Below are 72,089 nucleotides of genomic sequence, written 5' to 3' on the forward strand. Positions count from 1 at the left end.
GTTTTTGTCGGATTTGCGTTTATCGTCAAATGAATGAGCGTTACACCGAGGCCTGTACTCTGGAGCGGGATCAATTTGGAGGTGGAACATCCGTCATGGTCTGGGGCGGTGTGTCACAGCATCATCGGACTGAGCTTGTTGTCATTTCAGACAATCTCAGCGCTGTGCGTTACAGGGAAGACATCCTCCTCCCCCATGTGGTACCCTTCCTGCAGGCTCATCCTGACATGACCCTTCAGCATGACCATGCCACCAGCCATACTGCTCGTTCTGTGTGTGATTTCCTGCAAGACAGGAATGTCAGTGTTCTGCCATGGCCAGTGAAGAGCCCGGATCTCAATCCCATTGAGCATGTCTGGGACCTTTTGGATCGGATGGTGAGGGCTAGTTGCCTTGATGGAAGAGTGGGGTAACATCTCACAGCAGGTACTGGCAAATCTGGTGCAGTCCATGAGGAGATGTACTGCAGTACTTAATGCAGCTGGTGGCCACACCAGATATTGACTGTTACATTTGGATTTTGACACCCCCTTTGTTCAGGGACACATTATTCCATTTCTGTTAGTCACATGTCTGTGGAACTTGTTCAGTTTCTGTCTAGTTGTTTAATCTTATGTTCATACAAATATTCACATAATGTTAAGTTTGCTGAAAATAAATGCAGTTGACAGTGAGAGGACGTTAATTTTTTTGCTGAGTTTACTACTTCAAAATGGAGGTGGCCTCAATGGCAACCAAGGAGCCAGGGTTCCGGTCTAGATGCACGGTTTCTACTGCTCCTACAGTTTTGCTTCGGTACTGCAGTTTAACTGACGATCTCCATACATGGCCACATAAAGAAGTCAGATTAGAAAATTCCAAATAAGACACTTTATTCATCATCTTTGTGCACAAAACATCCATTGCATTTTTCAAATAATTGTCGCTGAGGCAGTATTTTTTTTTCATCACTCAGAGCCGAAGATATTAGGGTAGGCAACAACATCTCCTCCCCGCTGATCCTCAACACTGGGGCCCCACAAGGGTGCGTTCTGAGCCCTCTCCTGTACTCCCTGTTCACCCACGACTGCGTGGCCATGCACGCCTCCAACTCAATCATCAAGTTTGCGGACGACACAACAGTGGTAGGCTTGATCACCAACAACGACGAGACGGCCTACAGGGAGGAGGTGAGGGCCCTCGGAGTGTGGTGTCAGGAAAATAACCTCACACTCAACGTCAACAAAACTAAGGAGATGATTGCGGACTTCAGGAAACAGCAGAGGGAACACCCCCATCCACATCGATGGAACAGTAGTGGAGAGGGTAGCAAGTTTTAAGTTCCTCGGCATACACATCACAGACAAACTGAATTGGTCCACTCACACAGACAGCATCGTGAGGAAGGCGCAGCAGCGCCTCTTCAACCTCAGGAGGCTGAAGAAATTCGGCTTGTCACCAAAAGCACTCACAAACTTCTACAGATGCACAATCGAGAGCATCCTGGCGGGCTGTATCACCGCCTGGTATGGCAACTGCACCGCCCTCAACCGTAAGGCTCTCCAGAGGGTAGTGAGGTCTGCACAACGCATCACCGGGGGCAAACTACCTGCCCTCCAGGACACCTACACCACCCGATGCTACAGGAAGGCCATAAAGATCATCAAGGACATCAACCACCCGAGCCACTGCCTGTTCACCCCGCTGCCATCCAGAAGGCGAGGTCAGTACAGGTGCATCAAAGCTGGGACCGAGAGACTGAAAAACAGCTTCTATCTCAAGGCCATCAGACTGTTAAACAGCCACCACTAACATTGAGTGGCTACTGCCAACACACTGTCAATGACACTGACTCTACTCCAGCCACTTTAATCATGGGTATTGATGGGAAATGATGTAAATATATCACTAGCCACTTTAAACAATGCTACCTTATATAATGTTACTTACCCTACATTGTTCATCTCATATGCATACGTTGATACTGTACTCTATATCATCGACTGCATCCTTATGTAATACATGTATCACTTGCCACTTTAACTATGCCACTTGGTTTACATACTTATCTCATATGTATATACTGTACTCGATATCATCTACTGTATCTTGCCTATGCTGCTCTGTACCATCACTCATTCATATATCCTTATGTACATATTCTTTATCCCCTTACACTGTGTATGACAGTAGTTTTTTTTGGAATTGTTAGTTAGATTACTTGCTCGTTATTACTGCATTGTCGGAACTAGAAGCACAAGCATTTCGCTACACTCGCATTAACATCTGCTAACCATGTGTATGTGACAAATAAAATTTGATTTGATTTGATTTGATATTAACATTTTATATTCATCCAATGTCTGCCATGCGTTTGGGTGACATGACTTCGTAGCATGCCAGATCTTACTGGATAGGTATTTTAAGTATCAGCTAACCTCATATGTTATAGCAATGTGTCAGTCAATGACAATCAATGACGAATGCATCAACCAATGTTTGCGTGCCACAACGTCTGAGCAGGGGTATGAGACCTACAGTCGTGGCCAAAAGGTTTGAGAATGACACAAATATTAATTTCCACAAAGTTTGCTGCTTCAGTGTCTTTAGATATTTTTGTCAGATGTTACTATGGAATACTGAAGTATAATTACAAGCATTTCATAAGTGTCAAAGGCTTTTATTGACAATTACATGAAGTTGATGCAAAGAGTCAATATTTGCAGTGTTGACCCTTCTTTTTCAAGACCTCTGCAATCTGCCCTGGTAGGCTGTGAATTAAAATTCTGGGCCACATCCTGACTGATGGCAGCCCATTCTTGCATAAACAATGCTTGGAGTTTGTCAGAATTTGTGGGTTTTTGTTTGTCCACCCGCCTCTTGAGGATGGACCACAAGTTCTCAATGAGATTAAGGTCTGGGGAGTTTCCTGGCCATGGACCCAAAATATCAATGTTTTGTTCCCCGGGCCACTTAGTTATCATTTTTGCCTTATGGCAAGGTGCTCCATCCTGCTGGAAAAGGCATTGTTCATCACCAAACTGTTCCTGGATGGTTGGGAGAAGTTGCTCTCGGAGGATGTGTTGATACCATTCTTTATTCATGGCTGTGTTCTTAGGCAAAATTGTGAGTGAGCCCACTCCCTTGGTTGAGAAGCGACTCCACACATGAATGGTCTCAGGATGCTTTACTGTTGGCATGACACAGGCCTGATGGTAGCGCTCACCTTGTCTTCTCCGGACAAGCTTTTTTCCGGATGCCCAAACAATCGGAAAGGGGATTTCATCAGAGAAAATGACTTTACCCCAGTCCTCAGCTGTCACTGTCCCTGTACCTTTTGCAGAATATCAGTCTGTCCCTGATGTTTTTCCTGGAGAGAAGTGGCTTCTTTGCTGCCCTTCTTGAAACCAGGCCATCCTCCAAAAGTCTTCACCTCACTGTGCGTGCAGATGCACTCACACCTACCTGCTGCCATTCCTGAGCAAGCGCTGTACTGGTGGTGCCCCGATCCCGCAGCTGAATCAACTTTAGGAGACGGTCCTGGCGCTTGCTGGACTTTCTTTGGCATCCTGAAGCCTTCTTCACAACAATTGATCCGCTCTCCTTGAAGTTCTTGATGATCCGATAAATAGTTGATTTAGGTGCAATCTCACTAGCAGCAATATCCTTGCCTGTGAAGCCCTTTTTGTGCAAAGCAATGATGACGGCACGTGTTTCCTTGCAGGTAACCATAGATGACTAAGGAAGAACAATGATTCCAAGCACCACCCTCCTTTTGAAGCTTCCAGTCTGTTATTCAAACTTAATCAGCCTGACAGAGTGATCTCCAGCCTTGTCCCTGTCAACACTCACACCTGTGTTAACAAGAGAATCATTGACAGGATGTCAGCTGGTCCTTTTGTGGCTGAAATGCAGTGGAATTTTTTGGGGGGACTCAGTTCATTTGGATGGCAAAGAGGGTCTTTGCAATTAATTGCAATTCATCTGATCACTCTTCATAACATTCTGGAGTATATGCAAATTGCCATCATACAAACTGAGGCAGCAGACTTTGTGAAAATTAATATTTGTGTCATTCTCAAAACTTATGGCCATGACTGTATTGGCGCTTTCAAGACAACTGGGAACTCTGGAAAAAATACGAGGTCAAATCACAGCTTCAGCGATTTTTAGGTCAGAAAGTCGGAGTTCTAGAAAAATGCCAGAGTTTCCGACTTGGAATTCCGAATTGAATGACCATTAAATGATTTTTCCAGTCAGAGCTCATATTCTTCTGAGTTTCTAGTTGTCTTGAACGCACTGAAGTCAGAGATTTCAGAGTTTCCAGTTGTTTTGAATGCGGCGTAAGTGTTTCATCCCAATTTTGGAGCCTTTCATGCAGCAGGGAACAGAAGTTGCTTGCTGATGGTAGCCAATTACTGCAGGACTTGTTAGGTTGAAGATTATGGTCATGTTCCCCTGCTCAGACTTTGCCTCAACCAATGGTTGCGTTCCATGTCATCAACTGTGTCATTGACTGACAGATTACTATACGATGTGGTTAGCTGATACAACGCCTGGATAGGTATTTTAAGTAAGATTTGGCATGCGTCAGCAATGCCTGAGTAGAGGAAAACATATCATTGGCTGTACTCCATCGTCTATCATCCTGAGCTCCCACATGATGACCTCTGACGTCACTTACTAAGGAAATGACCTCGATAACAGAATTGTCTGCAGTTTAATCTCGGTTATCCAAAAGTAAAATGACCACCAAGTTTGTCATTTCCTGTTTTATGGGGAATGCCATTAACAATTTTGATTACCTTTGTGCAAACCGAAACTCTTGGCCAAACCCCTCCCTTCCGCTAATTTCACCAATATCATGGCCAAAAAGTGAATTTTTGTTTTCATACATTTATACTATATAGACAATTTTGACTGTAATCTAGTGGAAACCGTTTATCATCCGCACACAGATTTGAAAATCACAGCACCACCTTTACCCAATCCTGATTTGTCCAAATAATAAATGGCAAAAACCCCAAACCAGGAACTACTGCTGCTCGAAATAGCATAATTCTAAGTGAGCCTCGACATATTCTTGACAGATTATCAGATTCATCTGTCCACGAGAGATTATCGTCAGTTAAGTGCAACAACAAAACAGCATTTCTAAAAAAAACAATTTATTAAAAGTACCGCATGATAGCGGTACTATTAGTTTATGGTTGACATAGGTTTTTGGCGATTAGCCTATCTGTGTTTCTCAATGAGTTTAACGCACTTGAACATATCAAACGAGTATTTACCACTTCACAACTGGTAATTACCACTGTCCCACTTGGTTATGAACGCAGCATTAGCAAATTAACACATCCAACCAAAAATGTTGACAGAGGACTAGAAGGACACGCCCATTTCATGCCTCAAAAAACAAAGGTGTTTATTTTCAGTTGATTCATCGGAGATCCTACAGTTGAGGTAATTTTAATGCAGTTAAAAAAAAAAATTAACTTAATTTTCATCATGACACATTGGTCAGACATGGAAATTCGCATTCCAGAGCAGGGACATAAAGTGGACTCAAAAACAGATCGTCAGCGAACTGAAATGGTTGAATATTTGGTATGAGAAAAGAAAGGACGGGAATAGCCAAACTGTTCACAACAGCAAGAACTGGACATATGTGACGCTGCCATGGACTGGGAAATAATGGCGACGAGTCCTGTTTGGAGAACCCAGCCTGGTCCAAATGCCCGAGATGAGTTTAATGTAAATAAATGGCATCCTCTGTCGAGGTCTCATTCAACAATGAGTTGGTAAAAGTCGTAGACCATCCGTTAATGTTTGGCCAACGTCTATACAACTTGACTGTGCCTCACACCATATTCCTTAGCTGCCCAATATTGTACTAAATTAACGTTACTCCTTAGTTCAAGGACCTTACAAAATCTGTTTTTAATGGGGGAATTGTCTCTAGAAGCAAAAACAGCAAATACTTCATCCACACGTGAATCGATTCTCAATTGCGGTACGAGTCTACATATTCCCTAGGCCAATGGCTGGCAGATTGAATGCACTACTTTTGAACAGGACCCATGGAGTAAATTGGGCTCCCGGGTGGTGCAGCGGTTTAAGGCAATGCATCACTACAGAGCCTGGTTCGATTCCAGGCTGTATCACAACCGGCCGTGATTGGGAGTCCAAAAGAGCGGCGCGCAATTTTCCCAGCGTTGTCCAGGTTAGGGTTTGGTTGGGGTAGCCTGTCATTGTAAGTAAGAATTTGTTCTTAACTGACTTGCCTAGATAAATAAAAATGTAATTGTCTGACCATCCTCAGTCCTTGGGTAAACTGCTTTTTTGCAGACATCCCTTTCTCTCACATTTTTTTACACAGAAAATTAAATTACTAAGCAACAATGTAGACATAAATTCTTCCAAACAAGCTATTGTCCAATGGATTGATGATCATATTATGAGCAATAAGATCTGCTCTTTTAGTCTACAAACAGTGTCAGTGGAGGAGGTGTTAAACCTATTGAAGTCATTACCTGATGGTAAATCTACAGGTTATGGTCTTATGGACAATTTTTTGCTTCGCTGTGCTGCTCCCCAGATTGCAGTTCCACTGAGATACATATTTAATTGGTCACTGGAAAAGGGGTTGTTTGCAAATGTATGGAAGCATGCGAAACTGTGTCCTATTCCGAAAGACTGCAAAGAACCCATTACTCCTGCCAATAGTCGACCAATTAGTCTACTCCCTACACTCAGTAAGATATTGGAGGGTATTGTGAGTAGACAAATGTGGGAGTATATGGAAAAGAATGATCTGATTACAGCCAATCAGCATGCTTATCGCAAAAAACATTCCACTACCACTGCATTGGTTGACATGACTGACCAGTGGCTCAATGCTATGGATAATGGCAGGTTTGTAGGTGTACTATTTTTAGATTTCAGTGCAGCATTTGATTTAGTGGATCATGAAATTATTTTTGACAAAATTAATGCATTATGGTTTTAAGGAGGTAGCATTGAATTGGGTACAGTCATATCTAACTGACAGGAAACAGTCTACCTAAATCAATGGTTCATTTTCTTCCCCTAATGTGTTAAACTGTGGAATACCGCAGGGCAGCTGCCTTGGGCCACTTCTCTACTTAATATACACCAACGACCTTCCCTATGCCTTGGTTGAAACTCAAGCTACTATATTTGCAGATGATACTACAATTTATGCAGCAAGACAATCGGTTCAACAGGTACAGCAAGCTTTGCAATGAGATTTGGAGATTATCAGGAAATGGGTTTGCCAAAACAAACTTGCTTTAAACACCAAGAAAACCAAAGTTATGTGGGTCTGTTCAACTAGGAAAAGGCCAAAACAGCATGGGATACAATTAAGTATTGGAGGAGTACAAATTGAAGAAGTGGCAGAAACCAAACTACTGGGAGTGCAGCTAGACAACTGCTTATCATGGTCGTCTCAAATAACTAATCTATGAAAAAAAAATATTAAAACAGCATGCATAATCAGAAGGATAGCTAAATATTTACCAGGGTTAAACCTGTTATGCAATGGGTATTATTTATGACAATGATTTGCTTTTCTTGGGTTTCTCCTTTTTAGAACAGGCGATTAACGCCATTTGCATTGAGTTAACAGACTGACTTTAGTCCATGGACAAGACGACTTCCCAGGAGGAAGGTGGGGAGATTGAGGGTCAGGAGCAAATTGTAGCGTGTTCTCAGATTCAGAATGCAGAAAATTGTTGTTGTTCAAATATCAATATGATTTTTCCATATTGGTAGCACTGATGTGAAAGGGACACCAGCAAAAAGCAGTTGGTCAGACAATAACATAATTTAACATCATCATCCGTAACAGGTCTGCGGTCAAACGACCACACCTCATCACTGTCAAACGCTCCCTAAAACACTTCAGCGAGCAGGCCTTTCTAATTGACTTGGCCCGGGTATCCTGCAAGGACATTGACCTCATTCCGTCAGTAGAGGATGCCTGGTTATTCTTTAAAAGTCCTTTCCTCACCATCTTAAATAAGCATGACCCATTAAAAAATGTAGAACCAGGAACAGATAGCCCCTGGTTCACTCCAGACCTGACTGCCCTTGACCAGCACAAAAACATCCTGTGGCGTACTGCATTAGCATCGAATAGCCCCCGCGATATGCAACTTTTCAGGGAAGTTAGGAACCAATATACACAGGCAGTTAGGAAAGCAAAGGCTAGCTTTTTCAAACAGAAATTTGCATCCTGTAGCACAAACTCCAAAACGTTCTGGGACACTAAAGTCTATGGAGAATAAGAGCACATCCTCCCAGCTGCCCACTGCACTGAGGCTAGGAAACACTGTCACCACTGATAAATACGCGATAATTGAGAATAAGCATTTTTCTATGGCTGGCCATGCTTTCCACCTGGCTACCCATACTCCGGTCAACAGCCCTGCATCCCCCGCAGCAACTTGTCCAAGCCTCCCTCATTTCTTCTTCACCCAAATCCAGATAGCTGATGTTCTGAAAGAGCTGCAAAATCTGGACCCCTACAAATCAGCCGGGCTAAACAATCTGGACCCTCTTTCTAAAATTAACCACAGAAATTGATGCAACCCCTATTACTAGCCTGTTCAACCTCTCTTTCGTATTGTCTGAGATCCCCAAAGATTGGAAAGCTGCCGCGGTCATCCCTCTCTTGAAAGGGGTAGACACACTAGATCCAAACTGCTACATACCTATATCTATCCTACCCTGCCTTTCTAAGGTCTTCAAAAGCCAAGTTAACAAGCAGATCACCGACCATTTCGAATCCCACCGTACCTTCTCTGCTATGCAATCTGGTTTCCGAGCTGGTCATGGGTGCACCTCAGCCACGCTCAAGGTCCTAAACGATATCATAACCACCATCGATAAGAGACAACACTGTGCAGCTGTATTCATTGACCTGGCCAAGGCTTTCGACTCTGTCAATCACCACATTCTTATCGGCAGACTCAACAGTCTTGGTTTCTCAAATGACTGCCTCGCCTTGTTCACCAACTACTTCTCAGACAGAGTTCAGTGTGTCAAATCGGAGGGCCTGTTGTCCGGACCTCTGGCAGTCTCTATGGGGGTGCCACAGGGTTCAATTCTCGGGCCGACTCTTTTCTCTGTATACATCAATGACATCGCTCTTGCTGCTGATGACTCTCTGGATCCACCACTACGCAGACGACACCATTCTGTATACTTCTGGCCCTTCTTTGGACACTGTGTTAACTAACCTCCAGACGAGCTTCAATGCCATACTACTCTCTTTCTGTAGCCTCCAACTGCTCTTAAATGCATGTAAAACTAAATGCATGCTCTTCAACTGATTGCTGCCCACACCTGCCCGCCCGCCCAGCATCACTACTCTGGACGGGTTCTGACTTAGAATATGTGGACAACTACAAATACCTAGGTGTCTGGTTAGACTGTAAACCCTCCTTCCAGACTCATATTATTCAATCTAGAATCAGCTTCCTATTACACAACAAAGCATTCTTTACTCATGCTGCCAAACATACCCTCGTAAAACTGACTATCCTACCGATCCTCGACTTCGGCAATGTCATTTACAAAATAGCTTCCAACACTACTGAGCAAATTGGATGCAGTCTATCACAGTGCCATCTGTTTTGACACCAAAGCCCCATATACTACCCACCATTGCAACCTGTATGCTCTCGTTGGCTGGCCCTCGCTTCATATTCGTTGCCAAACCCACTGGCTCCAGGTCATCTATAAGTCTTTGCTAGGTAAAGCCCCGTTGTATCTCAGCTCACTGGTCACCATAGCAGCACCCACCCATAGCACGCGCTCCAGCAGGTATATTTCACCAGTCACCCCCAAAGTCAATTCCTCCTTCGGCCACCTTTCCTTCCAGTTCTATGCTGTCAATGACTGAAACGAACTGCAAAAATCACTGAAGCTGGAGACTCATATCTCCCTCACTAGCTTTAAGCACCAGCTGTCAGAGCAACTCATAGATCACTGCACCTGTACATAGCCCACCTGTAATTAGCCCATCCAACAACCTCATCCCCATACTGTTATCTATTTTGTTCCTTTGCACCCTAGTGTCTCTACTTGTAAACTCATCTTCTGCACATCTATCACTCCAGTGTTTAATTGCTATATTGTAATTACTTTGCCACCATGGCCAATTTATTGCCTTACCTCCCTTATCCTACCTCATTTGCACACACAGTATTTAGACTTTTTAAAATTATATTATTGACTGTGTTTGTTTATTCCACGTGTAAATCTGTGTTGTTTGTATTGCACTGCTTTGCTTTATCTTGGCCAGGTCGCAATTGTAAATGAGAACTTGTTCTCAACTAGCCTACCTGGTTAAATAAAAAATAAAAATGTACGGTTATTTATTTCTCTCTATGGGCCCTGCTCAAACCTAGTGCACTATACATGTCTTAAACTTGATTGTTGATTTCGTCCAAAAATGTTTTGCATGTCAGCAATGAACTAATGAAACAAATGCCAAAATATTGTATTGGTGGAGTTGTCCTTTACCATGCTTGATTGTCTTAGCTCTGCTATGTGTGGCATTGTTATAAAGCTAGGATAATTTATTTTTACGTTTTTAATTGAACCTTTATTTAACTAGGCAAGTCCGTTAAGAACAAATTCTTATTTACAATGACTGCCTACCACGGCCAAACCCTAATGACTCTGGGCCAATTGTGCACCGCCCCATGGGACTCCCAATCAGGGACGGTTGTGAAACAGCCTGGAATCAAACCAGGATCTGTAGTGATGCCACTAGCACTGAGATGCAGTACCTTAGACCGCTGTGCCAGTAGAGATTCTTCTTTATAGGCCTATTATATAGTAGTAATTAACTCAAGTGACTAAAATGGTGCAATATTAACTTGGTTATAGTGAATTTCACAGATTGGGTTATCAGACTGTGTTCTGATAATGATATTTTGCTTTGGACTGAAAACCGGTCAGTTTTTACCTGCACAGAAACAATATTAAATGAAACTAGATTTTCCTAAAACAAGATTTAATTTAAAAATCACTAGTAAAGAAAACATCTGCACAAATGTATTTTACACACACCACGCAGCCCAATTCTGATATTTTTTCCCACTAATTGGTCTTTCTGACCAATCTTTTTCACAGCTGATCTGGTCAAAATACCAATTAGTGAAATAAAGATCAGAATTGTGCTGCCTGTCTAACCACAGCCATAGTGTGTTGGGTGGATCATTTAAAGTTTAGACACAGTGAAATATTGAAAAAGGGTTGAATTCTTGAAAACATTAATACAAGATTGGGAAACCATTCTTAACATTACAGTCCTTGAATGGAACCAAAGTGCTCTCAATCTAGCATTTCTGCAATAATGTCTATACAGTATATACATCACATGTATAATTAGTTGTTACGCCAAAGGATGTAGGACAAACCCTACAAGCAGGCATACCAACGAAGAAAAAATAATAGCTGAGGACATGCTCCACTAGACCACAGGTGCCTAACACCTATGATTTAACCATAGGCACTGTGACAGTAAATTATGGCTTGTTCAATTCCTGGAGAGTAGGTAGGTAGTGTTTGGGAGATTCTCATCTCATTGTCCAACTGCTATAACCCATCACTCATCATAATGCAGTGAAGACAGGAACTTATCCACATCCAAGTCATCGGGGAAGGAATCCATTAGTTTCTGCTGTTTCTGAGGGGTACACATCATAAAGAGATGCAGTGGTTTTAATGTGCTTTCTCATTATACAAGCAAAGAAGGAAACTGAGTTCACATTTAATGCAGGAGATTATGCCAAATATCTACGACTGGGTTGATGCAATCACATTCAATTATGAACCTCAGAAGAGATTAAGATACACAGATTGAATAGAAAATTCACCTTTGCTTTCTTCTTACTGCCAGATGAACCTGAGATATCTTTCTTTGCTGGCGGGCTGGCCAGGGGCTCAGGCTGCTTGCGCTTCTTGCTCTTGAAGGCTACAGGGGTCACTGCTCCAGCCCCCTCCTGGCGCAAGCTGTCTTTCAGTGGGGTGCCTGTCCTGGCAATGGCGGCTCGGGATAGGATCATCAGTGTGTGAGCCGCCATGTTGATGCTGTTTTCACTCCCTGCTTCGCTGGCTGGGCTGCAGGAGGGAAGGTCCGGGGTGGTGGGAGGGACCAGGTGCCTGGGGGTGCCCTCTCCGTTTCTGTCTAGCTTCTGACGTGCAGGGGTCCTGGGGCAGTATAGAGACTCCTGGAGACGGCCAGGGGTCCGAGGAAGAGGCAGCTCCAGACAGCCCATGCCAGGCTTCTTAGGAGGGGTGGAGGGAGGGTTTAGACACTGGATGTTGTGGAGCATTTCAGCTGCCTGCTTGGTCAGTGGGCTGGTCTTGGAGGGGAATTTGCTGGAGCAAGCCTGGGGGACAGGGGTTTGTGGGGCCGGGCTGAATTCTCTTGGTGCTGGTGTGGGCTGCTGCTCTCGCCTTCCCCCCTCCAGCTCATTCTCCTTATTGGCAGTGACATGAGGGGGATCCTGAGAAGATGTCCTTTTCTCTGTCCATCCCTCCCGCTCCTTGGCAGGAGATTTCTCAGTAGGCTCTTGTCTATATGAGTCTTTCTCTTTCCTGCTCCCTGATCTCAGTCTGTGATCAGAGGAAGATGACCTGGAGCTCTGGGCATCCTTAGGTCCTGCTCCACCATCATCCTTCTTGTCTGCTGATTGAGATCTCTTCCTGGACTGTGAAGCATCAGTCCTACTGCTACCAGCACTCTGAGATCTACTGGTACTTGCACTTTGACCTCTAGCATTTTGATCTGCGTCCCTCTTTGAAGGGGTCTTTTTCGCAGCTTCTTTCTGCTTTTGGACAGTGGAGGATTTCTCCGTCTCCGTTCCGGTCCATGATGTCTGAGTGTTGTCTGTACATCTTACAGTCTCTATTCTCCTTTTTGGCCTGCTGCTCCCCAAGATAGCAGAGGCAGATTTAGGTATCTCTTTCTCCACCTGTTGGACAGGCGATACAGCAGTAGCTGTAGCTTTGGACGTGGAAGTTTCACCAGCAGACCCATCAAAGCAAAGCATCCTTCTATGGCTGGGGCTCGAGCCAACTGCTACCACCTTCTGCTGCCCTGTGCTTTCAGAGGCTGGCGGGTGGACCTGCTTTGTAACTATATTTGATCCAGAAGCTCCCGTTTTTCCTGAAATGCACAAGCAAGCAACAAGCAATAAATTACAGGATAACAGTAAACAGACAATGACATGGAGGACTGAACACCATTCCTTACCTGAGACTGTGGTGTCCTTGGGAGCCAGTTTAGGGTCAGTATTCACTGCTGCTGGCTGCTTTGCTGAAGCAGGGCTAGGCATGGCTATCAACTGAAACAAACAAATGATCACTAGATGCACATGTTGTTGTAGCTAAATTAGCCTATTGGTTCAAGAAAAGGATTAAATGCAAATATGTAAAACAGTAAAAAAAAAAAAAGATTAAAAAAAGAGAAGGAATGCTTACCTGATTAGGAACTACTGAGAACTGTGTTGCATTGTTCTGCCCAACAACAGATACAGGAACCACCATGCTTTGCAGCATTGGCTGAACTGGTGAAGATATGATGAGTCTAGATCCTGGGAGGATATAACTGGTTAGACATTTCCCACCAGCAAAACAGCATGGCAAATTAAGTGAGTGATGACTATTGGGGTCATTCAACTGTAAATGTATGCCAAACAAAAAAAACATTGATTTCAAAGTTTAACAAACCATACAACTTCATGCACAAAGTCTACTTTTAACAATTTACACAGAAAATGTTAATAAATTAAGTGTACTGCAAGAACTGTGCAGATGCAAAGTTTGGTAACAGAATTTCGGTAAAACATCCCTTCGTTTTTTTAAAAATCTATCTACTTTTCCCCAAAATGTTTAAATATATGCTCTGAATTAAGAATTCAATGATGTCTGCAGAAAGAATGAGGTGTCAGTTATTGACTCTCTTTTGGTTATCGAACTGCAGTAAGTGAAGTGGATTTACACACGTAACGGAATTGAGGTAACGGAATTTCATAATGGATCCCTGATCTGTACTACACAGAAATGCATAATTATGGATATGAATGGTGTATCCTAAATAGGTACACATTGCATACTTGGGTATTATTCTACAAACTGGCTATAATTTTAATGAGCTCTGTCCCCAAACAAGACCAAATTTGGTTGGTCAGGACCGGACCAAATTTGAACCAATCATAAACGTCTATGTTTCACAAGTTTGGACATCAAAGTACTGCTCAGTACAGTATATTAGTGTACTCAACTCTAGTGTGCTGTACTGTGTACTGTATTCTACTTTTCCTAATTGTACTGAACTCTACATTACTGAACTATATACTATTCTCTACTGAACTGTGCTGTTCAATCTTGTGAACCAAAGTGTGGTTTGACTACTATGATTTCCCATTGTAGCCAATTGAATAACAGAAATTCCATTGAGAATTTGAGAAATTCACATTTTAATCACTTAACAAAAGTGTTAACAGTAAAAGCACCATAACTAATTCATAGGTCTGCCTTTTCTTGTTACTTCTGAACTTTCAATATCTTCCCTCAAGAGGGAGAGAAATTAGAAAATATATTAAAGATGCTAGTTTTTGGTAACGGAACTTCAAGGCACATGGCAATGTTTCTTAAACTTACAGAAGGCAGAACAATTTCTCCAAAACGACATACAAAAGTGTTGATATAAGTCTTGTTTTGATGTATTTCTAATACCTTATAAGACCTATTCTAGTTTGTTTTCTAAGACTCCTTTTCTATCTGTTTGACCAGAAATCAAAGCCTTCGCTTATTCCTAATTTTTAGGATGGTAAATGGCCAGAAAAGGTATGCGTCGTAATACAAAATGTGACTCTTCGCATTCATTTGTCACCCAATTTGACATACAATATGTAACTTTTTAGGTGACCCAACCAAATTCACATAAAAATGTGTGTTATAGATCTGTCACTTATTGAAAGCAAGTCTAACAAGCAGTATATCGGTTTTAAGTGCACTATTTCTATGCTTCCCGTCCTTAGATGACTCGGCAACTGACGACCAGTCTGTAAGCCGGAAAAGAGTCCACTCTACCATGCGGATCAACCGAAGGTCAAATGGCTGACGTTCAAAAGAGACAAAGTTTCATTTTAGCATCTTTTATTTTCGGTTTTGTACACCAGCTTCTAAAAGCTGAATACACAATATTATTGGTTAAGGAAAATATATTTCACAAACTGAAATTAGGTGAACTATTAGAATTTTAGCAACCAGGAAATGGTGAGTGATTTTTGAATAGTGCATCTTTAAGTATTTACATGCAGTCTTACCAGGAGAATAGCAGGGTGGAGTGGCCAGAGTATATGAGGTAGGGGGTACAGTCTGTACCTGTGGGGCGCTACTGGGTAATATCACCTTGTTGGACTGGAGGTCTGTAGCTGTTGTGTCTGTCACTAAGATGTAGCTGTTGGTGGATGTGGCTGAATCAAAGGGCAGCTGAATGTAGTAGCCAGGCTGTGTCAACGCAGATGACGTCCCTGCCAATGCTGCCACATCCCCTGCTTTCCCACTAAGAGGATTGGTCTCTGCTGGCAGGAGGACTTCTGTCCTCTGTAAGCTGCTCACCGCCTGCACAGTCTCCTCCTGAGCCATTGGGGCTCCACTGAGGGCCGGGGCCTTAGCAGGTGACTTGGTGGGAGAGGAGAGGAAGATGGTGGGGATCCTATCCCCAGTGATGCTGGACACAGCCTGGTTCAGGGCAGAGTCACTGGAGGGCTCCTCCTGCTCATCGCTGATTATGATCTTCAGGGCCACAATCTTACTGGGGTCTACTTCCTTGCCTGTAGAGTTGGGGTTTGGGATGAAGGTTGGGGCAGCAGGAGTTGTTGTAACTGTTGAGGGGACAGCCATAGAGTGTATGGTCTGTGGTAGAGGTTGTGAAATTCCTACACTGCTGGGAGGGGTAATATTCCTATGAGGCAGGTTAGAGGCCTGTATGGGAGCCTTGTTTGACTGATCCAGCATTGGCATGGAATTGGACAGGGAAGGTGAAGAGTTAAGAAGTAAAGCTTGGTTATCCATCACTTGTCTACCATCAGCCCCCACTGTGTTCTCATTGCCTAATATGTTTTTCACAGCAGAGACCGTCCTGGTTTCAGATGAAGGTGTGTTGCATGCTGACGCCGGACAAATTGTTCCACTCTCCTGTCTGACTGGCTCAAAGACATCTGGCGGAGCTATACTGTCAAGGGGGGTATTGAGAGGTTTGTCTATATCCACGCCTGATACATCCGGATTAAAGATGGAGCCTGAGTCAACCCAATCAGAGTCGTTTGCGGCAGAAGAAGCAGCGGCGGTAAGTTGATCAATACGTGCCGAGGGTCGAGTTGCAATATCTCCCCTTCTCACCCCTTTGCTACTGGGTCCAGGAGTTGTTGAGCTAGCTCCCTTTCTCAACCCTCTGCTACTGGGTCCAGGAGTTGCCTTTGAAGTGCTTGAAACAGGAGGTGCAGATTTCCTTGTTTTCTTACTCCTGGGCTCTTGACTGGACTTTGTTACTCTATTTTCTTGTCCACATGTTGAGTTTTCAGGCCCAGTGCCTGAGAAATTAAAGAGAAATCCCATTGTCAGAAAGAGATTGCTGATGAAGCATCAATATTGTTTAGTATATGATTCCAACAGGCATTATTTAAAAGGTCATGAGGATTTTGTCCATACCTGGGTCTCCAGTCTCAGGAGAGCCGTCAATACATCTAGTCTCAGGCTCACCATTCTCTGTGGTGGTATTGCTCACGTTCCCAGCTCCTTGTTCAGTATCCTCACTGGTTTTGCTTTTGCCTTAATGCAAAGAATCAAGAGATTTAGTGGAATAATTACATTTTATAAAAGCTTAGTCAAACAATCACCAGACCCACTTCATGCATTGTCAGGAGCAACAAAATCCTGCACATGATCTAGATTAAATCATCAGCAAAGATTAAAATGTTTACCGTAATCAAAGAGGTCAAAAAGAGCCTGGAAGGCTGGGTCGGACTCTGTCTGCTCCAAAATGTCTTGTATAACATCATTAGACATATGAATCTCCCCCTGCACAGAGTAAAACGTCAGTAGAAAGCACAAATCCACACTCTATGCACTAAAGACGGACAATGTTCTGCGAGTTCGAATGGAGAAATGGGGTTATAGCAAGTCTGTCAGAACATGACATTACCTGCAGGCCCAGAATTTCATCTATTGACTGGTCAGGCTCCATGGTGCTGCATGATGCCTTTAAAGCCTGTGGACTGACATCACTACAAGTACAGAGTAAGAAACACATGCACAGGTAAGAAATAATATTTACTCTACCCAACAGCCAAATGTAATACGTAATGAAGTCGGTACTGTTCAAATGTTACTCAAGAATATCTACTTTTATTATTACCTTGCTAGAATTTTGTTGATGTTTTCAGCAAGCTTCTCTTGTAAGGACTTGTCATTTAGAATCCTCTCTCTTGCATTTTGTATCAACATTTGCTGCAAAAACACAATTTAATGATAAATTCACATCAGTCAACTGGGTTTAGCAGTGTTTCAAATGCAGAGTATTAACTTTGTTTTGTACTCACAGGGAAATTCTCTGTGACTACCTCTTCACTCTGGGGCTCTGCTGTCAGGCTACTGGCCGCCATGTTGGCTCTTCCAGTCCCACCCAATCCACTGGAGCCCCCACCTCTCCTCCTGGGGGAGTCACTGGGAAGATTACTCTTTTATCATAACTCAATCTACTAGGGATATGCATCTTTCCATTTCAAGACAATTCGATACGCATCTAGATACATGGGCTCCAATATGTTACAAGAACGATACGTTTTAGTTTGAAACGAGTCGGTGCGATTCGGTTTGAACATAGCAAAATTAGCTATGACACAGCCAACGACTATATAGCACAACTTTAGATTTTACTCCCATCTCAAAATAAAATCTATTGTAAGCTCCATTCAGCAGATACAGCCAGATAAGAGTTGCGTACCAGTAGCTTACTAAAACAGCATTTTCAACAGCGCATAGATAACAATAACCTAGCAAATGACATGCAAATGACATCGGTTGCCACAACTAATAAAGCCTAATATCACGCAAGCCATTGTAGTATTTTAATGCTGAAGGTGCCACACAGATATGGAAGTTCAAGAACAGGCCGCCTACCTCGCGTTGGTCAGTGCGCAGCTCGACTGGGCTACTGATATTGCCTGGTGTTGTTCGGCATGCAAAATTAATTGTAGATCATTTACTGTCAACAGTTACAGTACCTTCAGAAAGTATTCATAACCTTGACTTATTCCACATTTTACAACCTGAATTCAGAATGGATTAAATAGATTGTCTCTCTCACCCATCTACACATAATACCCCATAATGAGAAAGTGAAAACATGTTTTTAGAAATCTTTGCAAATTTATTGAAAATGATATACAGAAATATAGGTATTCATACCCCTTTGCTATGACACTCCAAATTGAGCTTAGAGGTGCATCCAAGTCCACTTGTGGCCAATTCAATTATTTGGACATGATTTATAAAAAACACACCTGTATATATAAGGTCCCACAGTTGACAGTGCATGCCAGAGCAGCAACTATACCATGAAGTCCAAGGAACTGTCTGTAGATCTGAGATATTATTTTGATGGGTAGGGTATGAAACCATTTCTAGAGAGTTGCAAGTTTCCAAGAGCACATTATTGGAAAATGGAACTACCCAGACTGTTTAGAGCTGGCCGTCCGACCAACTAAGCAAGCGGGCAAGAAAGACCTTGGTCAGGGAGGTGAACAAGAACCCAACTCTGACGGTTCTTTGGCTGAGAAGAGAAAACCTGCCAGAAACACTCTCTACAGCACTTCACCAATCTGTGCTTTATGAGAGTGGCTAGACCAAAGCCACTCCTGAGAAAAAGGCACATGACAGCACGCCCGGAGTTTGCAAAAAGGCACATGAAAGACAGAGCATAAGGCAAAAGATTATGTGGTCTGATGAGACAAAACTTAAACTCTTTGGCCTGAACGCAAAGCGATGTGTCTGGAGAAAACCAGGCACAGCTCATCACCCGTCTAACACCATCCCTACCAGTATGCTATGGGGATGCTTATCAGCAACAGGGACTGGGAGACTGGTAAGGATAGAGGGAACAATGAATGGGGCCAAATACATGAAAATCCTTGATGAGAACCAGCTTCAAAGTGCAAACGACAGACGGGGCGAAGATTTACATTCCAACAGGACAATGAAATCATGCATACAGCCAAAGCAACACTGGAATGGCTACAGAACAAGAATGTTTAAGTCCTTGAGTGGCCCAGCCAAAGCCCAGACATGAATTGCATTGAAAACCTGTGGAAAGACTTGAAGATTGCTGTTCACCACCACTCCCCATCTAATTTAACAGAGCTTGAGAAAATCTACAAGGAAGAATGGGAGAAAAATCCCCAAATCCAGATGGGCAAAGCTGATACAGACCTGCCCGAGACGACTCAAAGTTGTAATTGCCACCAAAGGTGCTTCTACAAACTATTGACTCAAGAGTGTGAATACTTAAGTAAATTATATATTTCCGTATTTCATTTTCACAAAATGTACAAAAATGTCAAATTTTTCTCTCTCCACTTGGTCATTATGGTGTGTTGCCTGTAGATGGATGAGAAAAAAAATCAATTTCCATTTGAATTCCATTTGTAACTACAAAATGTGGAATAAGTCAAGTGGTACGACTACTTACTTTCTGAAGGCACATGTAGTTCGATACTGAAGCAGAGGACGCATCAGTTATCACCAAAGATGAGAGGTAGAAAAATAACGTAATATGAGCAAAACATATTAGTGAAGCGCCGATTGAATTGATTTTCTGACCAATGCATTTGGGTCAGTTTGGGGTCCACCGTCCGATGCACGTGTATCTTTAAACATTTTAAAATTGGGGAAAATGAATACAGTTGAATTGGTACATCCCTACAATCTACACATGGGTAAGAAGAACTTACAAAGAAGTAAACAAATAGATGAGAATGACTATCTTACCATTTCCGACGCCCTGGGGATAATGGTCCTGTGGTTAACCGGTTGTCTGGAACCGTTATTTGCAAAGGTGACTCCCCTGTAATAAAAAGCAAGTGTCAATTATTCAATGAAGCTTTGACATTCTTTCCTATAAGTTGGTATTAATGTTCATAATGATGACAGCAATTGCCAGTTAAAATGAGATGTGATAGACACCTACTGTAACAACCTTCCCCAGTACACTGCTGCTCATGGATGAGTTTACTTACGGTTCACATTAATGAGCAGACGTCCTCCATCTTGGATCTGGGGCTGTGTGCCGCAGATGGGGGAGGGTCTGGTCTGCTGGGAGCTGTAGCAGACTGGGGTGGCGATGCCCTGGGCCGACGATGACAGAAACCCAGAGCTGGGGGACTGCGTTGATGACAAGGCTCTCTGTCTCCCCCTCATGTTCACGATTCCATTAAGTGTGCGGACTGCAGAGGAAATAGGTTTATGAATCACATCATACAGCAGGTTTCCCCAATAGACAGCCCGTGGGTGAATTTATTTGATGTCAAATCGCTTTGACATAAAATATTGTAAAATCACCTGGAAATTAGTATTCCTACGCATAAACAGAGAGGAATATATGATCGTATACCAATGTAATGAAGGTTTAAAATGATTATGTTTTTATCAAATACTCTGTTTGGGATTCTTGCAGTCAATTTGCAGTGTTCAAAACAATTTGCGTTTTGTGTGATGTAATCTTTATAGTTATGCTGCCATATAGTTAGCAGTCTGCCTACTGTTTAGACAATGTTTGCAATGACGATGAAAAAATTACATTAAATTACTATTGACTGCTGATTTGTGAACAAGTGGCAGCGTCACAAGCGACTGAGCAGCAACTGAAAGGAGATAGGCTAGTAGATCCTGCATGCACAGAAGTCTCTTGCAACAGCAAGTCTGAATCCAGAAAATTCAGAACCACAGCCACTCTAAATTATTTATTACTATATTCCAGGTAGGCCCCTCGCCCAAGGGGAAAAAAACTGCCCATGGCTGAATGTAATTAGGGACCCCTGTCATACTGCCATGGAGTTCAACACTCTGCCTGACAGCTTGAGCCACAACATTACAAAGAGGCAATGAAATCCAAGTTCAGAGGTAGTACTAAAACCATAACCATTTAATGTGCAAGAATATTTAATAAAGCACTTACGTCTTTGATTCTGGATAATAGCTGGGGAGTTTTGCATAGACCTAATGAAAGAAATAAGTAGAATTGAAAATGTCAGAAAGTGACACCATCAAACAGCAATCTGTTGGCAAGTTTTTCTTTGCCGTTTTATAGATAAAAATAGGTCCTTACTTGATTTGATTGAGTGTGAAATCAAGCTTTTTCCACAATGATGTCATCATGACAGGTATCTGAGTCTCTTCAATCGTCTCTAAGGATAAATAGCAGGGAAGTGTGACAACCAAGAATAAAATACAAACGTGAAAGTCCTGTACTCATTTACTGAAAGTGGTAGTGGTCAGAGGTTATGCTTACCTTTAGCTTTGACAGCAACATACTCATTCAAAATAGTTGTCAGGTTTTTCCCAAAGAGGGACTGCAATGGGAGTACACATGAATTAGCTACCTACCTAAGTAACGTTAATCCACTAACGAACTCACTAACTATATAGTCATTACAGTGAAGAGTTGAGCACAGCTATATACAGTATGAAAGAAACTTACAAACACACAAGCAGGAATAGTTGCATCATCTGAGCTGTGTTCTGCGTACTCCTTCAAATTGGGGCTTTCACGAATGAATGCCTGGCTTGTAGAACACAGTCCCTCTTGTTGCATGTATCCTGTAAAAGAATACAGTGTACAAGAGTAGCAGAATTGGAGGCTTAGCTTTCCACAGTAAGAGGACAGCGAGTTGGCTTGCTACAGTGCAGCCCTGGGCGCAATATCACCAGCAGGATATTGCAGATAGTATTCTAACGTTAGCTAGCTTACTGCCACTTCCACATAGCTAGGTAGCTTTAGGTTAGCAAGCAATACAAACAGGACCCAGTTCAGACTTACCTAAAACGAGCCGCGCTATGTCAGACGGAAGCAACATGGCTGTAATGTCGAATTATTGCAACAATTACAAGTTACATTATCTGTAAAATCAAGTAAAAATACATTAATCACGTAGTAACGTTACATTTGGTTACAAATTGGTCAAAACATCTAGGGTGCGACATCCTACGATTCGTGAAAAGGCGGGGAACTCGAGCACACGTAACCCGGAATTTCCATCATATTTGGAAGATGTGCATTATGGGAAATTGTGTTTCAATGGGGAGTGTCCACTTTCAGTTTTTAGCTCATTTCAAGTTACTTCCACGACGTTACATATAGAAGCTGATATCCGTTTTGTCATTGAAGTTTGTTTTGATGATTGTTATTACTGGTGGTGGCTTTTGCATCTGTGCACAAAACATTATGTTCTTGTATACAGAAAGAGGCTTATAGCTTCAGACAACTCCTTCGGTCTCCTGACACAGTGGAGGAGCTGCATCACATTCTGGAACCAGAGCATCTAAAGGCTCCAAGCAGCTCAGCTGGGATGCAGTCCTCAGGTAGTATGTCTTCCTACACAGTTTATTACCCAGATGGGTTCTTCATTCTGAACTTGAACTATGAAATATCCTTGTTCATGGTACTGAGGGAGAGAGGGGAATGCAGAACATGTTACTGTTAGACATCAGGTATCCTATGGAAAGGAGGAGGGCCACAGTCTGCTTTCAGGTGTTGGGTTGTAATTTGAAATACTTGCTACACCAGAAGTTAATGGTTATCTCTAGGAGGAATGTATATGGTGAGGTCAATTAAGGTTGTGTGAGCCAGGGGCTTGGAATGTTATTGAGTAAGGGAAAGGCAATCACATGGTTGCAGTCACTGATAAGGTATGATGACAATAACACACACCCTAGTCAACTCCATTACTGCAAAAGGTGAACTGTATCATGCAAGGGAGTTGCCACAGTCATTTTTCAGTAGTTACGCGCCTCAGAGACTAAGTGTAAGTGGTCTAACGTGTAAACCTACTGAACTGAACTCTTAGCAATTGAGTCGACAGCAGTAGAGGCTGGTGTGAGGAGCTATTGGAGGACGGGATCATTGTAATGGCTGGAATGGAATATATGGAACAGAGTCAAACATGTGGTTTCCATATGTTTTATAGCCTTCCATTCCAGCCATTACAATGAGTCCATCATCCTATAGCTCCTCCCACCAGCCTCCTCTGGTCAACAGTGAGACCTACCATCAAGAGACTTAATCCATTACACTGTGTGTGATCTGTTCTCTCTCCAGGCAGGAGAGACACTTGCCGGTGGTGGAGCACTTGGTCTGCTGCCATGAACTGCCGTATGAGGGTGTGTCGGCTGGGTGAGGAGCTCCTGCCCTCTGTGCTCTATGTATGGAGACAGATGAGGCCCAGCAGCACTCTCAAAGAGGAGATAGTAGAGTTATTCAACCTGCAGCTCTGTGTACATCATCTCAAGGGTCAAATACACAAGACACAGGTATGGCTGGAATGTTGTGAATAGACTGAAGACTGAAAAAACACCAATGTCTTACGAATCTGTTTAGATGTTAAACAATAAAAACGGTGTAGAACAACAGACAGGTGTGAAGTGTTTTCATCACTGAAACCCTTGATGAAGTAGTATGCCATTTTAGATCATGATTGATACAGCCCATCTGGCATATTTTCTTGCCCATGCCACCCCTCACTGTTCCAGGAGCCTATGCTGAGGACTGGGCCAAATGGCAGAGTCTACTCTATAACCTCTATGATGCCCTGGTGACTGAGATCAGCCAGATTGGGAGCTGGGAGAAAAAATGCCACAGGGTTGCGCCACATTGCTGTGAAGGAGAACCTTATTGAGCTAACTGGAGACATCAGATGATAAGATCCTTAATTTTCACATCTTGACTTCATTTACCATTTCCAGGCTAAAACCTGAGCTGTGCTGACATAGTTCACCTGTCTTTAAGATGGTTTTGGTATTGTTGGTCTCATCTTCATGTTTTGGGTGTTTGACTGTTTCTTAGCTCTATAGCGAAGATTGTAACCTTCAGATTCTGGATGTGACTCAGGCCCACCTCAGAGCCACCCAGAGAGGAAGTCTCCAGGGCACGCCCAGCAAGTGCAGACACATCGAGCTGGGCTGGGCTGGGAGGTTCTCCGAGACCACCTGCAGCCACACCATCATACCATGGTGAGAAAAGACTATCACACCAAGGTTCAGTGCTCATTAACTTGCCAAATATACTTATATTTAGTGCAGTCAAACTCTTCATATCTCCATATCCTCTGTGTTCCCCTACTCAACAATACAATGCTCCTATATAAGCTACAGATGACATTAGTGTTGACCTCTAAGTACCCCTCCATCGTGCCTGGCCAGGAGCTGGTTCCTCTGCTGTCATGTCATATAAAGTCACTTCCTCAACATTTGATTTACTAATTTACTCTTTGCAAACTATAGTGCATTGTGCTTTTAACCATGCAGGGCCGTGGAGGGGGTCGGGCCCCCCAGCATCAAGGAGAACATCATGAGCTGGCTGCTGATGAACGAACAGAGTGAAGAGGCAGAGGAGAGATCAAGATCACACCCCATCATCTGCAGTGGGCAGTTTATCACTGGGCTCATATCTAATTTTTATTCACGCTTAACCGCTCTGCTAGTGTTGTCTAATTGAGATTATTTTGCCTTGATACAATGTTTTATGTCTGTAATTGTTTTAACACATCCCTAATACAAGTTTGTGTCTTATTCCTCTTTGCCCAGGGATTTTCCTCACAACCTAATCCGCAGAATCCTTGTGCCTTTGACCCTCAAAGACACCCGAGCTGGCATTATGTTTCTCCTCGGAGCAAAGGAACTTGAGAGGTGAGGGAAATTGAATCCTAAAACAGATCAATTTAACCATATTGTTATCAGTAGCTAGGTTTCCATTAATTTGGTGACATATTTTAATGTGAATATTCTCAAATCTGCATAAATATAAAATATTCGCATTTTCCCACCAGAGATGTTTCCATCAAATTGACTTGTTGTGGATAAAAGGCTGTGCGTGATGACGAAGTGCACGTAAAAATAACTTTTTCGGTTAAATTCCCACATACTGAATAAAAAATACAAGTTCAATTTTCAACTCTACTGATGGTTTTGGCACAACAAATGTTGTGCCATATAGCGAATGTCCCCAGCGAACTACTCGCAGATACAGTGTTGCTAGGCTATTTACATGATGACATTATTATGGATAAGAGCAAGATTCTTTTTATTTGTCAAATGGCAGCCAAGTGTCGATCATCATGTCACCAGAATATGACCCTTGATATTTATTGGAAAGGAGAAATAAACTCACCAGTGTACTTTGACCATTCATTTATTTAATCTGTGGCCTAATAATGCATGCTTTCCCGAGTTGTAGTGGGAGGACCACACAAGATTTACTCACATGACTCCAAGTTTACTACAATATGATGGTTATTATATCAATACTGGCGCATAAAGGTGTTTCCACTGCCATTTCTCGCATAATTAATTTTACTGACACAAAAACATCCCACCTTGTTTAGAATATTTTTTAGTTTTGTCAACATTTGGAAAGTTTTTACTGACAAATTTGCTATTTCCATCAGGCCAGTCTTTACACTTTCTGTCATGTACTTTACTCGCATAAAAAGTGTTGATGAAAACTTGGTTAGTGTCAAAAAATTTTTGGCAAGTCAGTATTTAACTTGGCAAGTCAGTATTTAACTTGGCAAGTCAGTATTTAACTTGGCAAGTCAGTATTTAACTTGGCAAGTCAGTATTTAACTTGGCAAGTCAGTATTTAATTTGGCAAGTCAGTATTTAATTTGGCAAGTCAGTATTTAACTTGGCAAGTCAGTATTTAACTTGGCAAGTCAGTATTTAACTTGGCAAGTCAGTTAAGAACAAATTCTTATTTACAATGATGGCCTACCCCGGCCAAACCCGGACGACGTTGGGCCAATTTTGCGCCGCCCTAGGGGACTCCCAATCACGGCCAGATGTGATGCAGCCAGGATTCGAACCAGGTACTGCTTTGAAGCATTTTTCACTGAGCTGCAGTGTCTTAGCCCACTGCGCCACTCCATAGATTTCATGCTGCCTCCAATCTTCCCCTCTGCTTAAAGTGCTGTGACTCAAGACCAAACTCAAGTGAAAGCGAAAGATGTCCTGAATGAGATTGAGAGCATGTACCTGCAGTTCAGTTTCAACAAGATGCCCTTTGACTCCATGGTGAAAGTGAAGGGAGTGATGGTGTCCACAGCCATTTTACCAATGGAACACTCTCACCAGCCTTAATACCATCACAGAGGCTAATGTCTATGAAGTTAAAAAGTTAATATTTACATGTTTAACATGTCTACCATGCATGCTCTCTTCCATCAATAGGCTGTTCTTGGAGATGACACCGGACAGCTTGGAGAAGAGAAAGATGCTTCCTCTGAAATGCCAGCAGACAGCCTTTGAGAACATCTACCTGAAAGCCTAAGAAGGGATGAGGCTCCAGGTAAACCTGTCTTTCACATGTTACTCTGACAGACATTTTTATGGCCAGTCCACCTCACTATCCCTCTGCTCTCCCTGGTGTGTGTCACAGAAGAGCAGCTCTCCTGAATACCTGAATGACGAGACATTTAACAGCAAGGCCACGCTGCTGAAGAATGTGTCGGTGGTGCTGTGCTGCAGCCCCGTCTGTGAGAAACAGTCCCTCTTCGCCCTCTTCCAGTCCAACAAGGAGACCAACATAGAGGAGCCGCTCATCAAAGAGCTAAGGGCAAATCATTTGGCTACACGTATTTACAGTCTCATAAATTATGTATTGTATTAATGTTTCTTAAACTGAAAGCACTTTATAGTGTAGGTGGATAACTCAGCCTTTCCACCGTCACTACATACAGTATCGCTGTCTGACTACTATCAGTATGCTATGATATTGACAGACTGAATGTTAACCTGGTTTGTCCCTCACCCCATGTAGATCCTGGGCAGTGAGTCCAGAGTTCTGGGCTACAGAAGTGTGGAGGGGTTTGTTAGCTCTCACCTGGATTACCTGGTGGCAGAGGGTCTGGGCTAGCCTGGCTATACCCTGGAGTCCTTCCCCTACACTCTGCTCAATCACCCCACTCTCTTCTACAGGTAGTTGCACATGCTTAGTTTACATTATACTTTAGCCCATAAGTTGTATGTCCATAAAATTACTTTTAGTGAATTTACTGATCTGACAGAATTGGAGTGACGGAAGCCACTCCTCAGTACAAGGCACATGACAGCCCACTTGGAGTTTGCTAAAAGACACCTAAAGGACTCTCAGACCATGAGAAACAAGATTCTTTGGTCTGATGAAACCAAGATTGAACTCTGGCTGAATGACAACTGTCATGTCTGGAGGAAACCTGGCACCATCCCAACTCTCCTTCCATGGCCTCCAACTGCTCTTAAACGCTAGTAAAACCAAATGCATGCTTTTCAAAAATTCGCTGCCCGCACCCGCTCGCCCGACTCGCATCACGGTTCTGATTTAGAATATGTGGACAACTACAAATACCTAGGTGTCTGGCTAGACTGTAAACTATCCTTCCAGACTCATATCTCCAATCCAAAATTAAATCTAGAATCGGCTTCCTATTTCGCAACAAAGCCTCCTTCCCTCACACCGTCAAACATACCCTTGTAAAACTGACTATCCTACCGATCCTCGACTTCGGCGATGTCATTTACAAAATAGCTTCCAATACTCTACTGAGCAAACTGGATGCAGTCTATCACAGGGCCATCCGTTTTGTCACCAAGCCCCTTATACCACCCACCACTGCAACCTGTATGCTCTGGTCAGCTGGCCCTCGCTACATATTCGTCGCCAGACCCACTGGCTCCAGGTCATCTATAAGTCTATGCTAGGTAAAGCTCCGCCTTATCTCAGCTCACTGGTCACAATAACAACACCCACCCGTAGCATGCACTCCAGCAGGTATATCTCACTGGTCATCCCCAAAGCCAACACTTCTTTTGGCCGGCCTTTCCTTCCAGTTCTCTGCTGCCAATGACTGGAACGAATTGCAAAAATCGCTGAAGCTGGAGACTTATATTTCCCTCACTAACTTTAAACATCAGCTATCTGAGCAGCTAACCGATCGCTGCAGCTGTACAGTTGTGGCCAAAAGTTTTGAGAATGACGCAAATATAAAGTTTCACAAAGTCTGCTGCCTCAGTTTGTATGATGGCAATTTGCATATACTCCAGAATGTTATGAAGAGTGATCAGATGAATTGCAATTAATTGCAAAGTCCCTCTTTGCCATGCAAATGAACTGAATCCCCCAAAAACATTTCCACTGCATTTCTTCCCTGCCACAAAAGGACCAGCTGACATCCTGTCAATGATTCTCTTGTTAACACAGGTGTGAGTGTTGACGAGGACAAGGCTGTGAGTGTTGATGAGGACAAGGCTGGAGATCACTCTGTCATGCTGATTGAGTTCAAATAACAGATTGGAAGCTTCAAAAAGATGGTGGTGCTTGGAATCATTGTTCGTCCTCTGTCAACCATGGTTACCTGCAAGGAAACACATGCCGTCATCATTGCTTTGCACAAAAAGGGCTTCACAGGCAAGGATAATGCTGCCAGTAAGATTGCACCTAAATCAACCATTTATCGGATCATCAAGAACTTCAAAGAGAGTGGTTGTTGTGAAAAAGGCTTCAGGGCGCCCAAGAAAGTCCAGCAAGCGCCAGGACCCTCTCCAAAAGTTGATTCAGCTGCAGGATCGGGGCACCAGCTGTACAGCGCTTGCTCAGGAATGGCAGCAGGTAGGTTTGAGTGCATCTGCACACACAGTGAGGCGAAGACTTTTGGAGGATGGCCTGGTGTCAAGAAGGGCAGCAAAGAAGCCACTTCTCTCCAGTTAAAACATCAGGGACAGACTGATATTCTGCAAAGGGTACAGGGATTGGACTGCTGAGGACGGGGGTAAGGTCATTTTCTCTGATGAATCCCCTTTCCAATTGTTTTGGGCTTCTGGACAAAAACTTGTCTGGAGAAGACAAGGTGAGCGTTACCATCAGTCCTGTGTCATGCCAACAGTAAAGCATCCGGAGACCATTCATGTGTGGAGTTGCTTCTCAGCCAAGGGAGTGCGCTCACTCACAATTTTGCCTAAGAACACAGCCATGAATGAAGAATGGTACCAACACATTCTCCGAGAGCAACTTCTCCCAACCATCCAGTTTGGTGACGAACAATGCCTTTTCCAGCAGGATGGAGCACCTTGCCATAAGGCAAAAGTGATAACTAAGTGGCTCGGGGAACAAAACATCGATATTTTGGGTCCATGGCCAGGAAACTCCCCAGACCTTAATCCCACTGAGAATTTGTGGTCAATCCTCAAAAGGCGGGTGGACAAACAAAAAACCCACAAATTCTGACAGCATTGATTATGTAAGAATGGGCTGACATCAGTCAGGATGTGGCCCAGAAGTTAATTGACAGCATGCCAGGGCGGATTGCAGAGGTCTTGAAAAAGAAGGGTGGGGATTCAATCTTGCAACCTTTCGGTCACCAACGCTCGAACCACTAGGCTACCTGTCGCCCAAATACAGGTGTGCCAAGATTTTAGCGTCATACCCAAGAAGACTCAAGGCTGTAATTGCTGCCAAAGGTGCTTCAACAAAGTACCGAGTAAAGGTTCTGAATGCTTATGTAAATGTCACATTTCAGTTTTAGATTTTTTTTATACATTTGCAAAAATGTTGCTTTGTTACAGGGTATTGTGTGTAGATTGATGAGATGAAAACACTAATACGTTTTAGAATAAGGACATAACGTAACCAAATGTGGAAAAAGTAATGGGGTCTGAATACTTTCCGAATGCACTGTATAAACTAGGATTGGGATCCAGTCCTTTTCACTTCATCCCCTGAATTGGCTGAATTGAAATGGAATTGGCCCAACCCTGGTGCCATGTCTGCCAACCCTTTCAGGGTGCTCTAACTACAACCAGCAGCAGCCAAGTGAACCTGCAGTAGAAGGTGTAAAAGCAGTCTTAATGTCTGTCTCTCGGACAGACCTAACTTTCTGTATCATTGTTGGATTTTCCACAGCAAATCTACTGCCTGATTCACAGTAACCTGGCGGACATTGTGGTGGAGCTGTTGATGACCCTGTATGATGGGGCTGCTACCGAGGAGGGCAGAGGGGACCTGAGGAGGTGCATAGGATAATGTTCATTACACATCACTCTTTACCACTCCACAACCACACTTACTTGCATTCACAACCTTTCATTGTCTGTGATGATATGTTCCATGTTCTCTCTAGGGAACTGGACCCAGCCCCAATCCCACCCTCTTTCAGCTCCAATGTTATCAAAGCCACACTGGACTACCTCAGCAAATGTCACAGTGCCAGTCACCAGTCGTCCCTGGTGGCCATTTTATCCAGGACACTGGTAAAATGCTGTCCTTGTCTCATAATTGTGTTGCAATTGCTGTAGAATGTTATTATAACACAATGGAACAGAATTTGGCTTTACAAAATTGAGTGGTTTCCTGGGCCCAGTTTAAAAAACAAACATTTAATCTGGAAAGGATTCCGGATTCTGTGATCAGCTTGTGTTGTGATTCTAGATCTCCATCCAGAGGATCCTGCTGGCGGTGTGTCAGAAGGCAGCTGAGACGATCAATGCCTACGAGAGGATCCCAGGGCAGTGATTGGGGACATTAGCCTGTGTAGTGTGCTGGTTTTCCTGACTCTCTGTGGTCACTAAAAGATCCCATGGAATGTAAGAGTAGGGGTGTTAACCCTGGTGTCCTGGCTAAATTCCCAATCTGGTTCTCATACCCTCATGGCCACCTAATCATCCCCTGCTTCCAATTGGCTCATTCATCCCCACTCCTTTCCCATTTAACTATTCCCCAGGTCGTTGCTGTAAATGATGTGTTCTCAGTCAACTTATCTGGTAAAATAAGGGTTAAATCAAATAAAACCTAACCACTTTCCAAATGACTTTTGGGCTTTTACTGGTGTATGAAGTTACCGTCCTTTGTGTTCCTCTGTATAAGCCCTCCCCTTTGACCTGCCCATCATGCCGATAAAGAACCTATATGATGTCGTCATTCCTACAATGGAGATCAAGGTAGAGAATGGGTTTGATCATCTGTGGTTCCCTCACTAATCTATCACCTGATATAAGGGGATTTTTGTTATGCAATAGGATGTTTTGCAGCCATTTTGCATAGAATTTGCACTGTAATGTATGTATACACCACGTCACGTGGTATACTTGCCGCCCCTACTCTGCTCTCCACAACACAATCATTACTATACCTACAACAAATATTTTCTTAAACATTTCGCTATTCCTCTGATGTACAGTACCAGTCAAATGTTTGGACACACCTACTCATTCAAGGGTTTCTCTTTATTTGTACTATTTTCTACATTGTAGAATAATAGTGAAGACATCAAAACTATGAAATAACACATATGGAATAATATAGCAACCAAAAGTGTTAAACAAATCAAAATATATTTGAGATTCTTCAAAGTAGCCACCCTTTGCCTTTACAGCTTTGCACGGTCTTAGCATTCTCTCAACCGGACTGTAATCAATTATTAGGTTTTTAATGCAACGTTTATATGAGTAGTTTTCTTGTGTTGCTCAGAATTATTTTCATCAAATGTCTGATATATAATCTATTTGATTCTAGTATAGGTTCATTGTATCATAGGATAATAACTAGCTGATGTTAGATAAAGTTAATTGGCTGTTGTACGAGAGACAAATCGAGAGCCTACTCCCTCGAGTCAATCGGAGGTATTTAAATGGGGACGGTTCCACACGAGTGGCCAGTAGGACCACCACTCATACAGACCTGACACCTGTTTGTTCAGTGTAGTGTTGAATGAATGGACTCACCTCAACAGGTGGACTTGCATGTAAGTGTTTTTATTTGTATTTTCTTACCTATAGAATGTGCCTATGCAGTTTTGAATGTTTTCTGTGTCTTATTTGCTACACCGTAGACATTAAGAATGACTGAATTGTTTTGTTTCATTGACTTCCAAGAATTGTAAAAAGTATGTCATATAATTGTCTATACTAAGGTTTCCTTAAAACAAAATGACCACTAATCCAGTAAGTTCCTCACTGTCTTCTGCATACTGTACTGTCTCCCCTATGCTTGAAGAGTGGTCTTGGTAGTTGCTCTTGAATGCAAGATTACAGAGAAACAGAACCTGCACCATGGTGCTCTCTACTTGTGTAACTCTTTATTCATAATATTCAAGTGAATGGTGAATTGTTTTTTATCCAGGTTGGAATACAGGCCGGGCGTTTTATCACGCTGGAATGAGAGCCTTTACTTTAATCTGATCAATTTAATTATATACAATCACAATTTGGCACTGATACATTTAAACAATCGTGAACAGTTTAAATTAAAACCACACCTGATTTTGTATCAAACACCTTGGCAAAAAAATATTTAACTTTTTGAAAATACAGTACAATACTTTTTTTGGGCCAATACATCTCCCCTATTGAAATCATGGGTAACGTAAAATGTAGAAAATATTATTTAACATAGAAATACTCCAATATAAATGTGGCCTTACAAATCAGGTTTCTGTATATCTACTAAGGGTGAGGTTTTGAAATATTATACAATCATTCATTTTGACTTATATCAAATACACAATGTCATTACAAAATCCTATTAACACGGATTGCTTCATTCTCACTCATACAGATGGAGTGATATTCATAATTTGACACTTTTGATCACTTTTTACAGTTAAACAGAATGTCACAAACCCATGCTAGTTCCCATATGAGATGGCTGTGACTTGATAGCATTGTAAACGACAAGGGACGTATATCAACCTATGTGTATCATCTTCTATTGTCTGACCTCCTGGTTGTACTTTGAATAAAAACATTTAGTCAACTCCAACTCTTAATAAAACAGCTTGGCAAAGGACATTTCCTACAAAACTTTCATCACACAGCAAAGAAGAAAATTGTAATGAAAGAATGGTAATGATACCTATGGGGAACATTCAAACTTGAGTAATTTACAATATGCTATTTTCAGTTGAGGCTTCTGAGAAGTAAAAAGAAACATTGCTGTTTAAGAGTTCTTAGGACCTTGTCTCAGGTGAGAGCAGTGTACTTCACTACCATGTTGTAGGCAGTGGGGAATCAGCAGGAAATATGTGCAAGGAAAGACTGGGCTGGCATAGATAGCATTCCTTTCTGCTACCCAACCAGTCTAATAATGTGTCTAAATTAAATCAGAGGTTGCTGTGAAACTGGAGTGCAAAAAACTGGTAACATCTAAACTAAGAAAATAATTCTCTGGTCAAACTGCAGTCTCCATGATGTGTCCAGAGAACAGCCCTGTTGGTCACTGCAGCCCCAACCCCTCCCCTCTCCCTGCCTCAGTAGAATTGGAACTCCCGGTGGCCGTCGTCGTCCTACCCGAGGCCCGCCTCAGTCATTTGATGCGGTGGCGGACCAGCGAGGACTCATCAGTGATCTCGCCGGACCGGTCTCGGTGACGACAGGGCAGGACGAGGAGGAGGAGCAGGATGAGGAGCACCACGACACAGACGGCCACCAGGGCGTAGGAGATGACCCAGAGAAGGGGCTCCTTCAGCAGCCCTCCAGCAGCACAGTCAGATGCCACGTCTGCAGATGAGAAGGGCCCAGAGATCTCTGACACGGCTATCCCACCGTTCACTGGAGAGAGGAACCAGGGTTATAATAGCTAACGTACTGTGGAATGTAAGAAGGGTATACAAAGAGCACTTGACCAGGTGCATCTAAGACCCAATAATAATGTCTCCAGCACTCACCTGCACATCTGCTGACAGCGAAGCCCACCCTCTTCTCTGCCCGGTCGAAGACGACGTAGAAGCCCTCCATGACGGTTGCTCCTACCACTAGGCCGTTGGCTGACGACGAGATGCCGAAGCGGAAGCAGTCCAGCGTACCGTCCACATCTGTGATTGGCTGGATATACAGCTGCAGGGAGCAGCCAAACTAATGTCAATAAAAGTGCTGTCGGCAAACAGATCTAAAGCTCATAACAAGATGTCTGATGTTGGTTAGAGTAAGCAAACAACAAACACACAGAGGCAATATGGGGGACGTTTGTTGTGTCACCTGAGGGAGGATGGTGATTTTGAAGGACTGGCTGGTGTTGGTGGCTCTCAGGTAGATGGACAGTTTGGGGAAGAACCTCCACGGTGTCTCCCCCTTCAACCAACAGGCCAATTTAGTGCCACCCCAGAACCCCGAGGTGAAGTCCTGGATCTGGACCATAGAAAGACAGCGATGGATTAAGACTCCAATAAAATGACTGAGTTGTGAAAAAAAGGTGTACTTTACATAGATAACCACTCATTTTCTCTCAGATCCGTAGACCAGAACAAAGTTGCCATATAGGGGTGGACAAATATAAGCCATAGTATAGAAAGGAAATAAGTTGCAGTGTCCTCAGTCTACACAGTTACTGAAGTGTCCTCAGACAACCAGGTTATCCTAGAAGTTCTTTGTCATTTGATCATGGGCACAACGGCTGACATACCAGAGATGTTCTTGAGATGGCCTCAACCACAGCACTGAACACATTCACAGGCAGCCGCAGAAGAGTGGTACCACTGTCCACTATGGCTTTATCCTTGTTGTACTGAGAGAAGGAGAGGGAGAGAGAATGAAAGAGAGAGAGGAAGATGTATAAAGAAAAGGGAAAACATTGTTTTCAGTTGCATATTTCATTTCAGAATGAAATGTCCACCTTGGTTCCTGGAAGGCTTCAGAGACAGGTTTACCACATTCTTGTGTCTCAGCTCAGGCATGCTTTATTAACTGTTGCTTTATATCCTCTTTCCAGACCTGCACTACAGGCTCATCCAGAAAGAATGCTCACTAGAAACAGCTTTAGTCTTATGGCCACGGTTAGGCTTTGTTCCTCAAACCTGACGTGTTGTGCAGATTTGAAATACTTTGCAAACCATTTAGACCAGGAAAGGGCAATTCAGAAAACAACAGTGGACAGTTTGTCTCATACCTCTTTGCAGTCCAGGTTTAGATTCTGATCCCCAACCTCCAGCTTCAATACTTCCACCTGATAGTACCACTCTTCCTTTATTGGGGTGTACCACATGGACCCCGAATACAATGTTGGTTCAACCCCTCCCATGACCTGAAACAAAACAGGGTTTTCATTCACTTTACAAATTAATGAATACAATGATAGCCTGAATACTGTAATAAAACTACAATGGCATGCCTTAGCAATGTTTAGCATGGCATTGCAGACACTGATTACACCCCACTATCTCTCCCATCTGCTGCACTCACTCACGTGGTCGGCTCAACCGCGACTGCTCTTAAAACACCAACAGACCTGCACTCGGCAAGGGGCTATCTTAGCTTAATTAGCCACTCACTAACTAGATTGGGTGTCCAATGGGGAAAGGCATTGAGAGGCGCAGAGACTTGCTAGCGATCATGCTTCTAAGAAGCACCATGCCGCTCAGTCTAATCCACCCTTGAAAGGTTTATCTGGTCTGGGCGTCGGGAGAAATATTATGCCAAGCAACTGCCTAGCGTGTGTGAGATGAACAGCCTCAATAATCATCTTCTTTGACAGTACAACAACCAGCCTTTGTAAGGAAGTCCCGCCCCCACCCCACCATTCACTCCTCCCATTCATAACCTTTAGCTTTCTCCTCCTGACTACTCACAAGACTTCCCCCCGTGGGGTCGGCAGTGGTGCTGGCTGACAACCCAGCTCCGCACATCTGTAGGGAGAACACATCTGGGATGTCTGTCTGTCGTACCACAGAGTTAAAGAAAGGCTCCACCGAGGAGTCAGGCTGGGAAACAGGAGACATAAACACAAAACACTCTGGTCATTAACTTAGTGTAAAATAGTGTAACGTATTGGCTGTCCTATTGGTCAATAGTGAAGCTGTAAGCACAGAGAATGACAGGAGAAAGTCTTATCAGTTATCACCCTGACTAAACAGGATCCCCCCTCTCTATATCTTGATATATACACCATGTGAAGTCAAGGGCCAGGTATATGCATGTGATGCATGACAAACATTCTGAAAATCATCTGAACCTGAACAAAGCTGAGATCCACAGTACAGAGTGGTCACTGTATGTCAATGATTTAAAATAGTTGACCTCAAAATCTGCATAAGGCATACATTGTGTAAGCTCAGAATAGCCTAACCAACATTATGCCCCATGGTTCTGTGTGATGATGAGATCACAGTTCCATTCTGAACAGTATCATGTGTGTGAACCTTCTCCGGTTGAGTTAATTTGATCTTTGATAACATTCAGCAGCTCTTCACGCCCCACCACGCTGACGGACACCACTGTGCCAAATCAAACAGACATGGCGATATCCTTCATATCCAGAGTCTCAGAGGGCATGAGGACCCCCCCCCCATTTACCCGAGCCAGCAGGGGGTAGGCCAGACCCAGGATGCCCTGCCAGTTGACCCCCGGGAGGAAGAATCCGTCAGAGGAAAAGATGGTGGCGATGTTGATGGTGAGGGTGCCAGCGATGCTGGGTATGAGGACGCGGTCGGTGCCCAGCTCGCCCTCCCAGTTGCCCTGGGTGTACTTGACGGCCACGCCCCTGCCAGTGGACTTGTACGTACTGGAGCTGAACACAGGGACAGTCGGGGAGATTAAGCAGCACTCTTAGACAAAGGAAATCTTATCAAATGAATGCCTGAGACAATTATAAACAAACATAAAACATGATCAGATTGTAGTATAAATTATGAGATTGATGTGAAACACTGATTATTTAATTAAGGCATTTTCTAATATTATGAGGCCACCAAATGTAATGCATAGCCTTCTCATTGACCCAATAGAAAGAGTTTCCACAGAGCAAATATGTGAGCCTGACTCACAGTGCTGTGTTGAAGAAGTGTGTGATAAAGGGATGTGCTGCTGCAGCCACTGCAAAGTTACTGCTTCCCGTATCAACCAGGATATTCAGCTGGAAAAACAAAAGAGTAATGAGTACTTTATCAGTCATTCAACCATCTGTGTTACTCATCCGCACCCCTCTTAAGACACCATAAACACACAAACTGACTCAGTCAGCGATCGTGATTTGAGCAGGGCAGGTTATTTACTATGCTTCTGACGTCTGAAGATTTGGGAAAAAAAGCTCTCTGGTCTGGTATCTTTTGAAAAAAACATGCCCACGTTACTCCCGCCCATTGCTCCATAGTCTAAAACTCTCTCCATCCTGGTATTTGTCAGCGGTGTGCGAGCAGGAGCGGAACATGAGCTAGCAAAGCAGCAGTTTAGATCTTGTTGTCTCAGGCATAAATTCAACTAGGGGAACTAATGAGATAACCGACTTCTGTCACATCGGTGACGCACAGAAGGGTCATTACTGAACATTCCTCATCATTAAAGAGGCTGTGCTCTCCACAGCTCCGCTCGCAACAAAGGAGTTTATTTACCATTTAAATGTGTTAGGCTGCTTAACTAGCCTTTAAAGCACTTTGGATTGATGGAGGAGAGGCAACATAAAGGGAACACACAGGAAAGCGGTCTGCTGTGTGACATTATACTTCCTGCGTCTTCCCTAAAGCAGCCTGAGGAAAATGTGATTTTCGGGATATTTGTTTCCATCCAACTAAAGCATGGGCTTCGTCAAAGCTAAGAATAAGAAGTAACTCATTCAGAAATTTTACAGTGAAGACCTTACTTGACACCCAGACAAAACAAATGTAGCATTCTGCTCTCAATAAATAGGCTGCTTGAGTATTCTGCATTCTTGTTGTCGACCCGGTTCTGAGAAGAAAACAAACCCAGTTGAGCAGGAACCATTGATGACCGACAAAAACGGAGTAAATAGGCTTAGCTATCCCTCACAATATAGGCTATACAAAAACCCTAGCAGGATCTACACACAACACCCAATAATGACAAAGTGAAAACATGTTTAGACTTTTTTGCAAATTTATTGAAAATTAAATACAAATTATGAATTTACATAAGTATTCACACCCCTGAGTCAATATATTGCTACCATTTGGTAGCGATTACAGCTGTGAGCATTTCTGGGTAAGTCTCTAAGAGCTTTGGACACCTGGATTGTACAATATTTGCACATTATTGTTTTTAAAATTCTTCAAGCTCTGTCAAAACTGTAACTAGGTTACTTAACTCCATTGTATATTTGGCAATGGCATGCCTTATATTTTATGTTATTGTCCTGCTGAAACGTGAATTTGTCTCTCAGGAAAGCAGACTGAACCAGGTTTTCCTCTAGGATTTTGCCTGTGCTTAGCTCCATTCCATTTCTTTTTATGTATAAAAAAATAAATAAACTCCCTAGTCCTTGCGAGGAAAAGCCTACCCATAACATGATGCAGCCACCACCATGCTTGGAAATATGAAGAGTGGTACTCAGTGATGTGTTGAATTTGCACCAAACACTTTGATTTCAGGATATAAAGTTAATTTCTTTTCCACATTTTTGGCAGTTTTACGTTAGTGCCTTATTGCAAACAGGATGCATATTCTGTACAGACTTCCTTTCCACTCTGTCATTTAGGTTAGTATTGTGGAGTAAATCCAATGTTGTTGATCCATCTTCAGTTCTCTCCTATCACAGCCATTAGAAACTCTAACCGTTTTAAAGTCACCATTGGCCTCACTGTGAAATCCCTGAGCGGTTTCCTTCCTCTCCGGCAACTGATTTAGGAAGGATGCCTGTATCTTTGTAGTGACTGGCTGTATTGATACACCATCAAAAGTGTAATTAATAACTTCACCATGCTCAAAGGGATATGTCAGGTTTTAAAAAAACAATCTACCAATATGTGCTCTTCTTTGCGAGGCTTTGGAAAACCTCCCAGATCTTTGTCTGAAATTCACTGCTCGACTGAGGGACCTTAAAATGATCTGTATGTGTGGGGTACAGAGATGAGGTAGTAATTCAAAAATCATGCAACTTAAGCACATTTTTACTCCTAAACTTATTGAGGCTTGCCATAACAAAAGGGGTTGAATGCTTATTGACTCAAGACATTTAAGCTTTTCATTTTCAATTAATTTGTAAACATTTCTAAAAACATAATTCCACTTTGACATTATGGGGTATTGTGTGTAGGCCAGTTGTTGTGTGTCAGCCAAAATCTGAATTTAATCCATTTTATATTCAGGTTGTAACAACAAAATGTGTAAAAAGTCAAGGGGTGTGAATACTTTCTGAAGGCACTGTACTTCCTCAAAGCTCTGTTGCGTCCCTATCAGTTGGACTGGCCGAAGTCCCACCACTATGGCTCTGCCATCTGAAACCCTACTGCCACCACACAGATGGCAGCACGCCACTCACGCTGGGCCCAAACCAGAAAGACCATCCTGACACAGCCTGTTGGGGAAAACTAGGGGCATTTCCTTGTACCTCCTACCCTCTCAATCCTCTTCCGTACTCCCCTAGCTTGGCTGGGCGGAACCACCAGGCAAATCCCTTCTCTTCCCCATCCCTGAGCCAGCATGGCGGCTTGGTCGCCTGTGGTTGAGCCTTGCCTGGCTAATTAGCAGAGGCTCTGTGGCGGGGATGTGCATCTGCTACCTGTTTGTACCAATTAGCAGATGTGAGGCACTCCAGCCGACACCTCGGCCTAGCTGCGAGGGGGCTAACAGATGTGGCAATTAGTGGTTCATCTGAATAACGCCTTGTTTAACACCAGGCCTTTAATTATATCATAGATAGAACTGTTTGAGGATTGGTGTTATTGTGCCCCCCTCCCCTTGTTCTCTCTTCCCCTCCCCTCCCTACCTCTTCTCTCCCCTCCCTACCTCTCATCTGATTATAGTCAGAAGTGTTACTTAGACAGGTTAATTTTAGTGAGGTCAGATTCCTTCAGTGTGATTATTCCACTAATAAGCACAAGGAAATGACAAGGCAGAAATATGCTTGATAAGATTGTGGGAACCAGAGTCTGGCTGTGCCATAGCCATGGTATCTTGCTAACACCCAACTCTTGGTCCAACAATAAAAAGTGTTCCAGCTAAGAACATACTGGCTTTATCAATAACATACTAACATATTGTAAACATTCCAAAGACTGAGAAGTGTGGGTCCCTAAAACTGCATGCAATTAGGGCCAAATGGCAAAACCAGGCATAAATGAGGACAGGGGGAAATAGATGGTGATGGAGAGGGAGATATTTATATAAAACCTAGAACAAAAGAACAGAAACTGTGGGCCACATTCCTCCAGATCCATTGGTAGAGTTTGAGCTGATTTCAGCTTTCTCCTTGAGCCTTTGTGCCTCATAATCCTGGTCAGCTGCCTGGCCAGTGGAGCCCAAGCAGAGGCTCGGGTCTAGCTGCATCATGTGAGCTCATGTGCGTGGGGGCTTACATGGCAGAACCAGGCCTTGGGCTCAGAGCTGGCTGCAGTCTCACTCTCGCCGTCACCCCCTCCTGCCCGCCCGCCCGTGCCCCAGGGGCTAACAGCCTCCCCACACCCTCTCTCCAGATCACATGCTGGCTAGAAAAACTATTTGCAGACAGACAGGCTTGGTCATAAGTTAGCCTACTAAATATCATGGCCTAAATGTGAACATGTATTGCATTATGTTGTTGAATTTGTAGGCTCTATTACAGTGTATTAACAACACTTACACACACACATATATATATATATATATATATACTGAGAATACCAAACATTAGGAACACCTTCCAGTGCTTGACTGGAGCTCACAGAAGCAGAGTACTGGTGCCTCAAATTTTCTACTGCTTGAGCTCCTATTCCTCTTATAGAATATTAGCTCAAAAGTATTGTGGAGGTCCTGCACCTAAATATAAACAATACCAGCACCCAAAATGAGTACTGGAACCTAGTTCAGTCCAAGTCAAGCACCTTCCTAATATTGAGTTGCATCCCCCCTTTTGCCCTCTGAACAGCCTCCATAACACCTTCACAAGGTGTTAAAAGCATTCCACAGGGATGCTGGCCTATGTTGACTCCAATGCTTCCTACAGTTGTATCATGTTGGCTGGATATCCTTTGGGTGGTGGACCATTCTTGATACACACGGGAAACTGTTGAGCATGAAAAACCCAGCAGCGTTGCAGTTCTTGACACAAAAAGTGCGCATGGCACCTACTACCATACCCCGTTCAAAAGCACTTAAATATTTTGTCTTGCCCATTCATCCTCTGAATGGCACACATACACAATCCATGCTTGAATTGTCTCAAGGCTTAAAAATGATTCTTTAACCTATCTCCCCTTCATCTACACTGATGGAAGTGGATTTAAAAAAAGTGACATCAATAAGGCATCATAGCTTTCACCTGTTCAATCTGTCATGAAAAAAGCAGCTGTTTTGCATACACACACATAAAATATACATACACATATATATATATACACATATTTTATATATACACACACACATATATACACACATATATATACACACACACATATATACACACATATATATACACACACACACATATATACACATATATATATATATATATATATATATATATATATATATATATATATATATATATATATATATATATATATATATATATATACACACATATACACACACACATACACATCCATCCATACACACACATATATAAATAAATGTCTACTTCATTCGATTACATTTGGACTGAAGAGGTCAAGAAATGTATTCCACATTGAAAACTTTAAAACAATAGGTCATATTTTTTTTACCTTTTGACCAGGGGTACCCAGTGTCATCTCCATGTAGTAACCTCTGCCAGAATCGCCTTGTAAATTATTGACCATGTCCAAAAAGTTCACTATTCCAGCTGGATCAGATGCCAGGGACAGTCCATTTCCTGAGGCTTGTATTAGTTTCAGAGGAGTTAAATCCAAATCCAAAGAAGAGTTAAACTGACCTGTAAATATTTTAAGTGGAATGGTATAGAGAGATTTTGCGATTCCAAAACAGAGCATGATAAATAATGCTCTAAGGGGGATCGAACCGTTATGGTAAGCCATGGCAAATATTATTCAGGGAAAGTCAAACCTCGGAAAATGTCCAGCTCCTTGTTCAAAGTTTGCTCCTTAGTTTTCAGCTTGGCCATCATTAGACCTCTAGTGAGGTAATCATGTTGAACGTGATGTTCAGACGACGACGCTGAAGAAATATAAGAAACAACCTCGACTTTCACATTCAGACGCTTTCAGAAGTTTACTACTCTCTCCAAAAGTTGTTTGCCTTATTTATTATTTTGGATGGATGACTTCCTGAATTCCATATCACGGATGTGACGACGTGCCACCGCTTTTATTTTTTTGGTCAGGGAAGATTTGCTTGGAGGGCGCCTATGGGCGCACCATAGAGATAGTTAGAGGACTTATATCTGTGTCGTTTTAGCGTATGTGACAGCATGGGCAGCGCCAATGAGGCTACAACCCATAGCAATCCCCACCCAGTTGACTACTCGGACTACTTTAACATGGTGGAAGCCCTCAATGGCGCTGCCCATGATAAAATTTACTTTTAGACACCAGAGGCCTCTATCATTGTCAACGTGATTTCCCTGTGTTTTGCATATACTTCCACACTATGAATTTGGAATAATACTGTAAAATTGTGAACATGATGATAATGCTGTTTTAGTGTAAGAGCTGTTTGAAAAGACCGGCTGAAATTTCTGCCTGTTTTGTTGGGATGGAGTGATATCACCATACAGTAAATTAGTTAATAGATCAATAACAAAGAACATTCCCAAACTCTGCCAATAACAGCTATTATTCAGTTTCCCCCTCCCTACTCAGATCACTCCCACACTAACTTAACATAGTAGGCATAAAATAATTGCCTAACACTAGATCCCCTACATACTGGTCTTGAGGAGAAGAAGAAAAACTGTCCAGGGGAGGGTCTCTCTGCACTGTTCAACCAATCTAGTCAATGTGGAGGAGAAGTTAAGATAGTGTCACCTTGTTATTAATGTCCAAAAGTGGAAGTCAGATTACAGGCTCTCTTTCCATTAACCCCTGAAAACTGGAACATCCGGCTGCTGGGAAACTCCCAGATATTTGTCGCAAAATTCTTCCTTGAGAAATTGCAATTTGCTAAGAAACTATTTTTTGTTGTTATTTTTTACCAAATCAAATCAAATTGTATTGGTCATACACATGGTTAGCAGATGTTAATGCAAGTGTAGCGAAATGCTTGTACTTCTAGTTCCAACAGTGCAGTAATATCTAACAAGTAATCTAACAATTCCCAACCACTACCTAATACACACATCTAACAAGTAATCTAACAATTCCCCAACAACTACCTAATACACACAAGTCTAAAGGGGTGAATGAGAATATGTACCTGTAAGTATATGGATGAGCGATGGCCAAGCGGCATAGGCAAGGTTCAGTAGATGGTATAAAATACAGTATTCATGTGATATGAGTAATGTAAGATATGTAGACATTATTAAAGTGGCCTTATTTAGGGTGTCATTGTTTAAAGTGACTAGTGATCCATTTATTAAAGTGCCCAGTGATTGGGTCTCAATGCAGTATGTACATGAGATATGAGTAATGTAAGATACGTAGACATTATTAATGTCGCATTATTTGTGAAGGGGTATTGTTTAAAGTGACTAGTGATCCATTTATTAAAGTGTCCAGTGATTGGGTCTCAATATAGCAGCAGCCTCTCTGAGTTAGTGATTGCTGTATAGCAGTCTGATGGCCTTGAGATAGAAGCTGTTTCTCAATCTCTCGTTCTCAGCTTTGATGCACCTGTACTGACCTTGCCTTCTGGATGACAGCCGTGTGAACAGGCAGTGGTCGGGTGGTTCGGGTGGTTGTTGTCCTTGATGATCTTTTTGGCCTTCCTGTGACATCGGGTGATGTAGGTGTCATGGAGGGCAGGTAGTTTGCCCCCGGTGATGCATTGTGCAGATAGCACCACCCTCTGGAGAGCCTTGCGGTTGAGGGTGGTGCAGTTGCCATACCAGGCTGTGATACAGCCTGACAGGATGCTCTCGATTGTGCATCTGTAAAAGTTTGTCAGGGTTTGGGTGACAAGTCAAAATTTCTTCAGCCCCATGAGGTTAAAGAGGCGCTGTTGCGCCTTCTTCACCAGACTGTCCACACATTTCAGTTTGTCTGTGATGTGTACGCCCAGGAACTTGCAACTTTACACCTTCTCCACTGCTATCCCTTCGATGTGGATAAGGGGGTGCTCCCTCTGATGTTTCCAGAAGTCCACGATGATCTCCTTTGTTTTGTTGATGTTGAGTGAGAGGTTGTTTTCCTGACATCACACCAGTGCCGTCTCGTCTTTGTTGGTGATCAAGCCCACTACTGTTGTGTCATCTGCAAACTTGATGATTGAGTTGGAGGAGTGCATGGCCACGCAGTCGTGGGTGAACAGGGAGTACAGGAGAGGGCTGAGCCCACACCCTTGTGGGACCCCAGTGTTGAGGGCCAGCGAAGTGGAGATGTTGTTTCCTACCTTCACCACCTGGGGGTGGCCCGTCAGAAAGTCCAGGACCCAGTTGCACAGGGAGGGGTTGAGACCCAGGGCCTCCAGCTTGATGATGAGCTTGGAGGGTATTATGGTGTTGAATGCTGAGCTGTAGTCAATGAACAGCATTCTTACATACAGTGGCTTGCGAAAGTATTCACCCCCTTGGCATTTTTCCTATTTTGTTACCTTACAATCTGGAATTTTGGGGGGCTTGTATAATTTTGATTTACACAACATGCCTACCACTTTGAAGATGCAAAATATGTTTTATTTATTGTGGAATTAACAATAAATAAGATTTAAAAACTTGAGCATGCATAACTATTCACCCCCCAAAGTCAATACTTTTTCAATACAGAATCACCTTTTGCAGCAATTACAGCTGCAAGTCTCTTGGGGTATGTCTCTTTTAGTTTGGCACATCTAGCCACTGGGATTTTTGCCCATTCTTCAAGGCAAAACTGCTCCAGCTCCTTCAAGTTGAATGGGTTCCACTGGTGTACAGCAATCTTTAAATCATACCACAGATTCTTGTTTGGATTGAGGTCTGGGCTTTGATGAGGCCATTCCAAGACATTTAAATGTTTCTCCTTAAACCACTCGAGTGTTGCTTTAGTAGTATGCTTAGGGTCATTTTTTAATTTATTTATTATATATTGGCAAGTCAGTTAAGAACTAATTCTTATTTACAATGACAGCCTAGGAACAGTGGGTTAACTGCTTGTTCAGGGGCAGAACAACAGATCTTTACCTTGTCAGCTCGGGGATTCAATCTAGCAACCTTTCGGTTACTGGCCCAATGCTCTAACCACTAGGCTACCTGCCACCCCATTGTCCTGCTGGAAGGTGAATCTCTGGAAGACTGAAACAGGTTTCCCTCAAGTATTTCCCTGTATTTAGCGCCATCCATCATTACTTCAATTCTGACCAGTTTCTCAGTCGCTGCCGATGAAAAACATCCCCACAGCATGATGCTGCAACCACCATGCTTCACTGTGGGGATGTTGTTCTCGTGGTGATGAGAGGTGTTGGGTTTGCACCAGACATAGCATTTACCTTGATGGCCAAAAGCTCAATTTTAGTCTCATCTAACCAGAGTACCTTCTTCCATATGTTTGAGGAGTCTCCCACATGCCTTTCGGTGAACACCAAACGTGTTTGCTTATTTTTTTCTTTAAGCAATGTCTTTTTCCTGGCCACTCTTCTGTAAAGCCCAGCTCTGTGGAGTGTACAGCTTAAAGTGGTCCTATGGACAGAAAGTCCAATCTCCGCTGTGGAGCTTTGCAGCTCCTTTAGGGTTATAATTGGTCTCTTTGTTGCCTCTCTGATTAATTCACTCCTTGCCGAGTCCGTGAGTTTTGGTGGGAGGCCCTCTCTTGGCAGGTTTGTTGTTTTTAATAGTGGATTTAATGGTGCTCCGTGGGATGTTCAAAGTTTTGAATATTTTTTTATAACCCAACCCTGATCTGTACTTCTCCACAACTGTATCCCTGACCTGTTTGGAGAGTTCCTTGGTCTTCATGGTGCCACTTGCTTTGTGGTACCCCTTTGCTTAGTGGTGTTGCAGACTCTGGGGCCTTTCAGAACAGGTGTATATATACTGACATCATGTGACCGATCATGGGACACTTAGATTGCACACAGGTGGACTTTATTTAACTAATCATGTGACTTCTGAAGGTAATTCGTTGCACCAGATCTTATTTAAGGGGCTTCATAGCAAAGGGGGTGAATATACATGCACACACCACTTTTCCACTTACATTTTTTTTTAGTTTCACTTCACCAATTTGTACTATTTTGTGTATGTCCATTACATGAAATCCAAATAAAAATCCATTTATATTACAGGTTGTAATGCAACAAAATAGGAAAAACGCCAAGGGGGATGAATACATTTGCAAGGCACTGTAGGTATTCTTTTTGTCCAGATGGGATAGGGCAGCGTGCAATGTGATGGCGATTGCTTCATCTGTGGACCTGTTGAGGCGTTATGCAAACCGAAGTGGGTCTAGGGTGGCCGGTAAGATGGCGGTGATATGATCCTTGACTAGCCTCTCAAAGCACATCATGATGACAGAAGTGAGTGCTTCTTGGGTACAGGAGAAACGGTAGCCATCTTGAAACATATGGGGACAACAGACTGGGATAGGGAGCGATTAAATATGTCAGTAAACACACCAGCCAGCTGGTCTGTGCATACTCTGAGGACTCAGCTAGGGATGCTGTCTGGGCCAGCAGCCTTGTGAGGGTTAACATTTTAAAATGTTTTACAGTACCATTTTCATTAAAAACAATCACAGTGAGGTACTTAATTGTTACCCGGAAATGATTTGATATTGAGATAAATTGGCAGCATTGGACCTTTAAAAGTGATTTGTGTGCTGTATGGCTAGTCTTTAGCTAGAGGAAATATTTTTTAATTTAGGACTTTTTTGTAAGATACAAAATAAATAGGCATACATGAGTTTATATTGTAAATGGAAGAATAAACAGAAGTTTGCCACACAATGACCCATGTGTTATTGTCCTATTTGCATCGTGTTCTGATTTGACCCTTGCCCTCCTCGTCCTACCTCAGGCAACAACTGCTGATCCATATGATTGCATAAAAATGACCCAACTACCTGCTCCAGTGTCATTAAGTGTCATTAAGGTGGATTCCCTTTAGGCCCTGTCTCACTCACTTGACCAATATGGTGTGGATGACCAGAAAACTGCAAACTGTCCAGTCCATCTCTGTCACCACAAGTGGAGGGAGAGAGACCCTATTGGTCAGAAGGATCAATATGACACACCACATCACCACACTTTATTCTCTAAAAGCAGCACAGAGACAGGCACTGTCTCTCTCCACGACCCCAATGAGTTCCACTTGGGCTAAGACAGTTCCAGTGTCACATGTCCTCAGTGAAGTTCCACAGCCTACAGCGGAGCTGATAGAGTTTTAATCGCCAGGGAAAAGCATTTACCAAGCTGCTCCATAGCAACACAGCTGCATGCACTGTAGGGCCTCACATGACACAATGAAATGGTACCTACTATGGATATCACCATTTATATAACACCTGATGTTCCTGTATTTAAACTGACGTAATGTTAGCATCAATGCTTTCCTTTGGCCTCTGCCTTTTAAGTCAAGAAGTCAATGTATTCCAGGCAGTCTGCAAGTCAACAATTCATCAGAGTTGTAACATCTCCACATTAAATGTGGAATGAAATTAAACAGAAAGAAAGGTTAGGCATGTGTTCCTAGGTTTAAAAAAATGAAATGTGTACATGTGTATACCATGCTCCATGCCATGATTTAAATGCCAGTTTGAAATTCTGTTGATTGACCAAAATTATACCTGCCACTTTAATGGCGTCATGTGAGTAGGGATAACAAAGCAAAATGGCTGTGGCATGAGAACAATGAATACAATGTTTGTTTGGAAACAAAATAGTTCAGTAATTGTGCTGTAAAAAATGGTTTAATAATTTGCCAAGAAATAGGGAATTACTGGACTTCTCTCACATGTCTCTCAAGGACTATCATCACAAAGGAGTGGTGAGTGTACTGTACTGTATCAGATTGATACAATATTTCATATTTTATTATAATTCCAGTTTTTGTGGATTTACTGTTTTTTGGGGGGAAAGAATTTAACTGAATTGAATTTTCTCTGGCTCAGCTGGAATATTGGTATTATGTTTCCTTGGTGTGCATTCTATCCTTCTTAACTTCCTGTAAAGACATTATTATCATAAACTCATAGCAGCTTTATGGTCATTCATCATTTTGACTGTGCGTGTCTTTGTGCAGGGCCTAATGGGCCAATCAGAACAAAGATATCTTTAAACTCTTCCTTGCACACATTGAGGGGATTCGATTAAGCTGCCCCAGAAGCCGGTGAGTGAGGTGAGCTCTGCTAAAACAGAATGGTTTACGGAATCATATTGTCATCAATGCAGTATGGTGCATCTCTTTTCCATAAAATATAAGTTCAAATTTTCAAACTAGTTTTCATTGGAAAGACAGAAAGCGTTTTTATCAAAACCAATCACTTTTGCATGTGAAAACACAGAATCCTACTTATTACTACAACCGTAACATAATTAACCTAACCTGCTTTGTAATTCTCCTAATCTCCTGCTTAGGTTCTCCTAACCTGCTACGAAAAGTAAAATCTGACAAAAGCTGTATCTCACCTAGTCAAAACCCGGTTCGCCCAGGGTGTTAATCGAATCCCTTAATGCTACTCCACCAATGACCAGAAGAGGGCACTCCTGGCCATTACCTTTCTCCCATGTGAGCTGGAGGCACTGTGACATACTGCTGAGCAAATTAGTCAGATTAGTAAACAGCCTCACAGTGCTATGCAAAGCTTCTTCAGAGGAACATTGGTTCCTAATCCTCACAGAGCTCTGATCACTATGTCTGATGAGAGACCAGAGAGATGACCACACAGAGAAAGAAAAACAACTCTTCCTTCAAGTTACCCCCTTCATACATGTCAACTTCTAGAGTTTATATATACACATACGTCTAGATGAGATGAGATTTCACAGCCTAACACATTACAATTCTGGTACAATGTAAACATATGATGAGAACCTTTTTGGCTCAGACTATATATTTTGATTGCACACATCGTGATTGTATAATACAGTATTAGCTGTAGCAGTTGTGTGCATTGCATGTTCAGACTGCAATGAGGAGATCTGTGAAGTAACTAGACATTGTTGGCGTTTTTCACTCTCATTATGACCACAGTTGACATTATGGAGGCAGCGCATCCTCTGAAATGGCTTCACATAATTGTCCACCTGTTATGCATTCCTGTCCTTCCGTCCATCCACCTTGCCCTATTGCCTTAGCCAGAGCACAACAATGGTGTAATCAGCATGCCTTGTACAACAGGCATAATGACTGGGACATCTCTAAGTACATAATGCTCGTCTTAGACGCTGTGCATCTGTTGGCATTTCCATGTGACATTGGATACTGTGTAATTACAGCCAGGAAAGAGCTGGACAAGCTGGGATTAAAGGGGATGGAGCGTAATGACCTGGCCACATGTTTCTGCTGAAAATCTCATTTTCTACCATCACCCTGCTTGCCTGGGTCTTTTCATTGGGCAGGCAATAGCATTGTTTGTATAGAGATTCTTATCCTAGCTACTCTGCTTCAGATTTTTGTGCAGATCAGAAAGTCTGTGGTCAAATCAAATCAAACTTTATTTGTCACATGCGCGGAATACAACAAGTGTAGACCTTACCGTGAAATGCTTACTTACAAGCCCTTAACCAACAGTGCAGTTCAAGAAGAATTAAAATATTTAGCATATAAACTAAAGTTAAAAAATAATAAAAAGTAACACAATAAAATAACAATAACAAGGCTATATACAAAGGGGTACCGAGTCAGTATGTGGGGGTAAAGGTTAGTTGAGGTAATTTATACATGTAGATAGGGGTGAAGTGACTATACATAGATAATAAACAGAGAGTAGCAGCAGTGTAGAAAACAAATGGAGGGGGTAGTGGCCATTTAATTAATTGTTTAGCAGTCTTGTGGCTTGGGGGTAGAAGCTGTTAAGGAGCCTTTTGGTCCTAGACTTGGCGCTCCGGTACCGCTTGCCGTGCGGGAGCAGAGAAAACAGACGATTTTATGGGCTTTCCTCTGACACCATCTATTATATAGGTCCCGGATGGCAGGAAGCTTGGCGCCAGTGATGTACTGGGCCATACACACTACCCTCTGTAGCGCCTTACGGTCAGTTGCCGAGCAGTTGCCATACCAGGCGGTGATGCAACCGGTCAGGATGCTCTCGATGGTGCAGCTGTTGAACTTTTTGAGGTTCTGGGGACCCAGGGTGTGTTGTGTTGTACTAATAACTGAAAGTTTACAAGATTGAATCCCTGAGCTGACGAGGTAAAAATCAGTCGTTCTGCACCTTAACAAGGCAGTTAACCCACTAGGCCGCCATTGAAAGTAAGTATTTGTTCTTAACTGACTTGCCTAGTTAAATAAAGGTTTAAAAAAAAAGCCAAATTATTTTCAGTCTCCTGAGGGGGAAAAGGTTTTGTCGTGCCCACTTCATGACTGTCTTGGTGTGTTTGGACCATGATAGTTTGTTGGTGATGTGGACACCAAGGAACTGAAACTCTCAACCCGCTCCACTACAGCCCCGTCGATGTCAATGGGGGCCTGTTTGGCTCACCTTTTCCTGTAGTCCACGATCAGCTCCTTAGTCTTGCTCACATTGAGGGAGAGGTTCTTGTCCTGGCACCACACTGCCTCATACTTGTTGCAAAGAGATTTGACCATCGTTGCCCTACAGAAAGATTTATACTCAGTCACTCATTGACCCTTAAAATGGGGATTACTGTGGATACATATGATACATATTAGGATATAGCAGCAAAGCAGTCACTGTAGGAGTCAGGATCCCTGCCACCTCCTGCTCTTAGCCCCCACGGCAGACACTACCCTTACCCACCGTTTGCAGTATTACACACACACACACACACACACACACACACACACACACACACACACACACACACACACACACACACACACACACACACACACACACACACACACACACACACACACACACACACACACACACACACACACACACACACCACACCATCTGTGTTAGCATGGTGCCCGCCAGATGCTCAAAGCAGCACAACACAGATGTCCCTATGGCCTATGGTAGCAGCAGGAAGAGAGGCTGGTGGTTGGTGGCAGAGCAGAGTAGTTTTCATGGCATGGTGTTTAAAGTACAGTATGGAGCCCCTGGGGAGGAAAGAGTAACTCCAAAGAGCTCCCAGGATGAGTTCATATCTCCAAGGTCACGTACAGTAGACAATCAGAGGCATGATACTGAGTTTTGTGGCCAAGAGGGTGAGAGATCAGATACACTTACCAGATTTGTTGACTGTCTGTAGGTCTATGTTCCACAGCAAATTGGTTCAGTTTGGTTAATTCATCGTTAAATGTCTGTTGTGGTTCGCTCTGTCCCTCTGTGCTACTGCTATCTATTCATTTCATGGCATGCAATCTGCATCTCCACTATCTCCCGCCCACTTGTGCTGTATGTGTTGTGTGGCTGTTTTCTGGTTCAGATATCCTTCTATAATGAAAGAAGGGCGCTTCCAGGCAGAAACACCCACCCCGCTGCTGCCTTAGCCGGGGTAAGAGAGTGCAGAGTGTGCTTGCCCCCTGGCTGTGTGCTGGTGATTGTGCTCTGAGAGGAGGAGATAAATAAACATAGAGGTGGGGAGGAAAGAGGGTCTTCATACATTTTTATGACCACATAGATAAGATCAGTTGTGTGCCATCGTTACTAGGCAACACTGCAACCCTGTGTTGGATTGAGTTGTGAAGCTGAGAAGTCAAATTCCACATTCTTATTGCCATCATGCTTCTGCATTTGTTAACAATCAGGCAGCTCACTGCTCCATGCATGGTCTGTGTCAAGACCGAGAGACTAGTTTAGACTTTGAGTGATTAAAGGCAAACACATTATTGATAAGAGAATATCAAAATGCTATTACACCATTGTTATAACACTATAATAACATTGTGTTGAAATGATCTGATGATCATGATGGGTTGAAAAGGGTTGTTCATTTAGGAGATGAAATGCATAATGATGATTTATTGATCTTTCACTTTTCCAGTGAGGAATGGGAGAGAGGGAGGCAAGGGGAATGCAGCTATAAGCACCAAATCACCAAAGAGACCCTTTTCGTCCTCTCTATCCTTTCCTCCCTCGCTCCTTTCCTCCCTCTCTCCTCTCACTTTAGCCCCCTCTAGCCCCCTCAGCGCCCTAGTTTAGCACGTCAAGATTGGCTACAGATATGCTGCTCCGTGCCTTGGGGCTAGCCAATGGAAGGCCGTCAGTAGTTGCAGTAGTAGGGTGGGGCGTTGGTGTTGTGAAGTGGTACTGGATTGCTCGGGGAGTAGAGGTAGGGGGGTGGATAACTGCTCTCTATGGATGAAGGGGAATGGGTGACAAGTCATAGAGGGAGAAAGACAATGGAATGCATGTGTTTGCAAACATAATTCATAATTAGTATTTAGTCCACCAGTGGGGATCATATTTCTACGTTCTATATTTGTGATTTGTTTACACAAAATACTTTTATATTGATCCTTCAATACTGTTTGTAATGGTTGACATGTTATTTTTCTCTTGACCAAAGAACATCACTGCTCATTTTTATATCTTGAGCACTCAGGCTCAAAAGCTCTCTCCTCACTTGGCGGTCCTCATGTAGACTGTGTTGATATTGAATGATTCAAGTGTTTATCTCCTCTGAGAGTGATATGGTTGATAACAGAACACCATCATGTGTTGTCTTTCACAACATTCTCCCTCAGCCAACTTAACTCTACACACTGTTATATTTGGAGCCACAGGCACAGTTTGTCACTTATCAGCATCATTGTTTTAGTCAACAAAGGGGATCATTTACTGGTGCTGTGGACAGTTCTATTCTGAGCTAATGGGTTGCATAGTGAGAGGGAACCTGATCCTCCTTTGGGTGACTTGGAAATAGGCCGCCTGACATTTTTCTGATGATAGGTAAGTCTGTATTTTGTTATAAGAGACACCCGGCTTCAGAGAAGTTGTCAAAACAAGAATGCTGTCCTGGCAATTACACCTAACCCACCATCTGCAGCACAAGTGCCATGGAAAGGCCAGGGGAATGATGATGGGAGAGAGGGTGAAGTGGATGGGCAGACTGGATAAAGGCAGCAGGCAGGGCCATCATGGAGACAGGTCAAACAGTTCATTAGATCTCTCTCATTGTTTTGGATGGAAAAAGTGCAGACAGGAATAAAAATAAAGAAATAGGCCTTCACCATGATGTCTTTTTACCAAAAATAGGAACATTTTGAAGTAACTTAAAATACTACAACAGTGTTTTAGTATATAGTACTGTTGCATGACCACAGTTTGTATTGGATATGATGACATAGAAGAAACATCAGCAGCACAAATATTCAACCCATTTTGTGAAAGCAATGTGTGTATTTCTGGTGAGTGTGTGTTTAGGGGGATTCCTTCAATATAGAGATATTTCTTTTTAGTTCTGTTGTTGTCTGCCACGACCACACGGCAAGGGCAAGCCTGCATGCAGTAGCCCATTGGCCTCATTATCAGATGCCTTTTCCAGTATTTGAACAACTTGATGGGAGGTTAAATTACACCCCACCTCCACCTAACCCCATGCCATATTCAAAATGTGATGTAAGAAGTCCTTCCATTATGTGTGTATACAGTATATCTGAAATACATTTACACTGATAAACCTGCATTGGAGTGGCTACTGCTTTGCTGAAAACTAACCATCTATGCCTAGCCTTACTTCATTAACATCTAGTACATTGTGAACAGTCAGTGGTCCAAGGATCTTGCTCTGGGAGTGTGAATGATGGTATTGTGTTTCACAATGTAAGTAAACCACAGAGATTTTACATCTATCACAGCATTGAAGTGATAAATGAAAGCACCTGCTCTCCATAAAGAATTTAGGGTTTCAGTAACATTTGATATATACTGTACGTATCACCTAATTACAAAATTCCTCCATTGAGTGTGATATTTTAAAATACGATGGAGATGTACAGTACCTTCGGAAAGTATTCAGACCTATCACGACTCAGGATATGAACCAGATGCAGACACAGGAGGCGGATAGTTCGTTTCTCAGAATATTATTATTAACAAAGGGGCAGGCAAAGGTCAGGTCAGGCAGAGGTTCGTAATCCAAGGCAGAGTCAATTAGGGACAGAACGGCAGGCAGGCTTAGAAAACAAGAACTAGAGAACTGGAAAAAACGGGAAGCACCCTGGTAAAACTGACAAAACAAGACAAACTGGCAACAGACAAACAGAAAACGCAGGTATAAGTACACCGGGGATAATGGGGGAAAATGGTAGACAACTGGTGGTGGGTGGAAACAAGCACAAGACAGGTGAAACAGATCTGGGTGTGACACAGAACCCTTGACTTTTCCCCCATTTTGTTACGTTAGCCTTATCCTAAAATTGATTAAATAAAATAAAAAATCACACAACCACACAATACCCCATAATGACAAAGTTAAAATACGTTTTTTTTTTAAATTTTAGCAAATTCATGAAAAATAATAACAGTAATATCTTATTTACATAAGTATTCAGACCCTTTGCTATGAGACTCGAAATTGAGCTCAGGTGCATCCGGTTTCCATTGATCATCCTTGAGATGTTTCTACAACTTGATTGGAGACCATCTGTGGTAAAATCAATTTATTGGACATGATTTGGAAAGGCAGACACATGTCTATATAAAGTCCCACAGTTGACAGTGCATGTCAGAGCAAAACCAAGCCATGAGGTTGAAGGAATTGTCCGCAGAGCTCTGAGACAGGATTGTGTTGAGGCACAGATCTGCAGAAGGGTACAAAAAAATATCTGCAGCATTGAAGATCCCCAAGAACACAGTGGCTCCATCATTCTTAAATGGACTAATTTTATGGTAGAGTGGCCAGACTGAAGCCACTTCTCAGTAAAAGTTTGCCAAAAAGTACCTAAAGGCAAAGGTCAGGTCGAGGGCAGAGGTTCGTAATTCCAAGGCAGGCAGGCTTAGAAAACAAAAACTAGAGAACTGGAGTTTCTCTGGTCTGATGAAACCAAGATTGAACTATTTGGCCTGAATGCCATGCGTCACGTCTGGAGGAAACCTGGCACCATCCCTACAGTGAAGCATGGTGGTGGCAGCATCATGCTGTGGGGATGTTATTCAGCGTCAGGGACTGGTAGACTACTCAGGATTGAGGCAAAGATGAACGGAGCAAAGTACAGGGAGATCGTTGATGAAAACCTGCTCCAGAGCGCTCAGGACCACAGACTGGGGCGACGGTTCACCTTCCAACAGGACAAGAACCCTAAGCACACAGCCAAGACAAAGCAGGAGTGGCTTCGGGACAAGTCTCTGAATGTCCTTGAGTGGCCCAGCCAGAGCCTGGACTTGAACCCAATCGAGCGTCTCTGGAGAGATCTGAAAATTACTGTGCAGTGACGCTCCCCATTCAATCTGACAGAGCTTGAGAGGATCTGCAGAGAAGAATGGGAGAAACTCCCCAATACAGGTGTGAAAAGCTTGTAGAATCATACCCAAGACGACTCGAGTCTGTAATTGCTGCCAAAGGTGCTTCAACGAAGTACTGAGTAAAGGGTCTGAATATTTCTGTAAATGTGATATTTCAGTTTTTATTTTTAAGAAAATTAGCAAAAATGAATAAACACCTGTTTTTGCTTTGTCATTATGGGGTATTGTATGTATATTGATAAGGGTAAAAAAAACTATTTGATCAATTTTAGAATAAGGACATAATGTCACAAAATATGGAAAAAGTCAAGGGGTCTGAATACTTTCTGAATGCACTGTTTGTAATTATTCTTGAAGCCCATAATGTAAAAGGGCACTTTTCCTCCTGCTGCCTACAGGTATCGAATTTTAATTTGAGACAGTTTGCTACAGCTGGAAAATAATCCTGCAGCAAAGGGAAATGTGACATTTTCAGTGGATTATAATGAATTGTTGTAGGAGAAAATCAAGTCAGAAGCCTTTTTAAATCTCAAATACACTGCAAGTTTTACATTTACTGCATCGTAAATTAAGATCCTACATCTGTATACATCAGACTTGGCTGAAAATCTATTTCATGGCACTGGTATTGTGTCATTTATATTTTATTTTAGATGTCCATCAACATAAACCTCCTGGATACAAAAATGTGGAAGTACCTTTATTATTTAGGCCTACCAGCTTTATAGGCAGATCAATGAAGGCTATTAGATCTCCATTGATGCTATCTGGTATATTTATATTTGCCACCAAACACACAGAAACCAAGTGTGAAGGAGGAGCATAATGATGACATGAAAATATTGTGGAAGGTCACCTACTGTACTTCCTCTGAAAGAGATCCTTAACCTTGGATAACTATTTTACATGATTTTATTCATAGCTATTTATTCTCCCGTGTTTACCTTTTACGCAACGTGAATATCAACAACAAGGAGTGCAGATGTCATCACTGGACTTCGCTATGTACTTTGCTAAATGGTGGCTATAAAGAACTATGAGAGACTCACTTGAAGTTACCTTAGACCACAAAGATTAGAGAATGTGTCATTTGTGAGATTCACAAGGAAATGTCGTTCTGTAGAAAGGGCTTACATGATATTTCTGGCCACTTCCCTTCCTGTTCCTGCCAAGAGAAGGTGGTTGAAAGGAGACATACTTCTGACAGATGGAGGATTGGTGCCTTCATAGAGGTTGACCTGGAAATGAATCCTGTCGGTGACAGTAGAACAATTATGCATTGTTATTACACCCTTATTATTTATGTAATAACATAAGTATTACACAAATATCTCACTTGTGGGGACACATTATGTTTGAGATGTAACTTTAACTAAATAATCCCTACACTATCAAAGGGGCACATTCAACTGCAGTATTTCATGTCCAAACGATGCAAACGAATGCAAACGATGCAAACGATGTCCAAACGAAGCATCCCCAGTTTTTTTATAAGGATCTCTATAATTGGCTTGATTACAGATATCATTAACATGCTCAAATTAAAAACAAAAAGTTTTGTTTCTTGTTTAGTCTTTTAGTTAGCATGGAGCTGAATGGCTTACAGTGTATTCATACCTCTTCATTTATTGCACATTTTGTGTAAATCTGAATTCTAAATGGATTAAATATATATTTTTTCTTTCACCCATCTACACACAATACGCCATAACAACTAAGTGAAAATATGTTTTTAGAAATGTTTGCAAATTTATTGAAAATGTAATACAGAAATATCTCATTTACAGTTGAAGTCAGAAGGTTACATACACCTTAGCCAAATACATTTGAACTCAGTTTTTCACAATTCCTTACATTTAATCCTAGTAAAAATTCCCTGTCTTTGGTCAGTTAGGATCACCACTTTATTTTAAGAATGTGAAATGTCAGAATAATAGTAGAGAGAAGGATTTATTTCAGCTTTTATTTCTTTCATCACATTCCCAGACGTTTACATACACTCAATTACTGTTTGGTAGCATTGCCTTTAAATTGTTTAAAGGCAATGGTGTTTATACTTGCAGCTAGCACTGCGATGCAGTGCCTTAGATCACTGCGCCACCCGGGAGGCAATGGGAGATCAAGTCTGGACTTTGGCTGGGCCACTCAAGGACTTTCACATTCTTGTTCTGAAGCCTTTCCATCGTTGCTTTGGCTGTATGCTTGGGGTCATTGCCCTGTTGGAATGTAAATCTTTGCACTCTGAAGCAGGTTCTCATCAAGGCTTTTCCAGTATTTGGCTCCATTTCATTGTTTTGGCCTCATCAGACAACATACTGAGTGGGAAGCTCCATATTTTTTCAATTTCACAATGGAAACTTTCAACACTAGACATTTTTTTAAACTCTTCTCCAGATTTATGCCTCATCACAATTCTATCTCAGATATCTAAGGACAGTGCCTTGGACTTCAGGGTATAGTTTCTGCTCTGTGGGACCTTGTATAGACCAGTGTGTTTCTTTCTAAAACATGTCCAAACATTTGAATTGGCCACAAGGGTACTCAAATCAAGATTTTTTTAGTTAATTAACCTTTATTTAACTAGGCAAGTCAGTTAAGTACAAATTCTTATTTACAATGACGGCCTACCCCGGCTAAACCCGGACAACACTGGGCCAATTGTGCACAGTCCTATGCGCTGGATGTGATGCAGCCTGGATTCGAGGTACTGCAGTGACGCCTCTTGCACTGAGATGCAGTGTTTTAGACCACTGCGCCACTCGGGAGCCAGAGTGGATCATCATTGTAGTGACATCTCAATGATGATCAAAGGAAATTGGATGCACATGAGCTCCATTTGGATTGCCATAGCAAAGGAGTGTGAATACTTATGTAAATGAGAGATTTCTGTATTTCATTTTCAATAAATTAGCAAATATTTCTAAAAACATGTTTTCACTTCGTCATTATCGGGTATTGTGTGATAACAAAAATCTATTTTGAATTCAGGCTGTAATACAACAAAATGTGGAATAAGTCAAGGGGCATGAATACTTTCTGAAGGTACTGTTATGTCCAACGCACCATAATATTTCCATGCGATCAGACCCCTCCTCTGCTCTGTCCCTCCCCTGTCTGAACTATGTAGCAGAAAAAAACAACTATTGCTAGCTTAATAACCAATATCATTAACAGGTTCAAAATAAAGTCTGTTTTTAGTTGTTGGCATGCCGCTGGATGCTTTATTTATAACGCACCATAATTCCATGTCCATCCCCCTCACCTGGGAGGATACAGAGCAGTCATGGCAGGCCCATTGGACAGACCTGATTGATAATGAGATGTAGCTGGACAAGACGAGCCCCTCAGGTGGTCTTCTAACAGGATTGCTTCCCATCATCTGTAGGGCGCATCCACAGGCCATCTCTGCCTCGGACATCCCAACAATGAGCACCAGTAAACAGCCAAAACCACTGCACAGCCAGCCTCACAAATCTACAGTCCCCTGTCTTGGGGCTGGGTCCATTGTGCTTCTACAAATGCACAAGCTTACAAACCCATGCAAATAGTTCCATACTAGAGCAGACCATTCTAAATCCAATGTAAGTGGTTTGCAGGCAGTGTTTGTTGACCCACTGGCCTGACTCCTCTTCCTGTCCGTCCCTGACCTCACTTTATTAGAGTGCTCATGATAAAAATACACTACATGACCAAAAGTATGTGGCCACCTGCTTGTCGAACATCTCATTACAAAATCATGGGCATTCATTTGGAGTTGGTCCCCCCTTTGCTGCCATAACAACCTCAACTCTTCTGAGAAGGCCTTCCACTAGATAGAACATTGGAACATTGCTGCGGGGACTTGCTTCCATTCAGCCACAAGAGCATTAGTGAGGTCGGGCACTGATGTTGGGCGATTAGGTCTGGCTCACAGTTGGTATTCCAATTCATCCCAAAGGTGTTCGATAGGGTTGAGGCCAGGGCTCTGTGCAGGCCAGGCAAGTTCTTCCACACCGATCTTGACAAACCATTTCTGTATGGACTTTTCTTTGTGCACAAGGCCATTGTCATGTTGAAACAGGAAAGGGCCTTCCCTAAACTGTTGCCAAAAAGTTAGAAGCACAGAATCGTCTAAAACAGGGCTGCCCAACCCTCTTTCTGGAGATTTACTGTCCCGTAGGTTTTCAGTCCAACCCTAATTTAGCTTATCTGATTCAGCTAGTTAAGGCCTTGTTGAGCAGCTAATTAGTAGAATCAGGTGTGTTAAATTAGGGTTGGACTGAAAACCCACAGGACGGTAGATCTCCAGGAAGAGGGTTGGGCAGCCCTGGTCTACTGTAGCCCGAACCATGAAAAACCGCCCCAGACCATTATCCCTCCTTCACCAAACTTTACAGTTGGCACTATACGTTGGGGCAGGTAGCGTTCTCCTTGAATTCGCCAAACTGCATCCTATGACGGTGCCACGTTGAAAGCCACTGAGCTCTTCAGTAAGGCCATTCTACTGCCATTGTTTCACTATGGAGACTGCATGGCTGTGTGCTCGATTTTATACACCCGTCATCAACGGGTTTTGGCGAAATAGCTGAATCCACTCATTTGAAGGGGTGTCCATATACTTTTGTATATGTAGTATAAATAGTATACCAAATTAAATGAACGCTAGACCATTTCAATTTGAATAAATCTCTTCTTGCGTCTGGAGAACTGTCCAGTGTAAGTAGCTTTTACCGAACAAAAGGAATGCTGTTGACGAGAGATGCTGGAACAGAGTGTTGAGAGAGAAAGACTGCGAGAGAGAACGTGCTGAGAACCAGGAAGAGGACACGTCCTCCTACAGCAACGTCCTCCTCACCAAGTTGAGAGACAGAGATAAAAACAACCAACAGAAAATCTGACAAACACTCATCTTTTTAAAATCGCTGATTTCAAGTAAATTATTCAGCAACTAATAACATAGCCTCCTCACCATAACGTATCACCCTCATGGTTATTTTTCAGTAGTTAGAATTTTATTAGGATCCCCATTAGCTGTTGCAAAAGCAACATCTACTCTTCCTGGGGTCCACATGAAACAAAACATAATACCGAACTATGATGCACAAAACAGCTCAAGGACAGTGGTACATACAGTTAATTTATCAGTCTATATGCCTGGAGAGGGATAGGGGCCAGTCCTGGATGTGTGACTGCAGACAGAGGATGCTGATTTATCAGTCTATATGCCTGGAGAGGGATAGGGGCCAGTCCTGGATGTGTGACTGCAGACAGAGGATGCTGATTTATCAGTCTATATGCCTGGAGAGGGATAGGGGCCAGTCCTGGATGTGTGACTGCAGACAGAGGATGCTGATGTATCAGTCTATATGCCTGGAGAGGGATAGGGGCCAGTCCTGGATGTGTGACTGCAGACAGAGGATGCTGACACACAGGTCCTCTGTTTGCAGTGAATGGCCTCTTGTGCAGGTCTGATGATTTTAGAAGCTTATCAGACAGGATCTGCTCCTGGGCAGAGGCTGGGCAGGGAAAGGACCAGAGGCAGGTCAATGTTAAATGCACCAAATCCAGCTAGAATTCACAATCAAAACAATAGCATAATACTTGCTGATGTTAGAACATCATTTAGTATTCAATTCTATTTCAACACAATGCCAAAATGTAATGCCAACCCGAAATATAGTAAAAAAATAAAGAACAAATTACTTTTAAAAATGTGTTTCAATAAGATATCATTACATATTTGACATGCATTTCACCGACCTAATGGTAGATTTGAGTGTATGATTAATTTCAAATCAATTTATAAAACGATTTCCCACAAAATATATTCTAAAAAAACTCAAGGGCTCTTTGCATCAATAACATTTTGAAGGCATAGTCCACTGTCCCTCTCCTGTATAAAAAAATACGTGTATCGTCATGTTCCTATTGTGCCTTTAATAAAAGTACCACTTATTTACTTACGCACGCACTTTGTGTGCCTGTATAACACCGTGCGTAAAATGTTATCCTTGTTAACCGGCTCTTCAGGTGCGCCTTCTTTAACTGCAAATGTACCCTCCCTGCTGTACATGCTCTCACCTAGCGCCTAGGAGGACTGGCTGGCGCCTCTGCTCCTTTAAGGCAATGAGGAATTAAAGTGGCTGCAGAGGCAGGGGAGAGGGTTACGAGGCAGCGAGGGTTACCGCATGGACCAACGCGATTAAAAGGGCAGTGGGAAGATGCGCGTGCTTGCCTCTTGCTGGACGGAGAGAGGTGGTGATGATGGTCTGACTTCAGCTCATCCGGATTGGGTTTTCATTCTTATTGAACTGACCATTTACTCTTTATTTTAAGTTATTTTATTTGTCACGTTTTGTTTCCCAACCTGCTTCTATTTTTCAGTTTTCGATTTAAGATGCGTTTTTTGGATTCCACATTGTTATTGTTTAGGTGTCCCGGTTTTAACACCCAGACATTTTTTTGAGGACCTATCGTTGCCCGCGTGCCACCACCCTGACTCAGCATCACACCTGGACTGCAGGCGAGCACTGTATCCCCCTCGAGCATCCCTTTGAAGAGCAGGGGAAGTAGCAAGGCACGGAGGACCAGAGTAGAGCTGCGCAGAGTCGGATCACAGCTTTAACCAAGACAATCAGAGATACACATACTATATCCTCCAAGCGTAAAGAGGGGTCGGAAAGGGGAGAGGAAGAGTAGGCTACGAGAGTACCAGGGAGGGAGTTGTAGAAAAACAAGGAGGAGACGGTGAAAACATTCAGATCAGCAGAGAGTTGGACTGGTTACTAGAAGCTAGTAGCAAATGTTTAACATTACACCTGCCACAGAACATAATTATAGGAAAGCAGCGGTCAAAGAGTGCGGAGGAAGACGAGAAAACATAGCTTTGGGGGATTTGATCGGAGCGGGGCATGTGGATATTTGCAGTTATCTTTTTCCAGAGCATCTTAAATGGTAAGTTTAATTTTCACATTTGAATGTTAGTTATGTCAGTAATTCAGTGAGTAAAGCAAAGTAGATTAGGGGGTTGGAGGTCACCTGTGTTACACATTATAACATTGTATGGTTGCCAACAGTGCTAGGGAGAGAGGAACGGGAGTGAAATGTGCTTTAATCTGTTTTACCTATAAAGCACATCATTGGTTAGTATTTGATAGAATCACATATATTATGTTTTTAGGCAGTTAGGGGATTTCTTATGATGCCTTCATTATTCAATTGCGTATTTCATTGCTTGCTGAGGAAATAAATTGATGTTGCCTTGCCTTGTTCAAGAGAGGTTTGATAAAGTAGACGTGACCTCAAGGTTTAAACCTTAATTGTTGTCAGTTACATTTACTACATCGAATGTAACCCATATTTTCATGTCTGGATGTATATACCGGTAGGCTATGATTTCAGTCCGAAGTAGCATGGGCCTCAATAATGAGTGACGTATTTTATATACTGGACATTTGGTTTAACCCCCTTCCCCTCCCCCATCCAATGTATTTATTTAGAGTTGTATATTTTAAAATTCAATGTAGGGTATTCAGATTCGAAAGGATATTAGAGACATGCAAAATCTGATAATGTAGCCTATCATTTTATGTGAATTCAATTGATTCATTTAAGTCTATCCTTAGAGATTTATGATATTAGATTAAAATACTACATTGATTTTGAATACATGCATGCAAGTTTTCATTAAACAATGCAATGCATTTCTAGCCGTTGCACAGACAAATGAAGACATGTAAATGAACAATAACGGTGTATCAATGAGAGAGAAAAAATGTAAGCTACCAGGACCTGATGATGTTGAAAAATGGCTTACCAGAAAAGGGACCCCTGTAGACAGTGCAAACACATGTTTTATTTCTTATTGAGAAAATAAATAGATTTAAAAATAGATAAATAGATTTGAAAGAGCTTGCAGGCCATATATCATGTAACAGAAATAAAAAACAATGATATTATAGAATATTACACACAGAATTATTCTGTCTCCTTTCATGTGATCAATTCATATTGATTTGCAATCTCCAAAGATTGAAAAAGACCAAGAGATGATAGAAAGACAATTTCTTAATGCATTCAGTTAAAAGGTGTGTGTGTGTGTGTGTATATTTGTGTAGTGTGTGTGTGCTTTCATAAATCTGTGAATTTGCAATGTGAAGCTGATCGGGGAGAAGAGTAAATTGATACAATTTATTACTTACACAGGATCAAATAAACCATTATTTATTGGATATAATCTCTTCCCCAGGAAGGGAGTTATGACAAGGCTGGGTGTGTACGGAAAGGGGTAGAAAATATATCTTCTTACAAAATGTAAAAGCTGACAAGATGGGGGTGTTGCAGATATTGTAAGTTAACAGGGTAGAACCTCTGGTTGTGGTTATGTCGTAGAGGGTCGCTGAATTTACCGCATCAGGCAAAAAGGGGGCATTGGAGGTTTGGGATTAACCCATTGTAGCACATCGAGGGACGTTCATTTTATACCAACACAGATATGACAAGTTGAACCCAACCCACTTGGCAAGAAAATCAACGGTTAATTTCTAGTTCCTTGTTTCACTCCACTCTCCCTCCCTCCCCAAAAAAACCCCAAACTTAAATGATACATATTTGACTATCATCCCCTTTTCCTTGTAATGCAATTCTCAGTCAGCTGCTTATTGACATCTATGTTAGGCTATTCCATCTCTACTCCACATAAAATGTTATCTCCCTCACTCACACTGGCTTCTGTGGAAACTCATAAAAGAACAATAAGCATTCATTGTTAATCATTATAATTGTGCTGTGACATTAGATCAACTGTCTGGCCAGCCTGGATCCATATACTGTATAGTCTCAGAAGCCTTCATATTGGTAACCTAATATAAGAATAGAATAAACGCTACATGCAAAATGTATATTATATTATTTGGGAATGGCTTCATCCTTCTGTGTTGTTCTATTGTCCTACATGTTATGCCTTTGTGGACAATGGGCATAGAATGCAGTTGGAGCTGTGATCATGCTTTATTTCGCTGCACTGTATTTTATTATGTTTTCTGTGTTTGGTTTTCTGAAGATGGTGATTATCATGATAATGATGAGGTCTGTATTGACTGAGCTGAGCTGACGATGGTAGAATGAAAGACCTTGTAGTTACACAGAGAAATTGGATTCTAGAAAATGTTTCCTTTTTAGAGTTAGGTTTATCTATAAATCCTATTAAATTACTGTTCTAAATACTCAATTTGTATTCTAATTCCTAATTCTATAGGTCTATCACATGCTCACTGGCCTTTCTCTATGGAAACCTCCATTATGGGTGTCAGGAAAGTGTGAGTTTGGCACAATAAGGCTATACTGAGCGGTGACCTGGAAGTGCTTGGTAAGGGCCCAGCCACTTCCTGAGCCCTTATTGTGCATATTCTGGCATAATGATAATTGAGGAAATTATACATGAAATGCACAATACAAGATACAGCTAAAATATCAAATTTTTGAGGAAACTGGGTCAGTAGATTAGTTTTCTCTGTTGTAATTAAGCCCCGAATACAAAATACTACAGGTATGATATTTTTAAGCATTCTTATAATTTTAATTCTGGCCTATTAACTCCATTTATCCATATTTTCCAGATGATATTATGATTTTATTTTGAACCATTAAAGCATTTATAAAACATGATTTAATAATAAGTAACTTAAAATATGTATTTATTTTGTGTACTGTGGGTTACCTTTGATAATTTTTATTCAAATTGAATTGTAATTAAGAGATACAGTAGGATATAGCTATCTTTAGATGGCTAAGGGAACATGTTTATTTTTGCTCTCTGAAAGATGCCTTAAAGCAAAACCAATCCAAGCTCCAATTCTGTTTGTAAAAATGATGAGGCGAGGCAGCTCACATAGGGCCCTTATTCATGGGGTGCACGTTTGTCTTACTATTGTTTTGAACATTGGTTTTAGGACTGATGCGTTCTACTCAATGCATTGTCAATAAGTGCTGATAAAGATTTAATCAAAAGTGCATTACAGTGGCTTGCAAATACAATGAAATGTCAAAAGGAGGCAAATAATTAATAGGAAAAACCTTTGTCAGATTGACTTTAGATGTTAGCCAGCTAAGATTGGGGGAGACCACCAGATTTTAGCTAGCTAACGTTAGCATTGCTAGCTATTTTTGACAAACTTTGCTAGCTAATGACAACATTGCCATCTATCGAAAGTACATTATACAACATATATCATGGCAAAGTTGTTTCCTACTAAATATGTGCAATGTCAATGTATTACCAGCCCACTATATTGTAATTTAGACAAAAGAGTCATTGGCCTCCAATCACAATGACTGGGCTTATCACAACTTCTTGGGCACCACTATGGCAGAGAGCGGCTTGAGAACGTTCATAACAATGGCATGACTCGACAGAGTGACTGAGGTGCAACCTGCAGATTCCAGCACAGTGATTGAGAGACAGACCTGAGCAAGGCTGTTTGAGATGGCCTACATCTATTTTGTCTTCAATAAATTAACATTTACACTAAGGTCAATAGGTCACGCACACTTCTCATGTACACATTTCTATCTCAATCAACGTGCCCGTCTTTCACGTTGTCGAGAGATGACTCTATATATATAAACTAAACAAACAGGGTAGCCTAGTGGTTAGTGGTTAGAGCGTTGGACTAGTAACCGGAAGGTTGCAAATTCAAACCCCAGAGCTGACAAGGTACAAATCTGTCATTCTGCCCCTGAACAGGCAGTTAACCCACTGTTCCTAGGCCGTCATTGAAAATAAGAATTTGTTCTTAACTGAGTTAAATAAAGGTCAAATATATATATATATTTTTTAACTCAACAGTTTCAACAATTTTACTGAGTTATAGTTCATATAAGGAAATCAGTCAATTTAAATAAATAAATTGGGCCCTAATCTATGGATTTCACGACTGGGCAGGGGTGCAGTCATGGGTGGGCCTGGGAGGGCATAGGCCCACCCACTTGGCAGCCAAGCCCACCCACTGGGGAGCCAGGCCCAGCCAATCAGAATTAGTTTATCCCCACAAAAGGGATTTATAACAGATAAAAATACTTCTCAGCAACCCCCCCCCCCTCCCTGCCAACATCACTTAGGCTGCCAAGTTAGCATGACAACACATTAGGAACCTGAGAAGGAAAATGCAATGGAGACTGGGGGCAGCTTGATTTGACTAAACTTGGCAGAGAGGAGGAACCTGTGTTTCAGTGGAGTTAATCTACTGGGGGCAATTAAGGCAGCGCACTGATTACAGATCCATCTGTTCCTGTATAGTGAGGTGCTCCTCTTGTAAGACGTATGCCTTTGAATCCTACATATCTATTTAAAGATCTTTAAGACTTACCGTCTTTTGGTAGCAGTGGCCTCATGCAGGCAATTGAGGAGGACTTAGTGGACTAGACCTGAATGACAGAACATTTAGTAGATAGATGTGTTCAAAGTTGACCTGTTTTTCATACCCCACCCTACCATGAGACATCCATGTCTTCGTCACTGGAAAAAATAAACGATTGGGTTTTATATCATTTAAAAGCTTACAAACAGGGTTATCAAACTATGTTATCAGCCAAAACATGACACTCACCGTCAAGAGTATCCTACGTCTCAACTGATGGCGGGTACAACATAAACAGTTCAGATGATGTAAAATAAAGTCTAAGCTTCAAAATGTGTCAACATTTTAAAAATCTGAGTTTACAATATTTTTGATCATTGACTTTAAAGGTTAAAAAAAGTATTCTATTTAAAAAACACAAAAAAAACAAGAAATTCAATTTTTTTTTAGCAACCCTGTTTGTAAGCTTTTAAATTATGTCATACTCAACCGTTTATCTTTTCCATTGATTAAGACATGGATGTCTCATGGTAGGATGGGGTATGCAAAAAATGTTACCTTTGAGCATATCTAACCCCTAAATGTTTTGTCATTCAGGTCCACAAAGTTACTTTCTGACCTTCGTCGACTAGGTATCAGAGCAGCACATGTGACCTAGCTATGAAAACGTGTATAGTAAGGCAATAAAATATATAGTCTCACTGTGTGTTATTATTATTATTTTTTTTTTTTTTGCATTTTACCCCCTCTTTCCTCCCCAATTTCATGATATCCAATTACGATCTTGTCTCATCGCTCCAACTCCCCAATGGGCTCGGAGAGGCGAAGGTCGAGTCATGTGTCCTCCGAAACATGATCCGCCAAAACGCGCTTCTTAACACCTGCCCGCTGAACCCGAAAGTCAGTCGCACCAATGTGTCGGAGGAAACACCGTTCAACTGACGGCCGAAGTCAGTCTGCAGGTGCCTGGCCCACCACAAGGAGTCGTAAGAGCGCGATGAGCCAAGTAAAGCCAAACTCTCCCCTAACCCGAAATGAGGCTGGGTCAGTTGTGCGCTGCGCCATGGTACTCCCGATCACGGCCGGTTGTGACACAGCCTGGGAATGAACCCGGGTCTGTAGTGAAGCCTCAATCACTGCGATGCAGTGCCTTAGGCCGCTGCACCACTCGGGAGGCCCTCAATGTATGTATTGATAGATACAGTACCTATCTGAGAAATAAATGTGAGTTCAGTTCAAACATGATTTCATCATTTTTTTATGTTCAATTATTCCCTACAGTAGTTCCCCTTTTCGAGGGTGTTTGCTTGTGGAAAAGTATGTGTGATAGTGTTGTTGTTGTCATTCCTGAGGAACGGTTGCTAATGGTAATGTCTGATAATGGAGACCCTGATGTGTAATAATGGATCTCCCAGTTCACACATACTGACTCCATAATGAAGATGCCTACTAAAGATGTTCAGCAGCCGTTTTGCAGTCTAATTAGTAATGGGGCATGGGAGACTCACAGTGGTGGTGGTGGTATGTTTCACTGAATGTAAAATCTAATTACAAATCAGACTGTTTATCCTTAAGGATTCTGCTGAATCAGAACAATATAATTGCATTATCACCGTGTAAATGGCTTTCACATTAAAATGTTAACTATACCGTTTAGCATCGACGGGGGGGGGGAACGCACACAGATTTATATGTTTGATCAACCATGTAGAGAGGGGGTGCGTCTGGCAAAGACAGGTCATGTTATTTTATGTCGTGTTATTTTATGCCATGTTATTTGAAAAGGCTGAGCGTGGCTAATGCAGTTTTTAGAGATTACCCACATCATAAATACATGCACTAACATTCTACCTATGTCTAATGCACATACTGTATGTTGGATTAGGACTACTGTGTGTGTGTGTGTGTGTGTGTGTGTGTGTGTGTGTGTGTGTGTGTGTATAGAGCCCAAGTATGATGTAATGTAACTCATAAGAATGCAGTGAACAGGACAGATGTTGTAGGTGTGGTTGATGTGGCTAACCAAATCAAATTGTATTTGTCACATACTTCGTAAACAGTGTAGATTAACAGTGAAGTGCTTACTTATGGGCCCTTCTCAACAATGCAGAAAGAAAAAAAGAGAAATAATAGAAAAATAATAACACGAGGAATAAATACACAATGAGTAACGATAACTATTCACAAAGTCACAAAGATCACAGAATTTATGAGGGAAAGAATGAATTAGTCACTTAATCTGGTACCTAAATGCCCATGCTTTGACCTACACACCCATGTGAATTAACTTGATTGATCCCTATATGCCCAGTGCACGTGTTTGCTCTGGTATGGATGGATCACCTTGGTGACTCTCCCACGGTTTGTCCCTTTGAGCTTGGTATTTTCCTCACATTTCATCTGCTTCTCTTTGTCTTATTGACTGCCACTCTTTTACCTCCTTCTAGTGTTTCATCTCTTGTACTGTCTCCTATGTCCTTATCACAGATAAACTTCTCAATCAGTCATTCTGTGAATGCACCAAGTTATGTTTCCTGAGGTATTTTACAATTAGAGTCTTCAGAGGCCTTTTATGCATAGTACCAATAGTAAAGTAGGCTGAGGGGTAACAGAGGCAGGACAGAGGCAGGACAGAGGCAGGACAGAGGCAGGACAGAGGCAGGACAGAGGCAGGACAGAGGCAGGACAGAGGCAGGACAGAGGCAGGACAGAGGCAGGACAGAGGCAGGACAGAGGCAGGACAGAGGCAGGGGTGGATAGACAGTGAAGGAAAGACAAATTAGTCCAGCTTGGTTTCTCGACACGGCTTTATTTTTAAACCTGGCACAGACGGTAAGATTTAAGACCAATTTAGTGCCTGCTATTATTAGCTGTCCATTTGAAAAGTGCTGTCATTTGCTGGGTTGAGGAAAGATGTGTGTGTAGGTGTGTGAATGTGCCTGCTGGATCCAGAGGAGTCAGATTGATGCTTTTGCATCCTATGATCATTCTGGTGTGAGAGACTGCATGCCTTTGTGCTTATTTCTATATGCCATATGCTCAACTATGAATATTTCTGCTAACCCTAGAGTCACCTTTCATATTAATGTGTGCTGCTGGAAAAGACCAGAGTGGTTTAACGATCAAAGGCTAGGATCACTCTTATGGTTTCACATTCCTCTATCTTGGTATGTTACATAGTGGGGTTTTTCTACACTATAAGATGCAAATACTGTTTGTGTTCACAATATGCTAACTTCATATCTGTTCTCAGAATACAGAGAAAGAGACACAAACCAGTGTTTGAATGAGCCTGCATTCCAATGAATTTGGATCAGTTACCAATTTGATGTTTTGATATGCACAGTGGCACCTCTAAAAAGAGGTGGTTCCTATTTAAAGAATCTGTGTCCCCAGGAATCAGTAACTTTGTGACTGCTGGTAAATGTCTCATTAGTGTTGCTAGCCTGAGCTTTATTATGTGTTGCTTTCCCTCTCTCTATCAGCCTTTCCCCAGAAGTGATTATGCTAATTGCTGTTTGATCAGATGATTACATTATAATTCGATTAATCCGGAGTACTAAATGCTCTGAATACATTTGCGTCTGCTTGGCTTGCTGGCTTTACAGAGCTAACGTCCCCTGTCGCACAGCGAACACACAGGAGAAAGAGACAACCCTAGAACATGTATTTTTTGGAGGGAGGGTGTGTAGTGAGGAAGGGGGATAATAAAGCAAGCAGGGGATTGACGGAGAAGAGAGGAGGAGGCAGGTTGGCTGGGAGATTCTTCAGGGAACACATGCTGTGCTCCTTAGTGTTAAATAAACATGTTTGCTTTACGGTTTGGATGTGATAAATGTTTAATACAATACGTCTATAACGATTGTCAAATAGGTCTGGAGTATTTAAGTGAGTGTGGCACATAGCATATTTAAAGGGCCCTGGTTATGGGGCAGCTAATAAGATGACAGGAGCCAGCTGCTGTGACATTAGCACTGACACACTTCACAACGCCAGCTGTTCATGACGGACTTCTGTTAAACAACAGTGGAATGTGGATCAATGGAAGTAACAACAAGATGTGATCACTTCTGTTGGTTTCTCAGCTGGTGTTACATCACTGTCTAACAATAAATGGGGCGTTTGCAACTTATTTTACATTGGCTACATGATTTATGATCACCTGGGCATTTTCAGTTGATTTTGTTGACCTTTTCACCTGTTCGCCTATTTTAGTTTTCTCTATAATTCCACCTCCACACTGTACAATGTCTACATTTACCACCACTCTGGAAGATGCTGTTCCCATAGCGAGCATGAAGGTTGGCAGTGATGAGTATATGCAGGACAACATCATTGATGCCCCTGCACCTGTGGTCAGTTCATCATTAATTCTGCAGAAGAGTAATCAGTCTCCTTCCAGTGTTTGTCTACATAGACAGTCATCCATCCACCATCTAAAGAACCCTCAAACTACGCTATCAACAGTATGTAATACACTCAATTATTCTAACTCTGTGTGAGGAGGCTAAGCAGGGTTGTCTGTCAAAATACCGTTGACCACATGTCCTCTTGACTTGGGGTGTGTTCAGTTCGGTTTACCGCTGCGTTTTTTAACAGCCTTTGCGGTATGTTTGATCCCGTTTGGTGGCTGTGGCGAGGTTTGGCCTGGTCAATATGGGTGTGACAATTAGAAATCGCAAAACTCGTGCAGCACACCATACACAATCGTCCTCTGGGCCACCATAATCATGCTGTCTTTAACTGGTTGTTCAGTACAGTAGCATTTCCTGTACAAAGGAATCCGACAAAGGATATAAAAAGAATTCAGCACACTGTACTCAAAAGGTTCACTGCTCTTTCTTTATTCATACAGTCCAGTGTGACAATGCCCTCCTCATCTAAAAGGTTGCCACCCAGTGTTGGTCTACTATATCATTAAATGAAGATGGTCTAACATCTTGGCATTATCTCTGTAGGTTTAAGC

The 72,089-nt window shown here is 42.3% G+C and overlaps 3 protein-coding genes and 1 long non-coding RNA gene across 6 annotated transcripts in view; 2 read left to right on the forward strand and 2 right to left on the reverse strand.

The window, feature by feature from the left end:
* Positions 1-11,008: 11,008 nt before the first annotated feature.
* Positions 11,009-22,336, reverse strand: LOC112265577 (protein NPAT). 2 transcript variants are annotated; one of them, XM_024443000.2, is made up of 17 exons: positions 22,124-22,336; positions 21,785-21,903; positions 21,596-21,656; positions 21,413-21,491; positions 21,263-21,303; positions 20,325-20,531; positions 20,077-20,152; positions 17,631-17,742; positions 17,447-17,538; positions 17,234-17,315; positions 17,013-17,109; positions 16,741-16,860; positions 15,354-16,622; positions 13,504-13,616; positions 13,277-13,367; positions 11,895-13,189; positions 11,009-11,704 (listed from the first exon to the last, which is right to left on the reverse strand). In XM_024443000.2, exons 1-17 carry the CDS (start codon positions 22,158-22,160, stop codon positions 11,624-11,626), a joined length of 3,972 nt encoding a protein of 1,323 aa, XP_024298768.1. In that variant the 5' UTR covers positions 22,161-22,336; the 3' UTR covers positions 11,009-11,623. The 2 variants fall into 2 exon arrangements, with proteins under 2 accessions (XP_024298768.1, XP_024298767.1); XM_024442999.2 differs by having other exon boundaries at positions 17,631-17,754.
* Positions 22,337-22,361: 25 nt separating this feature from the next.
* Positions 22,362-30,999, forward strand: LOC112265578. Of its 2 annotated transcripts, XR_002955788.2 has the most exons (11): positions 22,362-22,665; positions 23,402-23,613; positions 23,833-24,312; positions 24,607-24,722; positions 24,886-24,987; positions 26,527-26,644; positions 26,735-26,930; positions 27,116-27,273; positions 30,233-30,339; positions 30,450-30,579; positions 30,758-30,999. It is a non-coding gene; the product is annotated as an uncharacterized LOC112265578 (long non-coding RNA). The 2 variants fall into 2 exon arrangements; XR_002955787.2 differs by having other exon boundaries at positions 26,735-27,273.
* Positions 31,000-32,387: 1,388 nt separating this feature from the next.
* LOC112265580 (beta-secretase 2-like) lies at positions 32,388-42,463 on the reverse strand. Its single transcript, XM_024443001.2, has 9 exons — positions 41,907-42,463; positions 37,080-37,168; positions 36,610-36,823; positions 35,886-36,017; positions 35,207-35,341; positions 34,724-34,825; positions 34,300-34,449; positions 33,990-34,158; positions 32,388-33,873 (listed from the first exon to the last, which is right to left on the reverse strand). Exons 1-9 carry the CDS (start codon positions 42,195-42,197, stop codon positions 33,629-33,631), a joined length of 1,527 nt encoding a protein of 508 aa, XP_024298769.1. The 5' UTR covers positions 42,198-42,463; the 3' UTR covers positions 32,388-33,628.
* A 19,418-nt stretch (positions 42,464-61,881) lies between these two features.
* LOC112265581 (Down syndrome cell adhesion molecule homolog) overlaps positions 61,882-72,089 on the forward strand; it is a 132,961-nt gene continuing 122,753 nt past the window's right edge. Inside the window, exon 1 of the mRNA XM_024443002.2 lies at positions 61,882-62,720. Coding sequence (XP_024298770.1) covers positions 62,678-62,720 — 43 coding nt within the window. The 5' untranslated portion in view covers positions 61,882-62,677. The remainder of the gene's footprint in view (positions 62,721-72,089) is intronic.

The sequence above is a fragment of the Oncorhynchus tshawytscha genome, linkage group LG13 (assembly GCF_018296145.1).
Source record: "Oncorhynchus tshawytscha isolate Ot180627B linkage group LG13, Otsh_v2.0, whole genome shotgun sequence".
Lineage (NCBI taxonomy): Eukaryota > Metazoa > Chordata > Actinopteri > Salmoniformes > Salmonidae > Oncorhynchus > Oncorhynchus tshawytscha.

Bases quoted from the DNA above. Each gene is read 5' to 3' on its own strand.
- LOC112265577 (XM_024442999.2), bottom strand. From the start codon at position 22,160: ATGTTGCTTCCGTCTGACATAGCGCGGCTCGTTTTAG. The intron at 21,304-21,412 runs GTAAGGACCTAT...TTCTTTCATTAG, and splicing joins TTCACACTCAATCAAATCAA to GTCTATGCAAAACTCCCCAG. The intron at 11,705-11,894 runs GTGAATTTTCTA...TGTACCCCTCAG, and splicing joins GCAGTAAGAAGAAAGCAAAG to AAACAGCAGAAACTAATGGA.
- LOC112265580 (XM_024443001.2), bottom strand. From the start codon at position 42,197: ATGGCTTACCATAACGGTTCGATCCCCCTTAGAGCATTATTTATCATG. The intron at 34,450-34,723 runs GTATGTCAGCCG...TCTATGGTCCAG, and splicing joins CCATCTCAAGAACATCTCTG to ATCCAGGACTTCACCTCGGG. The intron at 34,159-34,299 runs GTGACACAACAA...TGCTCCCTGCAG, and splicing joins AAATCACCATCCTCCCTCAG to CTGTATATCCAGCCAATCAC.